The sequence below is a fragment of the Pinus tabuliformis genome, chromosome 8 (assembly GCF_031772625.1).
Source record: "Pinus tabuliformis cultivar Carrire ecotype Pingquan chromosome 8, CPIR1, whole genome shotgun sequence".
Lineage (NCBI taxonomy): Eukaryota > Viridiplantae > Streptophyta > Pinopsida > Pinales > Pinaceae > Pinus > Pinus tabuliformis.
The window spans coordinates 1,648,107,241-1,648,179,329 of NC_142294.1; the positions used below are offsets into that span (position 1 = coordinate 1,648,107,241).

The 72,089-nt window shown below is 38.3% G+C and overlaps 1 pseudogene; it reads right to left on the reverse strand.

Moving 5' to 3' along the window:
- Positions 1 to 20,424: 20,424 nt before the first annotated feature.
- LOC149242496 (phytochrome pseudogene) lies at positions 20,425 to 30,986 on the reverse strand (annotated as a pseudogene).
- Positions 30,987 to 72,089: the final 41,103 nt, after the last annotated feature.

Genomic DNA, 72,089 nt, shown 5'->3' on the forward strand with positions numbered 1-72,089 from the left:
GGGCTCTTCTTCCATGACTATATTCTGAAAAAGGGTTTTCACCCTTTTATCTTCGTTTGTATCCCTACTTCTTTGCAAAATTTGCAACTGCTCTTGTGTTCCTCTATATGGATTTGGAGTTGGAAGAGGAAAGGAACAAGGAGCTCCTGCTTCCTGAGAATACTATTCAGCCTCTAATCTGGAAACTTCAGAGGCTAATAACTCTATCATCCTGGCTAATTCATCGATCTTAAGGTCTGAGGATGATGAGGACTCACCTCCCTGTCTTCTCCTATCAGCATCACCCTCGAGTCTTTCTGCAGCCATGATGTTCGATTCTACTTCAAAGGCTGCACCTTGCATATCAGCCAAAGAAGTACATCTTCTTTCTCTTAACAACAGGCAGAACTGAGAATCGAAGGCACTAGCATAAGTGAGCATAGCATAAGTAGAGGTGGGTATCACTTCAGCTGGCATTCTGCTGTACATATGATTGAATCTGATGTTAAAATCAGACAGCGGCTCACCATCTTCCCTCTGCAAGTTTCCAAATTCAGTATAATAAAAGAGCAGATCTTTCTTATTCCCACAGTGCTTTAGGAACACCTCATCTAGGGCCTCAATGTCTGCAATAGACCTAGGGGGTAATTCTCTGAACCATTTTCTAGCCTCCCCATCTAGGCTTTGGACAAAAACCCTCATCCATACATCCTCTTCATAAATATCTAGATTATCAGCATAATTATAAAACAACTCGAGGTGCTCTTCTGCTGTTACTCCTTCTGTACTAGTAAACTTAGGCATACATTCCTGATAATCTCCTGCAGGCATGGCATTTAAAGGGACAGGCAAGACCAAGGGTCCATACCTAGCAGCAACTATTCTTTCTATCTTTGTAGGAGCTTGCTGGCTTGCCATGACTGAGGTAAGGTAAAAGGATACTGGTAAACTGAGTGATATGAAGCAATGCAATGAATGACAGAGACAGAGGAATATGATTTAACAGTATGGGATGATTTCTTTGGACTGAGATCCGAAAGGGAAATGAATGAACAAGGAGCTTTATGAATCTCTGAAGGTGATTTCTTCACTAGCAGAGATACATGGGACTTTTAAGGCTTACCTGATCCTGATGCTCCTTTCTGCAAAGTTTTCTTCTGCTTAACGATCTTCTCAGGGTCAGGCACTGGTTCAGCTGGTGATTTCTGAGGATTTCTTCGAGCATGCCTCACAAACTGAGCTAGGACTACAATGTGGAGTCACCAAAGGTTGGTCTTCCTCCAGTGGAGTTGCCAGATAGATGATTACAACCAGAAATGTGTCCAGACCTTGTCTATCATCAAAATCTGGAACTGTGTTGTCTCCCAGGGAAGCTGAGCTTCAATCTCCTCTCCCCGGCAACGGTGCCAATTAATGTTATCACCCCAAGAAACTCTCCTAGGTTGTATCTCGGAGATGCTCGGGAACATTACAAACTCAACAAAATGTTGGAAATGGATGAATGGAAGGTATGATGCATATTCAAGCCAGATAACCACTTCTACTATGCTTAACCTCAGACATGGGTGAACACCCCTAGACTACAAGGCTTTAGACCACCAATTACTCATAGTTTGAGGATTAGGTGAACATGGAGAATACTGACCACACCAGCAGATGCACAAGACCATGTGATGGCCAACTGCAACCAGTAAAGAGGTCTGCAAATCTATTTCCTAATGCACAGACAGGATGACAGCTCTCTGGCACTAAGTAAACAGAAACCTGCATAACACATTCAATGATACATACTATATTCTAACACAGAGGTGGGATGACAACCCCTCTAATGCTAAATATCAAGAGCACATGAAAGATGCATAACAGGCACAACCTAGAACATAGTAGAAAGTGGAAAGTGAGAAATTAACAACAAAAGAAGCTTGTATTAGCTGAAAATGAAGACCAGATGCTGCAGGTATCACAGTAGTTATAGTCTCCAGAAGTTGAACCTTACATCAAAACAACAACCATCAACCATCATCCCATATCTGTTCTGGGTATATATAGAGGTTGATTACAAAAATGCTCTGCTATTCTATGCGTGGATGGGTCATAATGGACCACCAACCACATTAACTATTTGATAGAGCTTTTAGTGTGGTATGTCTGCTTCAGTGAATGGATTTGATCTTCTTGGATGCTTTGTTGTCCTTCTCGGGCAAGCGGAGTGTTGTGGAGGACAAAATTCCATAACTGTTAAATGCGTCCACCTGCTCGGACTCTGTCCTTTTTACCTCGGCCATAATGTTTGTTGAATGCATTCGTTGGGGAGTAACTACGCCAGGTACACAATGCAGGCCACCTTCGTCCTTCGGGAGTCAGGAATGGCTGTGGACGAGGACCGTATGAGTGAACTAAGGGGAAAGATAGGTCGTTGGATCGCGCAGATCAACGACAGGAAATAGTCGGTGGAGGATATTGGGTGGAGGCAGAACAGACGATCGTGAGCTGTCAGATCGTGGACGGACAGATTCGACGGTGATCGGGCGGAAGATGTGCACGGGGGATAGCGAGCGAGGATAGGTAGGACGGGCGGTAAATGGTATTCCCTGCACCACTTACGGGGGAGGGCGGAATTCGTACAACGGGCGTGCGATGCAATGGAATTGCGACGCGTGGCGAATGCGACAGGTAGGAAACCGCTTTCCCCATAGGTTAACGAGCAGGTGGTTCGCGGGTATGGAATGAGCGAATGCCGTCAGATCACGTGACGGACGGTCGGATGGTGGGGAAACTGAACATGGTTTATCATGCAGGGGAAAAGGCGGAGACCGTTAGATCGAGGCGCGGCAATCAACGGCTATGGTTAAGGTGGAGGGTTATATGGGCGCGGGTTCATAGGTTAAGCGCCCGAGGACTAAAGAAAAGGGGCTATCAAGGACTTTGTTGGGTTTCAGAAGGTTTAAACGGGGAATGGAGAGGCTTTATGGAGGAAAAACAGAGATAGCAGAGGATGTGAGGATAAGTGAAAATGAAGGAGAAGAAGGTAAATGACCTCTGCAAGCTCCCTTTTCTACATAAACACATGGCCGAGCTGATATTTGGTCCTCCAAATGCTGAAGTTTGTAGCAGAGCTAACAGGTCCTCCCCCCATCCTAATTTGGTGACCATTTCCAATTCTCCATACCATCTGGACTCCAACAAGAGGAAATGAATCAACCAATTCATTCCAAACGATAGAATCCTCCGAATACTTCATAGGATACCTATACCAATCTTCAATGGGTTGGTTCTATATACACTTGGATTTCATCATTCTTCCCCTTATATATTCATTATGAGTGAGCCTCTATAGACTTTTGGTGGCCAGTTCCTTTACAAACTGAAAATTATTTGTTGATAACCCATCCACCCAAGGCTTTAGGACCAGCCACCTGACTCCACTTAATTAAAGGAATGCCCATATTATGTGAGCTTGACCATAAAAAATGGAGGCTAACCTTTTCTATTTTGGACAAGACACCTTTTGGGACAGGAACAATGGAGGTCTAGTAAACTAGGATGATCTCCATAACCAATTGAGCAAAACAAACCACCCACCATGAGAAATAAGTATTCTAACCTAAAGTGAGATACCTAAACATCACTATAAGAACCACTACTCCTTGTATTACCTAAAAGCTTAATCAAATACTTGTCTATTATTAGGAAAAGGAAAAAGGACAAAAGACAATTGTGTAAAAGCACAGAAGGTAACAACAAGATTAATAATATTACTAGTAATAATAAAAATAATTTCCCCCATTATTTTTAATTTATGTTATTTATTTTTAAATTTGGTTTTTATCACTATTTATTTTATTTATTTGGTTTATCAATTTAGGTCTTTCCTTTGACTAAAACAATTTATTATTAATAATAATTTTAAATTTATTCATTAGCTATTTATCTGTTGTTTCTTTATTTTAAATATATTTACTATAAATAAGATCCCTTTAGTTAAAACTAGTTGTTATATTCTAACCACTACTATACTTATCTCTACATCTATTTATTTGATGCCATGATTTGGTTCCTCATCTTGTCCTGAAGATGATCCACACTAGTTCGTTTGAAACGTGTCAACCATATTTTCTCCAATGTGATTATCACTGAAAGATTTTTTCAATCTAGTTATGGAGTACCGAAGCCTAAGTTTAGAAAAGATTTTGGATTCCTATTGGCCTTGTGGCTGCTAATAATTGAATGTATTTTATTTTATTTTTAAGTTGTTTTAATGTTTTAGTGGGGTAATTTATTTTCTATTTTTGTTAGATTTTTTAAAAGATTTTATTATTTAAATATTAATATTATTTATAATTGTTATTATTATTACTTATTAATATGGGGCATAACAATTATAAGTAAAATAAGAAAATTAGATAGTAAAATTATTAATGTATGAGAATTTTATTTTTTGATTTTACATCAGTAAAATTTTTTTAGGGTGAAATTTAAGATTATATATTAATAAATGATAATTTTATTGTTTGGTATTTTATATAAAAGAAATTAATTCTTTTTGTGAAATATAAAATATTTTAAATGACATATAAACTATAGAAAAAATATTTTTAGTATCAAAATACAAATTATTTTAAATGATTATAAATTTTATCCACGTTGTTTATTTTTAAGCTACAAAAATATTTGTATTATATGATAACAACATATTGCATTGTTAATTTGTGTCTACTAGTGTACCATTAGGGAAACCAGACTAGTAGCACAAATAAGTGGCTTTGGACCATAAAATCAATCCAAAATTAGTAACACAATAGTACAAGTTCAATAGTTTAATAAAGTATAGAGATGGACTCTAAAACTTTAACTTATGGCTAACATAGAAAGCACTATAATGGTCACGTGGAATATAAACAAAATTTTATTATATAAGCATTTGGCTAGAAGGAGAATCTACCTCTATAGTTTCAGGGGCCTTTGTGTTCTCCTAAGAAGTAGAGAGATTCATGTTAGCTAGTTTATTTTCCATTAGAGAGTCCTTGGAGTTCAAGTTCTTGAGTTGGAGTTGCACCTCTTCAAGGACTTCTGGTCGTGTTTCTAATAATTTTACTAAGACTTTTCACATAATTGTTTTCATTTTCTAGTAAAAATCAATAGTTTGATGGTATCTAGTTTTCCTAGTGTGGTTGTTCCCTATATGAGGGATTCAATAGCCCAAAATTTCCTCTACTTCTACACTGGACAAGATCTGACTTTCCACATGAGCTTCGTGCTCGGTATTGTGAAATTCCTTGCGAATTGAGGGGGAAATTCCCCCCCAAAAAAATGCAATAGATCTTTCAAAATCCCCTTAAGTTCTAGTCCTAAGTGGTTGTATAGAATTTTGATGCCCCTTGCGACTAGAGGAAGATGAGGCTCTTTTCATATTTGTCATGGGTGATGAAAAACAAAAGTGGGATTGCTTTGTGACATGGTCAAGGTATAGAGAGGCAAGGGGGATTGCAAGGAAGCTCTCAAGTAGAAACTGCAATATGGGGAGTAGGGAAATGGAGAGACAACAACCTACAAAGAGAAAGAAGCGGTTGCCATCAAATTGACACAAAGGAAAACTAGACGGAGAGGACAAGGTTCAAGGAGGATCGAGGAAAGACCAAAGAGTTCACAAGTTGGGAAGAAATAAGGTAGACTATGTAAATGTAAGATAACATGTGACCAAGACAGAAATGGGCCACCATTCACCAAACCTAGCAATGCTAAACCAAACACATAGAAGGAATCGAACTGTAGAAATCCCAATACCTCACTGAGTATAAATGGGGAAGATATATGAAAACAAAATCAAAAGAATGAATAAAGATGTCAAGTCGAAGTAAATCCACATACCATAGAGAAATTATGAATACAATCATTCAAGTTGTTTCTTGGAGCCACCACCATTTTTGAAGGGTCACCTAGAACCACCAAAGTGCAATTATGCATGGGTGTGAGAGAAAACAACATGATCTTTGCCATCAACCAAACCAATTGCGAAGAAAACCTCAAGCTCTTGTGCATGTACATGAAGGTCTTTCTTATGCCAAGTGTATTAAATTTGTTGGTTAATTGGTGGCATGCCACATTCTAGTTCGCATGGGATTTCATGAGTATTCACCCACCAAAAGGGATCGACAATGAAATTATTGATCCTCATAATAAAAGTAAGAAGTTGTGGATGTTATTATGTTAAAATTTTGTTATTATTTGTAGTAAGGAAATGCCTAAAAGGGGAAATGGAAATGTTAAAACTGCAAGAAAGGGAAGAGCGGCCATGCAAGCCATGCACTCTTTGACTTCTCCCATTGACTTCCTTTTACATTTTCCTCAATTTATTCTTTTTCAATAAAAATAATGATTAGTTATGGTGAACCACAATGTCTTTAAAAACATATTTTTTTTTTTTTTAAGTTAAAATATTTCTTTATTGAATATAAATTTGTTTAAAAAAATATTTTTAATATTAAAAATATATCTTTGTTTGAAAATTGTAATGTCCCATAATAATAATAATAATAAAATAAATAATATTATTTATAAGCAAACAAATAATAAACAATAAAGAAAAGATAATAATAGTAAATAGATAATAAATAATAAAGAAATATAATAATAACAAATAAATAAAATATTAAATAACAATACTAGAGTCCTAAATAAGTAGATATAAAAGTAAAACTATAAAATAGTAATAAAAGGTTAAAGTTAACAAAAAGTAAGATAAAATAAGAAAGAGTTAACTAAAAGAACTATAAAAATAGTAAAAATACATAAAGTTATCAAAAAGTAAAAATGAATAAAATAAAAAGTAATAAATTAAGAGAAAACTTAACTTAAGTAAATATTAAAATAAAAAAATAAAAGTTGCATGTTGACACATAGAATGTGTGCATGCGGTTCCCCTTCCAATGTTTGCTTTATTTAATAGACGGTGAGGAAGATGAGAGATCATTCCATGATTCCATCATCCATTCTCTTGGGAGAAAAGTGTTGTGAGACAAAGGATTCCCTAGCAGTAGTATGTTGATTGAGGGCTCGGGGGTGGCCAGTTGTAAAAAGATTATATGCAACTGAGCCTACAGTTAGGTGGAGAGTTGTATTCAAAACTTTGTTGCAGTTAGCAGGATTCAAATAGCGTTCAACTTTAAAATCACAAGTAAGGAATATCATCGCCACAGTGAAGCTGTTTCTGCTCATATTTCTGAAATTCGATGTTAAATCGTTGATAAATTGTGTGTTGATTATAAATCGCATAATTGATCTAATTAGTTGCATGTTTTAATTTCGGGGTTGTTACAAAAATTATTATATATATTTATATATATATATATATATATATATATATATATATATATATATATATATATATATATATATATATATATATACACCATGAACATAAAAAGATTCATGTGAATATAAGAATATACCCACTTTCTTCATGCAAAACTTAGACAAGCGCTACATAGTAGCTACTTCTGCTGCTTAGTTTAAATATAGCTAAATTACAATAAAAATACTGAATTCAAATTAGTGTTAAGTTTAGAATTCCATCAATTTGAATTTTACTGATTGGTAAAGTCCTCATATGTTCAATTAAAGAGTAAGGCCCTAATTTCAATGCTTATGCAAACATAGTTTTTAAAAACTATAATATGTTATGCTTGCATTTACATTTGAATTACATCAGTCGTCCCAATCAAGATTGTCTATCCAAGTCAAGAATTATATATTTTATTTCTTAACATTGGAACTAAAATTTTCAATAAAAAAATTTTTACACAATTATTAGCTTATAAAAATACACATATTTTATATTTAAAATTTTAATTTATATTTGAAAATAATAATAATAACATTGATTTATTATTTAATTTTATAAAAATGCATATGTTTTATTTTATATTTGAATCTAGATTTTAACCCCCAAAAATGCTATATATTATATATATTTTGAATTAAAATATTCAATTAAATTCTTTTAATATAATTATTAGTGTATAAAAAGTATTAATGTGATAAAAATAGAGTACATTACATTAATAAAAGGTAATGATTGCAAAATCACAATTTACAATGTATTTTGCAATAAGATGTTCAAATTCTTAGCCAATAATAACAGAAATAAATATTATTTTATTTTTTATTTTTATAAAAAATATATAAAAAATTATATGGTTAAACTTTATTAAATCAAAACATATTAAATATGTTTGACCGAACTAATTAGAGTCTGCCCAATTACCTAGTGCGTTATCTTGTCGGGCGACGGGATAATAAGACGCCGATAAGTAACAACAATATTCAAACTACAGATCCAGATTGCTTGTACATTGCATCACTTTTCTATAATCATATGTGAGTACAACCTGTGTCAAAGTCGTGTCTTATGTTATGATCAAGGTCCAGTCTCAAAGTTGGTTCATTCTTTTACAAGTCTGAAACAGAGTTATAAAGCATGTTGTGTATACATATGTTATTACATTTCATGCAAAACTGGTATATTTTTCATTCAAAATAACTTCAATTCATTTTATCGCCTCAAACATGTCAACCAAATTATCATAGTCTGGTAACTTTGTATGAACGTTAATCACCCTTTGTTGCTCTCTCCCTTGATTACTCCAATTTTATCGAGGACAAAATTGTGGTTTGCAAGTACGTTAATGAATTTTATTTCTAGGAACTGGGGTTTTAATCTGGGTGTAGTAAACTAAAAAGTTCAACATAACTAAAATTTTCTTTGACCAAGCCTTTTAGAGAACATTCTTTCCCTCTGTGTAATATCCCATACCTAGGGGTCACAGTGGAAATGGAAAAAGGGTTCCTTGAATTCCAACAACTATTGCACTTGTTTGGTATGTGTGCCCATAGACTAAACAAGCTCCCATTGCTTGTCATTGAACATATGGATATGTGATTGAATCTACATTCCGTGGCCATAAATAAAATAACTTATGACAAAAATAATGGAATGGTCCCGAACTGATATCCTCTCTTAGTAGCATACACATGACAACTTGCTAACCTAGTTGATTGTAGCAAGTTCACAACAGATGGACACTGAGATAATAGTTGTCTCAGCTACTACAATTTGGACAACAAAAACTATACAATGAAGTAGTTGTAGGTGTCTAAATAAAAAAAATATGCATTGTAACTAAGACATGCTATGACAATCATTACAATTTTTGTGTTCTATAATGGGAGAAAGTACTAGATAGATATGGAGTCTCGGCAAGTACTCGATAGATATGGAGCTTGTGCATTCAATCAATAAAGAAAAATATTTCACAAGGCCTAAAGAGTCAAATACATAACAAAAAGCAGGGGCATTCCAAAGCAAACTACAAAATTGTAAACAAACTCAGTTCAAGACTTCAAACGAGGTTAGTCCATTTAAGTACAGTTCACTATTAAAATTCACAACGTACACTCTATCAAAGGCAATGACAATCCACTAACCATTTCATCAAATCAATTCCAGATTATTATTGTGACGAACAACTTTGAATTTTTTCTTGGGGGCACTTCATCAATTGAAAGTTGCAACACACTAACTACTAAAGCCAATTCCGTTTTAGATTGATGAACTGGTGTATTTAATCAGGATGTGCAACCCACTAAACTCTTAATGCATTGTCTTTTCAAAGAAACACTTGGTATGCTAATGGGAATTCGACCACTGAGATCACTTCATTAAGATGAATTGCCAAATCTATTTCAGATAGCTTGCTAGTGCATTATTACTGAAGTCACCCCTACACTTCATCCATTGCTAGTCAATTACTGCTACATCGATATTTTTATAGATATTGTTGTTTGCTACAAAATATGTTAGCTGCAAGCCAAACCTTTTTTAAGACCTCATGCAATGCTCTATTTCCCTCTTTGGGTGTGCCTTCCTTACATAGTTCCTCCATGAGGGTGGTAAATATAATCCTATGTAGTTATGAGGCCTCTTGGACAGTTACTATCTTTGATCACTTTAGATATCTTATTAAGATTACCAATATTACAAAGTCCATCCATCAATGTGTTGTATGTAACATCATAAAGGCTCGAAGCATGCTATGGAATCTCATAAAAGATTTGTTAAGCTTTGTATTTCTTGTGATTCTTACAGATTCCATCTATTAATGTAGTAAAGCGAATTAGGTCAGTCATGCAACCATTCTCCAACATCTCTTTAAGGAGAGCCCTGAATTTTTCTAGATTACCCACCTTGTAAAACCCATCTATAAGTGTATTATATGTGATATCATTAGGTTGATCACCTATTTCAGCCATAATTTCTAACAATTTGAGAGCTTCTTGAAGCTTCACTTATTTGTGAAGACCAGCAATAAGAACATTGTATGTGATAACACAGATTGTTCCCCTTATCCAACATCTCATGAACTACTTTGGTGGCATCCTTCCACTGCTATTTAGTCCAATGATAAGTGCATTGTATGTGAAAACATCAGGGCATATGTTTCTGTCGGACATTTCATTGAAGAGCTTCATAGCCTCCTCCAACTTTCCTCCTATACAAAAACCATTGATAAGCGCATTATGTGTGACAACATCTTGGCAGATGTCCCTATCAGACATTTCATAGAAGAGGTTTGTAGCAACCTCCAACTTGGCTTGCTTACAAAAGCCGTCAATTAGCACATTTAATGTGACAACATTGGGGTATATTTTTTTCAGGCATTTCATAGAAGAGCTTTGCAACCTCCTCCAACTTTCCTTTCTTATAGAGACCATCAATAAGCACATCGTATGTGACAACATTTGGACTTATGTTTCATTTGGGCATTTCATAGAATAGCTTCGTAGCCTCCTCCAACTTTCCTCCCTCACAAAAACCATCAATAAGCACATTGTATGTGACAATATTTGGGTATATGTCTCTCTCAGACATTTCATAGAAGAGCTTTGTAGCTTCCTCCAACTTGCCTCCCTTACAGAAACCATCGATAAGCACTTTGTATGTGACAACATTTGGGCATATGTTTCTGTTGGAAATTTCATAGAAGCGCTTCGTAGCCTCCTCCAACTTGCCCGCCTTACAAAAACCATTGATAAGCACACCATATGTGACAACATCTAGGCATAAGTCTTTGTCAGACATTTCGTAGAACAACTTCGTAGCCTCCTGCAACTTCCTTCCCTTACAGAAACCATCAATAGGCACATTGTACGTAATGACATTTGGGCATATGTTTCTATTGGGAATTTCATAGAATAGCTTCGTAGCCTCCTCCAACTTGCCTTTATTACAAAAACTATCAATAAGCACATTGTATGTGACAACATCTTGACTTATGTTTCTATTGGGCATTTCATAAAATAGCTTCGTAGCCTCCCACAACTTGCCTCCCTTACAAAAACCATTAATAAGCTTACTGTATGTGACGACATGTGGGAATATGTCTCTGTCAAACATTTCATAGAAGAGATTCATAGCCTCCTCTAACTTATCTCCCTTACAAAAACCATTAATAAGCACAATGTATGTGATAACATCTGGGCATATGTCTCTATGACACATTTCATAAAGAAGCTTCCTAGCCTCCTCCAACTTGCCTTCCTTACAAAAACCATCAATTAAAGCAGTAAATGTAATAATTTTGGGGTTATGCCCTTCTTTTAACATCAGATACAATAGTTGATTGGCCTCTTGTAGCTTACCTTCTTTGCAGATTCCATCCACGAGGATGGTAAATGTAGTATTGTCGGGCTCATGACCCATTTGTAGCGTAAAAACTATCAATCCAAACACATTGTGGGTTTTCCCTCTCTTGCAGAGCCCATCTATTCGGGTGATATAGGTAAAAAGATTAGGAATTTGTCAATTGTTCACCATTTTATTGAATGGTTCAACAACATCCTCCATCCTGCATGTCTTACAAATCCCTTTGATGAGGGTATTGAATATTAACACATTTGGAATATAAACATGTGCTTCCATTCCTTTAAACACTTTGAAATCATAATCCATTCTAACTATTTTACAATGGCAGTTGATAACAATTCTCAGATAAATGAGATTCAAGACTGTCTGCTTCAACCATAAGTTTGTAAACAAGCAACACTGATTGATGTCGATTTCATCGTACTAGGGTACTTAACAAAGGATTGTAGGTGTTGATGGTGGGATTAGATTTAGCTGAAATCAGATGGTTGAAGGTCTCCACTGCCTCCATAAGTCTATTGGTCTGACAGAGTGTTTTAATGTGCGAGTCGCAATTGGCATTCAAGGTGTGGAACGTGTTATAAAAATAGAAAGAGAGAGAAAAATTACACACAGCACAAATCATTGTCATATTTTTATTGATCACAAAGGTTACATATATATAGGATACAAATTACTGACTTCGACAAATCTAGATCCTAAGAAAGTGGATCTAAGACTGGGAGACGAAACAACATCAACCCATACACATGGGAAACAACCACATCTAGAATAACACCTCGGAATACTCACTGAGAACTTGTAATACATATGGAACACATGACATGGAAGCATTACTTTCAATACCCTCCCTTAATGCTTACATGGAAAACATTGAAAACACATATTACAACAACAATATGATAACTGTCAGACTAGTCTATTAACACTCACATCCACTCTAGAATCTCGCAAACACTGCTCTTTCACCACCACATCTTCGAGTTGCCACTTGACATCCATTTAAAACATAATCGCCTCTGACCATCATTGATAAAATTTGCAAGATCAATAATATTGATATCTCGGCTCGTCGGGGCTTCTGCGATAAGAGCCATCAAGTAATGAACCATCCTATGGACCAATCACCATCTGTCAAATATTTCTCTTTTGGCTATCCCTCAGTTGCTAGGATGGAAGTCTGGATACTGAATTGTTCAAAAGTTGATCAAAAAACTTGACCTTACTAACACATAAGAATTGATGTTTAAGACACGGGGCTTGCAGTTTAAGAATGACCAACCTTTTTTTAACCAGAATGGAAACATTTCATGACTACAAACTGATTAATCATCAAACTATTAGTTTTCATTACATGGACACATTACATGACATGAAAGAATTACTTGGAACACATGACATGGAAGCATTACTACCTCAATAAATCTATTGGTCTGACAGAGTGTTTTAATGTGCGAGTCGCCACTGACATCTTATTCCTCCATCTGGAAAGTATTTCCCTCCTAGTAGTTGCCATCATCGCCACTGGCATGTGACCCGCAACCATTTAAAACGAGCATTCATCCATTAAATAATCCTCCATTCTATTGTATGTCTTCCTTTCCCAACCATCCATCAAGATATTTAGGGCTTTAACAATCCTTGATTAAGATTAACGGTCACAACCATTTAGAAAGAGTTTACATTCACCACAGGAAAGTTATTATGGCATTTAAGGATTTCAAATAATAACTAGACTCTGATATTAATGTTATGGAATGGAATAGTGTGTAAAAAAGAAAGGGAAGACAATCTTATAATAATTATTCAATATTTTTAGTATGAGTTACTTTTACAATATGATCACTCCCCATATGAATTAGTCTCGACACTCATATGTAGGGTTGGAATTTGGATTCCTCTTTACCTATCAGACAATTTTTTTTTGACGTTTTGGATCTTTATTCTTCGAGTCAAGAAACGTCATGTTTAAAATTTTTCCCTTCAAGAATAACTTTTTGATAATAAATAAATTCTTCACCAATCAAATTTTGAATAAAAAATTACCTTTCAATAATACAATTATATTAAAAAAATTCAGATATTTATCATAAATAAAATAAAAAACAAAAATGCCCATAGCGTACAAATCGCTTATTGAACCCTAAACCTTATTATTCCTTTATAATTATTATTAATAATAATAAATGATATCTTCTAAAATATATTTTTTAAAAAAGAATTTTGAATAACCAAATTCACAATCAAATTAAGATTAAATTAATTGTTAAACATTAAAAATACATGATTGTAAGTCGTTCAAAAAATTATACACAATTCTTAGTAGTAAAGACCATTCAATAGGGCCTACTTTGGAAATCTTGATATTTTTTAAACTTAAAACAAATCAGAAAGATGATTGATTGACTTTAAGTTAAAATTGTTTTGAGGCTGAGTAGAACATGATGATAGTGGATAATTTTACAGTAAAATGTGTCATAAAACAAAGTAAAATCAATCTTTATATTATATAATGATTTTTTGTAGAATGATAGTGACCCATGGAAAATAACTTAGAGGTTGGTGAACAAAAAATACATACACTACCCAAAAAAAAAATGGAGTACATAAGTTTTCTCTGGAAAATTCACCAGCCTCTGAGTTATTTTCCACTCGCCATTTTGTAAAGGTTGCAAAGCAAGCCAACATTATGGAATTATGTCGAACTCTTCTGAAACATCAGAGTGGTAGTTTCTTCATTTAAATTTTGTTTTGGAATTTTATTGCATAGTAAGACTTTCAAAATAGAAAATGTAAAATTGACTAAAACCCAGTAGCCTTAGTGCTCTACATAGTTTTAACAGAATTTTGTTTTGGATTTTTTTTGCATAGTAAAATTTTCAAAATAAAAAATGTAAAATTGATTAAAGCCCACTCGCGTTAATGTTCTACATAATTTTAAAAGACAAAAAAAAATATATGCAAAGCAAACTAAGCACATTTTTGAATGGTTTGATGGCCTCCATCCAACCACGATGGTATTAATGCCATGCAAAGATGGAAGAGTCTGCCTCCAAGATTGCGTAGCCAAATAGGTAAGCCCACATAGAGTGCAATGATTTTAGAGTAGCACAAATTGATCGAGGAGGCCTTGATTTTACAAGGCACGAAAAGTTTGGTACACATTTGATTCTTCAATTTCACGTCCCATCCATGATTCGGTGTTGTCCGTGTGGAGTCACTGTAAGTTGTCCCCTATGCATTTTTTTAAGAATATTATAGAGTTGGGCACATTCAAGCATGATTTGGAAATAAATCAATCAATTTTACTTACAATACACCATTGATACATTAGTTGAATATCATAAATTCTCCAATGTAATGTGTCAAATCAATTTCCATCATACATTTTAGTTGAGGTTTAGTTTCCACTAGGTCTTCGGTTTGAATCTGTTATGAAACCAGCTCAAAAAAAGATAGAAATGATAGATCAACACCTTAGAAATAAGCCTCTTCGAGGGGGCAACCTCCTTTACATTACACAAATGAACAATTCTTGGATGATACAAATGAGAAGACCTCCTCTCTATATATAGGAGTCTAAGGGGTCATAATATAATCAGAGCCGAAATAACAATAATAATGTAAGGGAACAATAATAACAATAGTTGGCTTCTATGGGGCACAATAATAACAATATGGGGACCACATGGGTACAACAATATAATAAGGGGGTTGTACTAATAACAATAAGGGGTTACACTGGTAGTATAGGGGCCTAACAGAATCCCATGGGGAGGGTGAGGACGGGTTGATGATGGATGCCACTATTAAGTAACCCCAACCTAGGTTCAACCTAATTACCAAAAAAACAAAAAAATATGTTTTTTCTTTTCTTTCTTTGAGCTACCTCCTCATATGCATACATAATAATGACAATACAATGATGTGTTGGTTCTTATGACATGCTTAATTAATACTTATCTTATTAACATGTATTTTGGTGAAGACAATATTTGTAGTTCTCTTCCAAAAACATAATAACATTTGATCTACAACAAACCATTATATAATGTAAAGATTGTCTTTACTTTGTTTTATGACATATTTTAATTTAAAAACATGCCCTATCATTCTTTTCTACTCAATATAAAACAATATTTTATATAATTAAATTCACTAACCTATTCTTTAATACAAAATGGTTTTGGAAAATAACTCATACTTACTAGTTGTTGCTCTTTCTCTAGTAGAGTTAGGCGTCTAGCAAGATCCTTCACTCTTCTCTAATGGGTAGCGAGGTGTTTTAGAAAGGAAATGAGGTTTTCCTGCTGGAGGGGAAGTTACGGGCTGGTTGAGCTAATGATTTTTTTTTCAAACACCCCAATGCACAAATACAAAAACCAAATTCTCCATTACTCCCATTAATACAGTCAAAATGTTTTTTCTATTTTATTATAAACCTTTCTCTTCTTGTAATCTTGAATGGTACCTTTGCGTTGGGGGGTGGGGAGGTTTGATCTCAGTACCATAATCAAGCACATGCCAAGCAACCAAACATGAGCTAATTTTCCATGATAATCCCCACCACCTCACTTATGGTCACACAAACCTCCCACAAGAAATTTACATAGATACAACTGCTTACGTGATTCATTCCCTTTGATCAGCTAGCCAAGCAAGTTGGAGAGAAATGGGCAATCTTGGACGAGAAAACCTAAGAATATTTTCAAACAAGCAAGGATGCCACCTACTTCGATCTCAAACCACTATGAAGATCTTGAGTTGATGCCTTACCATCACTCTTGAGTTATTTCCCATCTAACATATCGTACAATATATGAAACCCCATACTCTGTAAATAAATATTCAATGGATTTAGTAGACAAGAGAGGCTCAAGGAAATATAGCATTGATGTCCGCCTACTCACAGTCTTACTCCATTCTTGGTGAATAAATGGATGGATGTGACACCATGATAGGCCCTAGTCCAAATGAAACAACTCGATATGCAGTATTAAGAACGTTTTCGGAAAATAATAACCCATCAAAAATACTTTTGTAAATTTTAGAACACATCAGGGAAGATGGTTATGAAAAATTTGTAAACATCAAATACGCCAAAAATGCCCTGTGACAAGAATTTTTCCCATCAAATTCCAACCCTGCTTATATGACATAGAAATATTGGGAGATTTTTATTTTTATTTACTATTTATTTATTTATTTTATAGATTTTTTAGAATAAATTTATAAATAAAATTATTGATGGTTTTTGTTTGTAACTTCTATATAAATATTATCATTACTTCATTTATTGATTTGCAAGAAATGTTGAATGGTTAATTACTCAAATTATCGTAAAGAAATTAGTAAAATTTGAGGTTTATGGTTATGGAAGTGAAACTCATGACTATGGAGGCTGATAATGAGGTAGGAGAAAACGTTGATGGTGTAAAGTGCCCATGTTAGATCAATTCACTGCCACTCCGCTCCAAAGTGTTGCTCTTCCATTTTAAGCACTATGAAAAAAACAACTAGAGGGAACTCTAATTAGAATGATGCCAACACAATATGAAAGGGAGAGGAAAAGTGATGAAGATATGGAGTTGAAGAGACAAGAACACTTGGCTTCTAATTTCTCTCAACAAGGCTAATGCTACCTATAAACCCAAGCACACCAATAGAGAGGTGCTAAATAAAATTATTTTGATGAAATTGTAAATGAGAAGAGAACTAGACTTTATTGTAATTTTGGTCTTGCTAAGGAGTAAAGAATGAGTGCATAATGGAATGCCAAACTTAATCTTATTATGCAAATTTTATTAGTGTTTAAATTACCTGAAAATATTGACTAATAATTATCAAGAAATATTGGGACATACCTACATTTGTGAACTGTAAATTTATTTATTGATATAAATTTCATTATTGTTATTATTCAATTCCCAACTTGTCTTCTCAAATTTAATTTTTGGATAGGAAATGGTCTCCTTCCATTATTCCAAATTAAATATCCATATCTTATCCCCAAAATTTCCTCTCAAATTTACTTGGGAGAAGATATGGTCTTCCCCAATTAATTTCCAAATTAAATATCCATAAATTATCCCCAAAATGTCCTCTCAAATTTATTTGGGAGAAGATATGGTCTTCCCCAATTAATTTCCAAGTTAAATATCTATATCTTATCCCCAAAATAACCTCTCAAATTTACTTGGGAGAAGATATGGTAAGAAAAGTAAAATGAAAGGATGGGGGGTAGTTATGACATTAATGATAGGTGGTTGAGGTGGACGGGAGGAAGAGGCATAAAAGGGGAAGGATGATGAGAGGAGGAGGGGGGATACTTTGTCTTTGTTTTGGCTTTGGTTGTGGTTTTGGAGGATTTTGTTTTGGGAGGAAGGTGGAGAAAAGAGAAGGGAGAGAAGGAGAGCGTTTGTTTAACTTGGACACACTGCATCTGATTGGACTTGGGCTTGGAGGGCTAGGGAACCTGTGGAGGTTCCTTGGGATAGGAAATGCTTCCTAGTTGGCTGGGAGGAAGGTGGAGAAAAGAGAAGGGAGAGAAGGAGAGTGTTTGTTTAACTTGGACACACTACATCTAGTTGGACTTGGACTTGGAGGGCCAGAGAACCTGTGGAGGTTCCCTGGTCTAGGAAATACTTCATAGTTGGCTAGGAGGAAAATCCAGTTGGGTAGTCAAGAGGAGCATCCCAACAGAGTCAAGGGCTCAGGAGCATCTCAACTAAGCTATTGGAACATGTATTCCTCTGTTTATTGATTACTTATGTAAATGATTGAAATGAAATTCTTAATTATTTAAATTGTGGTAAATAAATTTTGATGGTATATTATCATCAAATTAATGTTTTGATATAAATAAATTATTTCCCATCTTATTGTGTTTAAATTTAGATAAAATTAATTTTTTAGTTAGAGGATCCTAGGAGGGAGCCTCACACGTGGTATCAGAGCCCAGATTCAAAATCTGGACCCAAGACCCACTAGACCCAAATCTCCGCTAAAAGATTTTATAACCCTCATAATTACTTGTAAGCATTTTTATTATAAAAATTATGTGGAACTGATTTCATTTAAGACTAATTTAATGATTTTTTCTCCATTTTACCGACTCTTTAATTTAGAACTTCTTTTATCACTGCATTGTGTATCCTTAACTACATCACTCTTGATCTTAACAGCTAGCTGCCACAAAATGTTGACATATCCTTTGCATGGGCCTTTGCTTCTTGCTTCTCTATGCTAAGCGCTACACTTTCCCAATCTTCCACTTGATCCATTTGACTTTGCTTGAATCTTCCTTATCAAGAGTGTAGTCCTTCATTTTCTCACATGGCACATTCAAAGAATTAGAAACTGAGTGTCCCTGTTGCTCATAAAGTCTCGGTGGATATAACGAATATTTCCGTAGGCAGACACCATTTTATACTCCCTCGAGCATTCCTTGAGGTGCATGCATGCCTTCACAATATCAATTCAGTCATTTAACATTGGATCCGATATCGGAGAAATATCTGCAATATTCTCCAGTTTTAAACCAAGATCCCATGATTCATGCTGTAATACAATGTAGCTCAAACACCCACAAAAAAAATCCGTATGTGGGATACAAAGCCCTGTTATTTGCTAAACCCATCTGAAGTGTAGAATTTAACACCCACAAGAATTCGTATGTGGGATACAAATCCCTGTTATTTTCTATACGCTTTCCATATGTATGAAGATTTGTAGGTGGGTTCTCATAAACAATCATTTATATTGTTTGTAGTTTAGTACAGACAACGAGATTGAAATCCTGAGTTATTATTATATTAAAAGCAGAGCAGAAACTTTATAAGACTTTGTTTGATAAAGAATAAGATTCTCATGCTACAACAAGGGAATATTTTGGTTTGTTTATCTGTTGCATGCATGATATTTCATACATATCTATATGCATTATCACCTACAAAATACAAAAATATTCCTTTCTAGCTCATGAAAAGCAATAGTTATCAATTCTGCAAAATCCAGGAGAAATCCATAAATTATGAATGTCGTTTACTAAATTTAAGGTGATCATCTGTAGTAGATGAGATATCCTTTTTTCTTTCATTGACTCTAACATCCATCCTTCTATAAAAGGGCCAAGCACCTACGTATGCACATATTCCATTGTCATTGGGTATAAAATATCGTGTTGTTGCCCAAAATCGGTCTCATTCATCTCGAGGAAGAGGTACTAAGGTTAACTGCATTTGTAAGGAGATTATAGGGTTGTGATCTCTATCATTTCACTTCAATGGAAGGAAAATACCTACATCTTCAAAGCTCAACAACGCCACCTGTTTCTTATGGACCATCAAGCTTGATGCATAATTCGCTCTTCCAACAACAGCATCCACAGATGCCTCTGCAACATCATCAACAACAGATTTTAGAGCATGTATTTGATCTTTCTTGTAATGTGTTCTTTTCAATGCGTTCATTGGTACTATTTAAGTAATTCCTAGCTTAGAGAACACGATACAAAGAACGTATTCTCAGAAGTTTGGCAGCCCATATGTAGATTTATTCCCTCAAAATATGACATTTGTCTAGATTTAGGCCCTTCTGTAGTGTCATTATGCCTTGTTCTTGGTATTGTGTTTTGTAAAGTCTTTGACTTAATTGCATTACTATAGTTCTACATAGATTTTGACCCAGAAATGTTGTCTTTCTGCATAGATGGTGTATCCATTAGAGTAAAGTTTTACAGACATTCAGGCCCCTTCTCCTCCTTGCAAAGCCAAGTAGAGCATTTTTTTCACGGTTTCAACCGAGTCATGTTGAAAAATATCAATTAAAGGCCTCCCTATAACTTCATTGGCCAACAATCCTATGAGTTCAGCTGCTTTAGTATTCCATCCATTTATGAGTCCATTAGAATCGATTGCCAAATTGGCACAGTTGCAGTTTCAATTAACCTTACCATCTCATTTATCACTGCACTTAGTTCATCTATTCCTTGAAGCCTCAAGTCATTTAGTTGTGAATGTATCATGGTTTTCTTGTCACTATCATCAATATCTTGAAAGGAATCCCTCAGAATCAGCTGCAATGAATTGATGACACCCATCTTGACATCCTCCCAAGGAAGACTTCACCTTTTAAACTTCCAGGAATGATTTGAATGATGACTGAGGGTGAATTCTCCTGCCATCCTCTTTATCATTGGGATCATGTTAAGAACCTCCCCATTTTATTTCTTTCATTGTGTGAGACCTGAACCAAAATAAGAAGTCTTTGGAGGTAATTCTGATTGCGGCTATTCCACAAACTGCATCACCTAATGACACAACTCCTAGATAGCTTGCTTCTGCAAGACTGTCAGTACTCAAACCAGTGGAATCTCTGTGATGCTCAAGGAGCCAATATGAAATATCTAATATCTGAGCCTTAGTAGGAGTGGTCCCCAAAAGCCAAAGGCATTTCCCATATAATAAAGCATCCCCATCACATTTGCAAGGTCCATAATGTTGGGAGTCTGAGACATGATCCCAACAGGTGCATCACGAAGAAGCATATCACAAAGCACAGTTTGGACATGTAAGATATGTTTCTCCCTCAATTGAGCGGCTAATTCAACCTCTTTGTTTAGTTGAATGCTAAAAACTTGCATAAGAAATTTACAAACATACCTCAAAGGGAAAGAGATAACCTGTGGACTTGTGTGATGGCAAACTACAAGGCCCAAAAGCTTCCTTCCTTTCTGCGGTTTTTGATGCCCACTGCCTTCACTGTCATCTCCATTCTCATGTATCGTCACTGACATCACCAGAGATGCAATAGAACCCATGTTGGCCAGGAATTTCACATGGCAGCCATGAGGTGCCTGCACTACGGATCCACACAAGCTCAAAGGCTGACACAATTGTTTGTCTCGTATTACCTTCACAAGAGGGGCACAACAATCGCAAATAATTCTCACTCTGTTCTTCATGAATAAAAACCTGGAAGCCTGGGAAATATCAATGGAAGGATAATGCAGACCCAAACAAGGCTCTAGATCAGGTCTTCTCACCTCTACAACTACTTCACCGTGTTCATCTTCGTGAAATCAATATGCCATCACACGGTGATACCTAGTAAGCTCCCACACCTCCTGCACCACATTGTCACGCAACAACCAAATATCTCCACCAGGGAGAGACTGTAAGTGAGAAATGGCCTTAGCAACCAACTTGTATGACTGCAGTGCACCAGCGGCAGATACAGGCACATCAGGAGGTGTCATTGGCTCAAAGTCTATGACCAACCCTGCATCTATTCTGTTAAGAATGGCATAGAAGGGCTTACCAGAGCTATTGCAACGGACAAATAGTGGGTTCAGAAGATGCACGTCCGCGAAGGTGGCCGCTTTCTGCAAGTCAGCGGTACTTGCAAGCCTGAAAAGTGTCTAGATATCCATACCAATTATCATAAGCCCCCCAACACTACCACTACCACCCCCCTCTTCCCGCTGCCCCCCCCCCATATGCTCGGCGCTGCATGGGCACCACTCACAACATCCAACATCTCAGGGGAAATTTCATTGTACGCCACCACTGCAAAGCTCTCCTCGTCCACCGTAAGCCTACACCCAAATGACTGAATCAACTTCCCCTTCAGTAGCCCTTGAAGGTATGAATTGATTGTCTCAAATGGAATGCTACTTCTCTCTCCAGATATATCGACCGATTTTGTGTATTCAAACGAATGCATAGACTCCTCAATTTCTGCCTGGAGCTTCACATCCACTGGTGTCTGGGTAATTACCCTTTCACTGTGTTATGAAATATATATGTTAAATACATTTTGAAATTAATATTTATGTGTTTGGTCTAATACAAGTATATAAATGATATTAATTTCCATTCTCCATTCTATTAATATCACAAAAATGGCATTTTTTCATCCCACAATATTTAGACTTTGTCTATGAAGCTCGTAAGAATTCACATTTATTTTAGCAATGTTATTTTTCTTCTTTAAATCTAATTATTGCAATATATATATATATATATATATATATATATATATATATATGCATTCATGGATAATTTCTTAGAGACCTTGCTTCAAGGACACTGCCTCTTCAAGAGGTGAGACCAATTGTGTATATGTCCTATATGAGATCCCAAGATTCATAAAATAGACATAAATGATTTCAAACATAATATAAAGCTTGGGAAGGAACAACTAATGGCCATAGAAGGACGACATGACTAAAAAGGGTATTATTCATGTTAGTAATTAACTTGATTATTTGAATATATTAAACCAAGTTATCAATTAGCTTAATATTAAATTATAACTATGGGACTAAAGAAAACAATTTTGTGTTAAAGTGTGACCTACAAAGTACATTGCACCAGTGCCTAGCAAGTATCAAGAGAAAAATTGTAAGTTATGTAGAACTCACACATGAGAGTATTTGGTAGATCCTTGGGAATCTTCTCAGTACTAATAATGCTTGTTTACGAGCATAATAAAAGAAAAAAAACTTATGACTATTGTTATACACATGTATGTGAGTCAGCTAAGAGTGGACAAGTCCTAAGTTGGATTAATGAGTCTTGTGTATCATACAGATATTTGAACAATTCAAAATGGTGAGAATGCAAAGAAATCAAGGTCAAGGAAGGTCATCACAAGGACCTCCTACAAATAACCCATTACCTTCACCGGAGTTGGCTCTCATCTTGTGTTCCCTATAAGCAATTAATGGGACTTTAAAAGGGCGCCAAATAATTGAAGTGGAAGAAGAGCACCCTCCATCAGGGTTAGAAATCTCGAGGTATCAAGAGACTCTGATAGAGGACCTCCAATCGAGGACATTACTAGGGAGCTCCAAAATATTAAGCTCCCATAGTTTTTTGGAGGTCGTGCCAGCGAACATGCAGAAGCCTGGTTAGAGGAAATGAGAAGGTTCTTCACACTAAGAGATTGTACTTCCAATTCAAAAGATAAAATAGCGATATTCCAACTCAGAGATAGTGCTCTCAATTGGTGGGGTAACTTAGAGCGTCAACTACACCTCACTTTGGACACAGTTACTTAGGAGTTATTTGAGGAGAGATTCAAGAAAAAGTACCTACCAACATATTATGAAGAACAACAGGTAGGAGCCTTCCATGCCTTGGTACAGGGAAATCATACGGTAGAAGAATATGAGATTAGATTCATGGAATTGGTCAAGTATGTCTCCTACATGGATACTGACCAGTGCCAAGCAGATCGTTTCATTTATGGATTGAACCCTAATATTAGGGAAATGGTGCGGATGTGGAAACCATCCTCCGTTACAGAAGCTGTGGAACATGCTTGTTATGTTGAAGAACACTTAGACTTAAAGGGTGGAAACAAAACCATTTTTCCACAAAAACTAAGGTTTATGGGGAAGGCCCCTCATACCTTCCCCAGGGGAGGAAGGTTGAGGCCACCGCCATATGGAAACAGGGTTGTACCCAGAGCACCGACAGTGGGGATTTCAATGGTTACTAGTGCAGCTTCACCCGCAACTTCAAGGGCGCGTGCAAATCAAGGTCATACGCGAGGAGAAACAAGTAGGGGCAGGGGTCCCAAGGGAAGGAACTCTTTCCAGAGAACTCCACAACATTCTATTAAAATTCTACCACGCATCACTTGTTGGGGATGTGGGGGACCTCACTAACAGCGTAACTGTCCCGAGTTACAAACTAGTAACAACTGTAGAGAAGGAAAAGCACCAATGGGGGGAGAAAGTGGCCACCATCGAATCTATGCAATCGTTGATAACCAACAAGTTGAACACCAATATGCCATGGTAGAAACCTAACGTATGATAAACAAAGTAAAAGTTAATTTTTTTTTTGTTTCATGTGCTACAGATAGTTTCATTTCACCAGCTGCATTAGAAAAATGTGGGTTGGCAACCTATGAGCATGATGACTTTAAGCAAGTTGATATGACTTCTAGGATAAAACAAGCAGTAGGACCTAGTGTTGACCAATGTCAGGTAAACCTCGGGTGTGTATAACTAAGTTGAAGGCATACATCACAGCATTGGGGACGTATGATGTAATTATTGGAATGGATTGGCTAGAAGCTCATTGAGCTTTGGTAGATTGTTTCAAGAAGAAGGTGATTTGTTTAGATGATGAAGGTAGGCCAATTGAGATTTGTGGAATGACGAGAGGAGTGTCACTACGATTCATATCCATGATGAAGGTAAAGTGTTGTCTCTGACAAGGTTGCAAGCTATATGTGGTCGAGGCTGTAAGTGACCAGAAAGGACCCTCCCTAAATCAACACCCAATTTTGTCAGAATTCAAGGATGTTTTTCCTAAGGAATTGCCTAGATTACCTCCTATAAGGGAGATTGATTTCAAAATCGACCTAAAACTTGGTGCAGAACCAATATCTAAGACACCCTATAGGTTGAAAACGCCAGAACTTTGTGAGTTTTAGATGTAGTTAAAAGAGCTCTTAGACTTGGGATTTATCAGACCTAGTATCTCACCTTGGGGTGCACCAATGATTTTTGTCAAGAAGAAGGATGGTTCCTTAAGGCTATGCATAGATTATAGGGACTTGAATAGAGCCACAATAAAGAGGTACCCGATACCTAGAATAGATGACCTCTTTGATGAAATGAAGGGAGAAACAATTTTCTCAAAGATCGATCTACGATCTGGATACCACCAATTGAGGATTAAGGAAGGTGACATCTCAAAAACTGCATTTAAAACTCAGTTTTGGCACTACGAGTTCGTAGTTGTTCCATTTGGTTTGACCAATGCACCAATAGTATTCATGAGCCTCATGAATGGGGTGTTTAGGAATTATTTGGACCAATTTGTGCAAGTCTTTCTGGACGACATTCTTGTGTATTCCAAGAATGAAAAGGAGCATGAAAAGAACCTAAGGGTTGTATTGACTTGCTTAAGGGAAAATCAATTGTATGGAAAATTTCAAATGTTCCTTCTTTCAGAGGAAATTTCATTACCTTGGGCACATCATTTCAAGGGAAGGGATTTCAGTTGACCCGAAAAAGGTAAAGGCCGTAATGGATTGGCTAGTACCAAAAAATGCTCATTAGGTGTATAGTTTTATGGGGCTAGCAGGGTATTATCGCAGGTTTGTGGAAGGGTTTCGAGGATTGCAAAACCCATCACCACATTACAACAAAAGGGGGCCAAGTATGAATGGGCATATGAATGTGACACTGCATTCATAGAACTAAATAAGTTACTAACTAGTGCACCAATCCTTCGAGTACTGGACATGGAAAAAGACTTCACTGTCTGCACCGATGCTTCAAAGCAAGGATTGGGAGCAGTATTGATGCAAGAAGGTAGAGTAATAGCTTATGCATCTAGAAAATTGAAGAAACATGAAGAGTTGTATGCTACCCATGACTTAGAGTTAGCAACAGTGATGTTAGCTTTGAAACTGTGGAGACACTACCTCGTTGGGAGAAGATTTGAGTTAAGAACAGATCATCAAAGCCTGAAGAACCTCTTCACTCAAAGGGATTTGAATGCTAGACAAAGGCGGTGGAGCGAATTCATGAGTGAGCATGATTTTGAGATCTCATACATTAAGGGAAAGGAGAATGTGGTGGCCGATGCACTAAGTAGGAGGCCACGAACCTTCTCCCTAGTATCCTTAAAGGTAAATTTGAGGGAATGTGTGTTGGAGAAACTCTTTGAAGATAGTTGGTATCTAAAGGATATCTCAGCACTCAAGAGTGGAAAGCAGATAGAACCACAGTTTGAGGGATATGTCCTTGAACTAGATGGACAATTGAGATTTCAAGGGAGAATGTACATACCTAAGGAAAGGGGTATAAGAAGTACCATCCTAGAAGAGTCACATAGAGCACTCTTTTTTGCACATCCTGGAGTGTAGAAGATGTACGCGGACACGAAGAAACTCTTCTTTTGGGTAGGCATGAAGCATGGCATTGTCTAGTTTGTCACCAAATGTCTTGAGTGTTAACGAGTGAAGGCTGATCATCGCCATCCAGCATGACTCCTACAACCACATGACATCCCTATGTCTAAATGGGAGGTAATTTCAATGGATTTTTTAGTGGGTTTTCCATTCACGTCATAAAGGCACAATGCTATACTGGTCATAATTGATAAATTGACCAAAAGTGCCCATTTCGTTCCAGTAAGAGACACTTACAATGTTACTGATGTGGCACAAGTTTTTATAAGTGAAGTTATTCGACTAAATGGGTTACCCACAAAGATCATTTATGATAGAGACTCTTGATTTACATCTAGTTTTGGAAAAGTTTGCAATAAGCACTAGGGACTCAGTTGAACCTGAGCACTGCATATCATCTAGAAACAGATGGGTAGACTGAAAGAGTAATTCAAGTTATGTAAGGCATGCTTAGAATGTATGTCATGGATAATAAGACTCAGTGGGAAAGGTACTTACCATTGGTAGAGTTTTCTTATAATAACAGTTACCACAGTTCAATCAGGATGCCTCCTTATCAAGCTTTATATGGAAGGCCATGTAGGACACCATTGAGTTGGGAAAATTTGGAGGACCAAGTAATATTTGGGCCAAAATTTGTTCAAGAAATGGAGGAACATGTAAGACAGATTCGACAAAGGTTAAAGGAAGCACAAGATAGACAGAAGAGTTATGCTGATTCACATAGGATTAATCACAGTTATGAAGTAGGGGACCGAGTTTTTAGTCGTATCCAACCCAACAAAAGCACCATTCGGTTTGGGAAAGGGACAGAGTTGTCATGTTGATTCGTAGGACCTTTTAGGATCAGGAGAAGATTGGACCAGTTTCCTATCGTCTTGTACTGCCACCCCATTTTCATAAAACTCATGATGTTTTTCATGTATCTATTTTACGACATTATGCTTCTGATGAATCTCACAAACTAGATTGGAGGGAATCGCAGGTCTCAGACATGGGAACCATAGTGGTCGAACCATTATACATATTGGACCATAGGGTTCGACAGCTCAGACGTCGCATGGTGGACCAAGTTAAGGTCCAGTGGAACAAGTATAGCCCAGTATTTGCTAGTTGGGAGGATTCAGAGACTATATGTCGTGACTACCCATCACTTTTTGAGCATCTGTGATGCCCATTTTGACTTAGATAGCTACCTATGCTAAGGCTCTATTTTGCAGTTCCATGTTATTTATTTATGAATGCTATGTAATATTGATGCATTTAGTTGGAAATATGAAACTACTTATATAAATCATTAGATGTATTAGGTATTGATGATGAAAATGCTTGATATATGACCCAATGTATGGCTTACTTGGTGATGATTTATCTAGTATATGACTTATTAGAGTTATTGTTGTTTCATGTATGGCTTAAGTGGATATGATTTATCTAATGTAAGATTTATTTCCAGTATGAACTACAAAATTGACACATGGATACTAGACTTAATAACATGATGTTTAACATATATATATATATATATATATATTATATATATATATATATATATATATATATATATATATATATATATATATCTATATATATATATATATAATATATATATATATATATATATATATATATATATATTGTTGTTATATATATGCATGAATGAGAACTAACCTACAGATTGGAAAGAAATATATGATAACCAAGATCTACTCCTCCATTGGGGAAGGTCGAGACATCTAATGAGGAAAGGTATGATGTACATTGTTCTATTACATTTGTATCCACTTGATATGCACTCTTATGACAAGGGTAAAATGTAAATGGCAGGTGACAAGACTACCTGACAGGATTATTCGATGACAAGTATCCAACCAGCACTGTAGTTTTGTCCATACTAGGGTGTTGACCCTAGTTGTGAGGAGGGGTGGAGGTATTTCCCACCATGTAACCTCCAAACCTAGAATCATGGGAGGGCAGTGATGAACAGGCTCCCCTAGATGTGTGATGATGATTTCCAGTTGGCTGTTGGGGAAGTTAGGTCAATATAGTCAACGCTTCCGCCATATTGGTTTTATCAGTGGTTAGATTGGTATAGCAGATGCCATAGTATATAACAGAAGAGGATGGATAGGGTGGGAATGGAAGTAGGTTAGGAAGGATATGAGGACATAGATTAGTTGGAGACTCTTGATGAGAAGTGGTGTCATTGTCTGACTTATCAAATTTTACTACTATAACTATCTCTCTATTTTGTTATGCCTTCTTGTCAAACTGCTTTCGAACTACTTGTATCTTTTTCACTCTAACTTCAGGATGAAGTTTTCTGAAGGAGGGGTGTATGTAATGCCCTACTTAATTTTATCAGGAAAATTTTATTAATGTTTAAATTACCTGAAAATATCGACTAATAATTATCAAGAAATATTGGGACATACCTACATTTCTGAACTGTATTTATTTACTGATATAAATTTTATTATTGTTATTATTCAATTCCCAACTTGTCTTCTCAAATTTAATTTTTGTATAGGAAATGGTCTCCTTCCATTATTCCAAATTAAATATCCATATCTTATCCCCAAAATGTCCTCTCAAATTTACTTGGGAGAATATATGGTCTTCCCCAATTAATTTCCAAATTAAATATCCATCTCTTATCCCCAAAATGTCCTCTCAAATTTACTTGGGAGAAGATATGGTAAGGCAAGTCAAATGAAAGGATGAGGGGGTAGTTATGACGTTAATGATAGGTGGTTGAGGTGGATGGGAGGAAGAGGCATAAAAGGGCAAGGATGATGAGAGGAGGAGGGGGGGTCATTGGTCTTGGTTTTGGAGGATTTTGTTTTGGGAGGAAGGTGGAGAAAAGAGAAGGGAGAGAAGAAGAGTGTTTGTTTAACTTGGACACACCACATCTGGTTGGACTTGGGCTCGGAGGGCTAGGGAATCTGTGGAGGTTCCCTAGGCTAGGAAATACTTCCTAGTTGGCTGGGAGGCCAATCCAGTCAGGTAGTCAAGAGGAGCATCCCAACAGAGTTAGGAGCTTAGGAGCATCTGAAGTAGGCTACTGGAATAGGGATTCCTGTGTTTATTGATTACTTATGTAAATGATTGGAATGAAATTCTTGCTTATTTAAATTACGGTAAATAAATTTTAATGGTATATTATCATCAAATAAATGTTTATATATAAATAAGTTATTTCCCATCTTATTGTGTTTAAATTTAGATAAATTTAGTTTTTTAGTTAGAGGATCCTAGGAGAGAGCCTCACACATAAGCATTCAACACTAGAGTTTTTTTGCTACAAAAATTTTATATTTATTATGGTTAATTTTTGTGGAATTGTGGGGTTTTGACTATTTCCTTCAGTGCTAATGATAATGAATTCCAACACCTATGAATTTTAATACTTAATCGATCCTTTATATTAATATGTGTGAATGGATTGAATTGTTGGTTTGTATCCACAATGATATCCCTTTGCTTGTGTTGTTAGTTTGTCTGCATAATGCAATTGTAAGTTCGTATAAGTCATTTTTGAATGGTTCGTTAGGTGATCACTTTACGCCGAGGTAGTCTACAACCCAACATAGGGGAGATGTTATAGTGTTCGTAAATGAGTGTAAGTATTTAAATTTTCCTTCAATATGGGGAAATGTTATAGCAATTGTAAATGAGTGTAAACATTTCAATATCGACTCGATATGGGAGAGATATTATAGTGTCAATAAAATGAAGCATTAGATCAACAAATAATAATAATAGTAAAGCATAACATCCACTAAGCTAAAAAAACATCATAAATTTTTAAAAATAACGAATCGCTTCAATTTAATTTATTACATTGTAATTTAATTTTTACATCGAGAGGCACTCTCCATCCTAGTATGGTAGAGATGTTGTAAGGTAATGTAATGTCCAGTGTGTTGAAAAGTTTAATTAGGTTCGGTCTTCATAATGACATGTGTAATTATGATTTTATGTAATTGATGAAAAGAAGAAAATAAAATTATTTTTGTAATGTTTTTCTCATGGGTTTCATGAGCAAGGAATTTTATTTTATAGTTTTTTTTTTCTCCGTAAATCTAGGCTAATTTATATTACAAAAAACAAAATTTACATCAAAGTTACACCAGGGCTGTGGCCCTGCATCTTCAGCGGGATTGTCTTCATGAAAAACCTTCAGAGTAGCATCATTACAAAAATGATTCGACACAGTAAACTTAGAAGCCGCCACAATGGATATGTGAGCTGACACGGTGGATTGACAAACCGACAAACTGACACGGTGGACTGACATAGTGGATACAAAGTCCGATATGGGCGACACGTAGACAGAAAGACAAAGAGCACAGTATATCGACATGGAGCAAAAAGAGTTGCTTTCCTGGCAGCATTGAGCGTGATGACAGCGGAGTTAATCCTCATCGGTCGTTTGGGGCTCCTCCTTCGCCGGACCTTTAAGCTTCTGCAAGACCTCCCCATCCTTCACCTGCCCTTTGGGCTTTTGTGAGACCCTCATTTCCGCGCTCAACGCTCTCTGAACCGGAACACTAGGGCCTGCTTCGTCCATTTGAGTGGCTGGGGGAGCGTAATTTGGGGGAGGCCCTCGCATATCGACCGCAGGGACCTGCATATCGACCACCGGCGCGCCCAGATTATCCAGAGGACCTCTGTGGTTATTGCAGTGTTCCACCATGACTGAAACTATCAAAGTATTGTTTTCCAGCGTACAAGGAATTCGGTAACAAACAGCCGGGTGCTCCAGATGCCCACATTCCGGAATTTCTCCCCATCCACGCATAGCTCCGCGTCCTACAGGTCTGTTTGAGCTTCTGATGTGCTCATATGCTATTTCCACCGAGGAGGAGGGTGAATTGACAGGGCGCTGGGTGGCAGAGCTGCCCCGTGAACCACCCCTGCGACTACGCATCCTTGGCCTCTCCCGCGGCATCGTCAATTCAACCTTCGAACCAGAATCCCACAGAGAATTTGTGCTCAGAATCTCCTCCGCTATCCTCTGCTTGGAATGTTTGCAGGTATGAATCCAGGCGACCGGGGGAGCGTAAATAACGAGCGCCATATGCCTCGAACCGAGCTGCGCAATGAATGCACATCGAACCAGCCATAAACCCAGCATTGAAGCCGAGTATGCGGAGCCTCCCATCGCTTTTATTGCCTCTGCGGTCGGGTGCGTCGTGGCATGTCCGGGCTTACGACCGCCCACGTGACTTGCCTCCGCCGACACCTGTCTATCCCGCCTGTTCTCCACCCGCATCCGGGAGAATTTTATTTTATAGTTAAAGATCTGGTTATGAGCTATTAGGTTTGGACATCAAGTCATAAAGTCTATTGAGTAAATGTCAAGTGTTGAAGACCCATTTGGGTAATATACACATTGTAAAAGATAATTTATTTGTGTTATATACCCTCCAAGACCTTGTCATAAACACTGCTTGAAGTTGGCCTAAGGATGATTCTTGAAAAGGCATGTCGTTCTAGGCACCGATTCAAGTTTGCTTATTCTTGATGGACAAAACCACTATAAATAGGCAGATCAACCTTCATTCTAGTGATATAATTTTGGTCAACGATAAAAACCAGAAAATAAGTGTGAAGTTTGCAAGGAAAGAAGTCTATAGTCAACCGAAAGAAGGAGAACCATCATCGAGATTATTCCATATCTGTTTTTGGGATGTCACCTCCACACGTGCAAGAATCTAGTGATTTTTGCTGACACTCATCAAGCCAAAGTGTAGAAGGAAGTATTTCCATCCAAGCCAAGTGGTAAAAAGGTGCAAACATTGATCAACATCCATCACACGTGTTGTAGCTAGGATTTTCAAGAGGTCAAGGGTTGTAGGTCTAATCCAAGAAGTCAAGATCTAAAGGATAGCTGAGATGGAGGGAGAAGCAAGCAGTTTAACCAATGTTGACTCCACAAACAAGAGGTTAAACTAAAGAGGTCTTGTGACTTGATATTGGAGAGGTTAAATAGGTTAAGGGTCTTGATCTTGGTATTCATCAATTTAAGTCTCTATAAGAAGAAGAATTCGTTTGGGTTTTACTCTCAAGTTGGAGAGGTTTAGGCCCTGGTTGATCACTTACATTATGTGTTCGTTGTCTCTTTATTGTTTATACATTGATAGTTGTTTAATGAAGAAGAACACTATAATAATCTAAGTAAAGGGAAGATCCTAATCTAAAAAGCATTCACAAGAAGTTATCATTAGAAGAGAAATAACCTAATTGCTATGCCTTAAATTTCTCAACATGGTATCAAAGCTAAGGTGAAAAGTCTAGGAAAGGGCATCTCATCAAGGGAGACTCAAGTACTCAAGGATCAAATCATGAAGGATATTAAAGTGAAGTCAATATCTACAAATAAGTATCAAAATCTTAGATCGAAGAAGATGTATACACCAAAAGAAGTCTTGGGATCCTCAAAAGACCACAAAGGCCCTACTCAAGTTGAAGGGATTTACAAACCAAAGTTTCTTGAAGACTATTCATCCTAGAGAAGCAAAATCAAGGACATTGTCATCATATTCAAAATTTCTAAGGCAATTTCCTCTCATTAAAGAAAGGACCCTACCATTGAAGAAGATCATCCTACAAGCATCAAGACATCATCAAGAACTCGTTATTATCAACAAGAACAACAAAATCAAAGGATCTATAGTGATATCCTTATTTGTGGAGTCAAGGATCACTATTGAAGAGATCTATGTTCATCAAGAAGATGTTCTCTGTCATTTATATTTTCATCAAATTCAAGGAGGCAGCAAGTGGAAGAAGCATATTCTCAAGTAAGTATATTTATGTCTGAATCTATAAAAATGTTTTTTTGCAAGGAAAGAAACAAATTGATTGGGTATTCAAACAATATTTCATGGAAGAAGAGGACATATCTAAATCACACTAAAAATGAGGTTATGGATCATGTCAAAGGACTATCACCGAACCAGCGAAATAAGATACTCAATCACTTGGAAAGTTTATGAAAGGGGAAGTGAGGGCTCAAAGGATTCTCATAGAATCCATCAAGGATCCCTTCATTCCATATGTATCTAAACTTGACACCTCAAAATAAATATATAACAAAGTGGTAGAGTTGTTTTCTGTAAGCACTGTAGGAGAAGTTATCTCTCAAAGGAAAGAAAACTACAAGCTAAGGATATCGAAAGAAGATACTTCAAGATCTAGGAGAAATAATGTCTGACAAGGAGATGATCACAGTCATACTCAATGCAATACCAGAGGAGTGGGGTAAGTTTACTTCAAGTATTCATGGGAAAAAAACAACTCCATTCCAGGATCTATAATCACTATGTAAGATTGAAGAAACTAGACTAAAGGAAAAAATTGGTGTAGGATCTAGTGAGAAAAATCAAGCATATGTTGCTATGGCAAAGAAAAGGGGAAAGTCTGGGAAATTTGGTCATCAGAAACAGAAGAAGAACCTGGCTAAGTTGTAATGCTATGGATGTCAAGAATATGGGCATTACAAAAGAGATTGTCTGAAGCTAAAAAAAGGACAATAAAAAAAGAGGTAGAGAAGAATCCCATATCACCGAAGAAGTGGAGGAATTTGAAAAGAAGAAGTCTGAAAGAGGAAGTAAGAGATATCTACTATGATTGAGATAGTCTTCCTCACCTAGTTCTTTCCAAGTTCTTGTTTTCAAGTTTTCTATTGTAAGATATGGATATCATGAATCACTAAAGAAAATGATAGGATGCATCATGGCATAAAAGAAGCATTAAAAGCGAGAGCATGTGATCATAGAGGAAAATAGCTTAAATATAATACTATGGAAATTTCCTATGGAAGGATATAGCTCTTTGTAACCTCATTAGAAGCATAAGTGGTACTTACGGGAAAAAGAAAAAAATTATCTATTACAATGCTCACCATACATCGGTCAAAAGGAAGCATTTGCTGGATGAGGATAATTAATATTATTTATTGGAATCTTCGTTGGAAGGTTCACCAATTAAAAGGAATCAAGTGTTTCACAAGAATTCCAAATTGTGGAATTCATGGGATGATGGTATGATGACAAAAGAGGTGAAGCACATCAAGGGATTGAAGTTCTTTCAATCACAGAATTTGTTGAAGAAGTCTATATGACCTAAAGGAAAATGAGTTATGCATGCTTGTATTCGATATTATATAGTCATGTCATATGGTTGCAGGTAACATGCTCTATCTCGAGAGGATGGTCAAGGGAAAGGATATCCACCTTTGAAAAGATGCAGGAAGGCATGGGTCACACATTGTCTAAATGAAATCAACATAATATATATGCATATGAAATATGAGGTTGTTGACAAAATTGGAGGAACTATGACTGGAATTTCCTGGAAGGAAATTTGTGAAGAAAGAAAGGAAGAGATCGTGGAATATGAAACTATGAAAAAGGAAATCAACATCTAAGGATTGAAAGATTTGACTAGGATATCCCCATGAAATATATGAAGATTATGATGAAGTTTGAAAAAGAAAGAGACCCCTGAAAATATATATCTTTTGGAGATTGTTAATGTGTATGCAGGATGTTGATGCAAGCTAGAAGATGCCATGATGAAATACCATCACAAAGGTAATTTTGATCTAATATCCATTTCTTATTTTTGAATGATATGTGGATGGGCTTATGCAGGGATGCCAAGGGAGGAGCCATGAATATATTCCACTACTGAGGTCCATGTAGTAGGATGAAAGATACTTAAGGAATCATGGGATGAAGAAGGCAGCATGGCATGAACGAAGGCAAGATAGGAATTGATGGATCGTTTTTCCGATGAAAGGAGTAGTGACATGATTGACTCATGGATAAAGTTGATGGATGGTTTATGACCTACAAATAAGTCCCAAAACATGAAGACTTATGAATAAAGAAAAGAGGCTCATGAAATCACGAGGAGGATTTCTTCAAGTAGCTAGTTGTCCCAAAATCTCCACCTAAAGAGTTGTTGTAGGTCCCTAATTAAGAGGGAGTCTGGAAACAAGTTTCCAACTTGGTAGAAAATTGGAATCAAATTCCTAAGCCAAGAGAGAGCTTAGGTACATTCCTTCTGTAGGAATGAGTACATTAATTCATTGGAATAGATATGTCCTCCCTAGGTTGATAGGGAGATATAGACACACCATTCTTGTCTTCACTTGGGAAGACAAAAATGAGGATGAGACAAACATTTGGCGTCTGATGCTCATTGAGGATGAGTTAGGGAATACAATATAAGAATAGCCGTAGAGGACTGATATTCTTTGAGGACTATGAATATAAGATAAGAATATTCCTAGTGGAACATACTATAAGAGAACCTGGGCAGGGTATGTTCTGACAGAGACAATGATGAGGGTGTCTATACATCATTGGTCTAGACAACATTGTGCTATGATCTTGTGCAGAGATAGAGTTGTTAGTCAAGGCCTTGCTATATAAAAATTCATGTTGATATGATGCTATACAAATGGGTTATTAATCTAACTCTTCTTAAGACGATTCTTCAGATTGAGAATGTCCAAGTACCTTGTATGGATTATGAATACCTCCCTAGTTAAGAGGGAGTGTTGAAAAGTGTAACTAGGTTCAGTCTTCATAATGACATGTGTAATTATTATTTTATGTAATTGAATGAAAGAAGAAAATAAATTTATTTATGTAATTCTTGTGTCATGGGTTTCATGAGCAAGGAATTTTATTTATATTTAAATCTCCTATTGTGAGCTATTAGGTTTGGTCATCAAGTCATAAAGTATATTGAGTTAATGTCAAGAGTTGAAGACCCATTTGGGTAATATAAAATTTGTAAAAGATAATTTATTTGTGTTATATACCCTCCAAGACCTTGTCACAAATACTCCTTGAAGTTGGCCTAAGGATGATTCTAGAAAAGGCATGTCAGCCTAAGGATTCTTCTAGAAAAGGTATGTCGGCCTAAGGATTCTTATAGAAAAGGCATGTCGGTCTAGGCACCAATTCAAGTTAGCTTATTATTTATGGGAAAACCACTACAAATTGGCAACTATGCCTTCATTCTAGCGACAAAATTTCGTTCATGGATAAAAGGAAGAAAATACGTGTGAAGTTTGCAAGGGAAAAATCCTATAGTCAAGCGAAGGAAGGAGAACCATCACCAAGATTATTTTAGATCTATTTTTGGGTTGTCACCTCCACACATGCGAGAGTCTAGTGTTGTCTACTAAAACAGAAGGTTCGAGATTAGTAAGGTCACTCTAGAAGTTGAATCAAAGGATAATACATTACATTCATCAAGCTGAAGTGTAAAAGGAAGTCTTTCCATCCAAGTGAAGTGGTAACAAGGTGAAAAATTTGATCAACATCCATCACACGTGCTGCAACTAGGGTTTCTAAAGAGGATGAGGATCGCAGGTCTAATCCAAGAATTTGAGATCTAAAGGATAGTTGAGGAGGGAGAAGCAAGCATTTTGACCATTGTTGGCTCCAAAAAGAAGAGATTAAACTAAATAGGTCTTGTGACTTGGCCTTGGAGAGGTTAAATAGCTCAAGGGTATTGGTCATGGTATTCATCAATTAAAGTCTCTATAAGAAGAAGAATTTGTTTGGTTTTTACTCTCAAGTTAGAGAGGTTTTGGCCCTAGATGATCGCCTACATTATGTGTCTCTTGTCTCTTTATTTTTTATGTATTGGTAGTTGTTTGATGAAGAAGAAAATTATAATAATCTAAGTAAAGAGAAGATCCTAATCTAAAAATCATTCACAAGCAGTTATCATTAGAAGAGAAATCACATAATTTCTATGCCCTAGATTTCTCAACACGATGAACTTTTTGACTCAGTCAAAATAAAATAAAAATTACCAATGGTATTGAAAAATGGTATGCATGTGGAACATAGCCTATTTAAAGGTGGGGGGTTTAAACCAACCTATATCCATCTTAACACCAAATATACCAAGTGTTGAGAGGGATCAAATCTCTTTTCACTCTAAAATAGTTTTGCATCTCAAGATATTTGCTCCCTCTCGACACTTGCTACATCTGGAGTTAAGATGGATATAGAGTGGTTATAATAAAATTATAAACAATTTTTTCCTAAATAAATATCATAATTTACATATTATTTTAAAATTAATTTTAAATGATAATGATTCATATTTCACATCATATAATTAATAAATATATACAGACTTAATATATTTAAATAAATAGAGTGTGGTATTCCATTAGAATTTGAGATGGAGCGGATTTGCTGCTTTGTTGGGCATTGCCACAGCCTTACGATGATTGCACCACTGTGGGCATGCGACACTGTCAAGGTTCATCGCAGTGTTATAAAAAACTAATGATTACTTAGCTTTTGGACTACACCTACACTCTTCTTTAACTTAGGTACAAATTATTCTTTATTATATGTTAGGTGTTATGTGTGGAAAACATAAACTTGAACATAAATCATGTAGAAATGTGATATCAACATTAACTAACAAGTTGTCTCAGTAGAATATCAAGTAAATGAACATCTTTTTATTATATTTGTTTTTTTACATCAAATGGGAGGCTAGCCCAATAGGGTCGCAACACTCCATTTATTATTTCATAGTACAACGGTTCTTTCCATCCTGAACGAGGGTGCTCCTCGGCTTTCCCAACATAGAAATCTCAAAAAAAATCATAGACTGCCTTTCCTGCCCTGGGCAGGAGCATGTCCATGTGCACTCCTATATTTTGTTTCTTTCCCACTCACTACCTCATAACACTTTGCGATATCAAAAACCTTTTCCCTACGAAATTTTCTTGTGATATTCCTTGCGATGATGCTTTGACTCCATGCATTAGCATATATTTATATCCATCTTGCCTCTTTGTTGGGGTACCCTGGCCATGGGTCAGCACCCTCACAACATATCGAGTGGATGTTTCAAATTAGATTTGTGGTCGCACGCCCACCACTTTTTCGTGTATGCCAAAAATGCCCCACATGGTTCTTGGGTGCCCCACCTTAATTTGGGCGCAGGCGTCGTCGAGTCATGTTGACACGATGATGGATGAGCTGACCATATTTCTTCTCCAACTCATCCTCCACTCGATTTGCATGCTCACCCACCCAAGTAACGTGCCTATACTCCATGCTCGTCGCCTTAGTGTGACTTGAGCCGACATGACCTAAAATCGTCAAAGGGTCTCAAGGGCACCAAGTTGGGTGCTCGACTCACCTTAGGGCGGAAATGCCAACTCAAGGTCTTAATATCCTCCCCCACCTCAAGTCATTTTTGTCCTCGACAATCTTACTATTCGAGTTAACTTTGCCTCAAACTCACCAATCCCCTTCTTCCATCTCCATGTCAAATCCTCTATTTCCCAGCCACTTTCCTCCGGGGCATTCTTCCATAGCACAAAGTACTCTCTCTTCATGTTGATCCTAACTCCAGTAGTCTCGAGGTCCAAAATCATCTCCAAAACTAAATCTGATTGGTTTATGATCAAGGTTGGACCTCTCGGTTGTGTTGCTCTCTCAGGATCATCTGCATCAAGTCTGTCTTTATTTAATTTATTTACATGGAACACATATGGTTCGATAGCTCAAGTTCATAAGAGACCTCTCCAATCCTTCGCCTCATTTTGAACAGACCTTCGAACTTCATTGTTAAACACTTCGTTGTCCCCTTCGGTGGTGGAAACTGATCTTTTTTCATCCTTAGAGAAACCATATCTCCAACTTAAAAGTGTGCATCCCACCTATCCTTATTTGTGCATCTCTTCATTATGTTTGTTGCATACATCAATTACACTCTTTCGAACTCCAAGAACTCTTCCTACTCTATCAAGAATCTCTTCATGTGTGGACTCTTCACATATCCTTGTGGTAACATTGTGTGCGGTGTGACAGACATACGTCCATTAACCAACTCAAATAGACTATAGAATCTTCTTGTTGTTCATAAGGAACGAATCATTCTTCATAGCACATACATTGCTTATTTACTCTATTTCTCCATTTCTTTGGGTTTATCCTATACCATACCTGTGGGGATAAATTGTATCGGTCAAAACATCTCAACCATTGTTTCCAGTCATTCTCTTTCAGATCTTTTTGTTTTTCGTGATCCAATATTCTTTGTATATCTAAAAATTATTTGATATTCTTCTTGATCAAGGGATATGATGTTTGGGCTCGATATTTAAAAAATTACTTTGAATAGGATCTATCCATTGCCCTTATCTGCCATATCTTGTGAAACGTATATGCTTGGGAAATTGAGATGTTACAAACAGGACGAATTTCAAAATCTTGTATTTTTTGTTGATTGAATATTAGTTGGTAATTTTACCTCTATTTATTCTTGAAATATCATTATTGATAATGAATATCCATCCATAAAATGTTGCTATATTCCTCGGGGTTTAAATCCAATCGGATCGAATCCAAAATTTGATATTTGACTCAATGAAATGAATAACACTTGGTAAGAGATCTTGGTCCATTCTTTGGATAAAAAGTTTCATTAATTTCATTTAATATAACCCTTTTTCGGATTAATTGGACAATTTTATTTCGAAATCGACCAGGTATTCGCCCAATCTGAACCAATTGTTTTTTAATGTTGATTCTAATATGTTAAAACTTCCCTTCTATCCCTCGTCGTTCAACTCTTCTGAAAATTGTAGGTTAATTGCGCTCTATCCAACAACTCACACCATTTTTTATAATCATCCCTCACATAGTGCCTCAAGTAGTCCTCCAACAAAGATTTAATGTGTTTGTTCTTCTCATCTGTTTGTGGATGGTAACTCGAACTATGCAACAAATCCATCCCAATAAACTTGAACAACATGGTCCAAAAATTACCTGTGAACCTCGTATCACTGTCAGACACAATACTCAACGGAATTCCCCAATACTTCACAACATTTTTGAAGAACAAATTAGTTGTCTTCTCTGCTCCACATGATATCTTCATTAGAATGAAGACGACATACTTGGAAAAATGATCAGCAACGACCATGATCTCATTATACCCCTGTACATGTGGCAACTGAGTAATGAAGTCCATAAAAACACTCATCCAAGGTCTCTTCAAAATTGGAAAAGGCTGCAACAACCCTCCCTATCTTCTAGTGTCTGACTTGTCCTATTGACAAATGATGCAAGTCTGCACATACTCCTCTACATCCTCTCTCATATTTTCCCAAAAGTATCGTCTCTCCAATAGTTCCAAAGTGCGACATTGTCCTAGGTGGCCAGACCAATGATAATCGTGGCACTCCTTTAAGAGGTACCTCCTAAGTCCTAATGAATTCAAAGTATAGAGACAGTCACCATAGAACAAGATTTCATCTTGTACAAAGAACTTTCTCATATTTCATTCCTTTAACTGCTGCATGATACTTTTTGTTTGAGTATCTGCATCTAGACTTACAAGAAGTCTACTTTGAAACTCCTCACTCACGTGAACTTGAATCTCACTTGGTTCAACACGGTCTTCTTCCTCCCCAATCGCAACCTATTTTGCCTTCCTACTGAGGGAATTTTCTACAACATCGAGTCTACTTGACCTATACTCAATTGTCATGTCAAATTCTGCCGAGAAGTCTTGCCAATGAGCCTGCTTTGTTGATAACTTTGGTTGATATGCAAAGTAACTAACTGCGATATTGTCAGTCTTGACAACCTAGGGCTTCCAAATAAAATAGTCTCGCCATACCTGTAAATAGTGGATGATCGCAGTCATCTCATTCTCATGAACATGATATCGTCACTCTATTTCTTGCATTTTTCAACTCTCATATGCCACTAGATTTCCATCTTGCATGAGCACTCCCCCAATTGCAAAATGAAAATCATTCATGTGCACTTCAAACAGTCGCTCAAAGTCGAGAGACTTAAGTATCAATGTTGTAACCATCTTTTTCTTTAATTCTTCAAAGGTTTCACGAGATCTTTCGGTCTAATTCCATCACTTATCTTTCTTCAACAAGTTTGTCAATGGTGAAATTATCTTGGAAAAACCCTCTACAAACCTTTTCTGGTAGTTCGCCATCCCCAAGAAAACTCTCACATCATGGACATTATTAAATTCCTCCCAATCCTCTATCGCACAAAATTTGTCTAGATCCATATGTATGTATCCTTGGCCTATCAAGTGTTTAAGGAACGAAATCTCAGATTGGGAAAATAGACACTTTGACTTCTTCAATAATAATTGATTCTTTCTCAGTGCCTCGAATACCAACACCAAGTTCCTCTTAGTCGTTGTAAACTACTGTGTCTTCTAGGTACACCACCACAAACGAATCCAAGTATGAGCACAAGAAATTGTTCATCAAAGTACATATTGTCGTAGGATAATTACATGGTTCAAATGGCATGACAAGGAACCCAAAGCGTCCATGCCTCATCACTATCATTTTATTCTTCTCATCACCCTCTTCTATCCATACTTGATAATATCCATGCCTCAAGTCAAGCTTCAAAAACATGTGTGCTTTCACAAACTTATCAAAATAATCTACTGTAAGTGGAAGGCGATATTTGTTCTTGACTGTCTGCTTGTTCAAAACATGATAGTCACAATACATCTACAACTTAGTCATGTCCTTCTTTTGAAACAATAATGGAGCACCATACAGGGACTGTGAAGAACTTAAAAACCCTGCATTAGCCAACTCTTTCAATTGGTGCTTCAAGTCTTCCAACTCCGGCCTAGACAAATGATAAGGATATTTTTTTGGTTGTTGCTTCCCCAACTCTAGCTCAATGTGATGGTCAAGTTCACGTCTTGGAGGAAGTACTTTTGACAATTACTTAGGCATTAGATCTACATATCTTACCAACAAATTTGAAATCTCGGTTGGAATAGGCGTCCCCATCCCATCATCTTCCCCAATCTCTATAATGGCAGTTGCATATGTCTCAACATCCGATCTATGCATTTCCCTACTCATACTTAGTGAAAAAACATGTTGTACCTTTACCTCGCTCCTTGGGTAGGAAAATTCCAAGTCTGTGAGCCACCAATCAAAAGTATCTCATCGTAAAATTGTATCACAAAATCTTTATTACCCTTCAAAACGTCTTGCCCCAATATCGCGTCAAAGTTGTTCATCTCCATCACCATGAAGTCTAAACAACCTTTCCAATATGCAATTTAAACTGACACATCACTTTCCAATCTCGACATTCTAGCCCTCAAGTTCACTGCCTTGACCTCCACTTGCTTGGGGTTGATTTTTAGCCCAAATTATTTCACCCAATCTCTCTTCATAAAATTATGCGTGGCACTTGTGTCCACAAAATCTTGGACAACCCTCTCATGGATCTCCAAGTCAATGAAACCTAAACTATGCAACTAGTCATCCTTTCCCTCAAGGACACTAGTATGCATACCTACCTTTTTTTCATTACACTTCATGACATATGCACCTTCACTAGCTCTAATACCATCAGTCACGACCCTACAACGATCGCACCATTGTGGGTGTGCAACATCGACAAGGTTCATCACAGTGTTATAAACAACTAACTATTACTTAATTTTTGTAATACACCTCCACTTAGTTACAACTTCTTCTTTATTATATGTTGTGTTATGTGTGGAAAACATAAACTTGAACATAAATCACACAACAATACGATATCAACATTAACCAACAAGTCGTGCCAACATATTATTAAGTAAATGAACATATTTTTACTATACATGTTTTTTTATAGTAAAAATTCAATTAAGAATTTCAAAATATAATAGTTATTTATAGCTTGAACAAGGGCGCCATTGAGTTCTATCAACGTAATGACCAACGATGACTGTATTTCATCCCCAATTATCCCTCCGCCTGAGATGCACACTTTCCCATTGATGTAACACTCCCACACTCCACGCCTGTCGCCTTGGTGCGATTTTGTCACATGACCTCAACTCATCAAGGGGTCTCAATGGTTCCCGATTGGGCACTCGACTTGCCTTGGGGCAGTGATTCCAACTCAGTATCCTAACATCCATTGATCTTGGCACTCCAAACAAAAGAAGAAAAAAAAGAGAACTGGACAAGAACAAAGATATTCATTATTGTTAATGAATTGGTATTTTGAGAAGCTTGATCTCGATTTGATAATGAATTTTAGAGACATACCATTTTGATTCTACAAAGGATCCATGTTAGCAATATAGACTAGCCATATGCTTATAATTTATGATTAATATAATATCAAAGCCCAAGTTTGAAAATACTTGGTGAACATCTTGTATGGTAAACACCCATAATAGGTACTAAGAAAGTGAAAAAGCATTGTTATGAGGTCTAGAGAGGAGTAAAAGACTCAAAATTGTGGGACTTCTCCTGAAGAACATGATGAAGAATATTTGTAATTCAAGTTTACATGGTTGGGGAAGAGAGTTGTCGCATTGATTGAAATGATAACAATAGTAATTGTCATGAAGGATAAGGAAGGAAACTCAACAAAGAGGAGGCATGAAGAAGAAAAGGCTTACCTAGAATATTCGAAAGGCAAGAGGCATGGCGACTCAAATAATTACAACAATGTGCCTTCATCTTCCAGTATTTCATCTAAGGTTGAAGAAAAAAATGAAATACCAACTTATGATAGTCAGGTTAATGATGAAAACTAGCTCTGAGGATTAACTGAGTTGGTCGAGTCCCTGTTGTTAAAGCACCTCTGTTATTGAGAGGTCATGGGTTCAATTCTCTCAACACTCTCAGGGTAAGGCTTCATGGTTGAGCCAGTAGGAAGTTGTCCTTTCTAGTAGATATGATTGGTACAATTATTCCAATGACATAGCGATCGTCGATCTTTGAGGATCTTGAACCACAAAAAAACATTTAATGATGAAAACTTCAATTTCTAGTTAAAATAGTTGGAAGTTTATTTTAAAATTATCCAATAAAATAAACACAAAAACATCATTTGTTTGTTTGAAAATGTCTAGATTTACTTTATTAGCTATGTAGATGCATTGAGGCTAGGTGAAAAGCCCATGGTTATAAAACCGGAGGATTTCAAGAAATTATTGAAATCAATCCTATCACATAGGCTATGAAGAGGAACAACTCCTAAACATGAAATCCTTCAACAAGATCAAGAATATAGTGTATAAGAATACTTGAATGTTGGGTTGTGTTATATTCTTTCCACGACTAGCCCACATAGTTAACCGCGGGTTAGAAGGGGGGCAGAGCTCCCCGTTTGTTGCGTCGATTGATTAGCGAGGGGGGGGAGGGGCGGTCGGGGTCACATGGGGTTTGAGGGGTGCAGGTAACCCCACTCTATGGGGTCTGGGGCAGCACCTCGAAAAATTTTGGTTTTGGACCCTATGTTAGGTTGGGCGAACCCACCTATGGTTTTGTGCATGATTTTCGCACATGGTTTTGGATGCAATGGTTTTCGGTCCATGGTTTTGGACGTGATGGTTTTCGGTCTAAGGTATTAGATGCTTCGGCATGTATAAATATGTATTGTAACATTGAAAGGAACATAATGAAAAATCAAGCTAGTAGTCCCGATTTTGGGATCTAGGGGAAAATATCTGTGTATATGTGTTTTATGTGTTATGCTCTCGCATTGTTTCTTTTCTGTGTTTTAGAAGTCGTATGCAGGTAATTTCTGTACGGGTTAAAACCTACATTTTGTATTAGAGTTATTTTGGCTTCAAGGGGATGCCTTTGTTGCTAAGGGGTTTTTCTCGGGCCTGTGGTACACCCTGTTCATTGCGAGACCTGCAAGATCGATTCTGGTGGTGAAAGAAGATGGCGAGCAAAGGAAAGATAGAGATCGAGAAATTTAATGGTTAGAGTTTTGAGTTGTGGAAACTCAAGATGGAGAATATGTTGGTGGATAAAGATCAATGGATCGCAGTAGATCCAAGTACTAAAGCAACGGGAGTGTCTGATGAAGAATGGAAGAAGTTGGATCGAAATGCAAAGAGCACAATACGATTGTGTGTCTCAGATTCAGTATTGCTAAATGTATTAGGGGAAGCTATGGTGAAGGCTTTGTGGGAAAAGTTAGGGACTTTGTACCAATCTAAGTCTCTGGTGAATAAACTGTTCCTGTGGAAAAAGTTGTATAACCTGAGGATGAAAGATGGAGACTCGGTGACAGAGCATCTGAATGCATTTAATATTGTGTTAAGTCAGTTATTATCTGTTGATATTAAAATTTCAGATGAAGATAAGTGCATTAGTTTGTTGTGTTCTCTACCAAATTCGTGGGATAGTCTGGTTGTTGCAATAGGTAGCAATGCGACTGCCTTGCAGTTTGATGAAATAGTCTCATCCTTGCTAACGAAGGAGATGAGACAAAAAAATATGGAGAGCTAGAATGGTGATGCCTTGTCTGTATGAGGACGGTCCTAGAACATAAACAAAAATAAGTCATCGAGTGGGAGATCTAAATCTAGAGGGAGATCTAAATCTCTGGGAAAACCTGTAGAGGTGGTGTGCTGGAAATGCGAAAAGGAAGGGCACTACAAAAGGGACTATAAATCTAAAGGTCTTGATAAAGGAAGGGAATTTGATGATGCTCCTTCTACAGAGGCGAAAACCACCTCAGATGAAGGTGGGGATGTGTACTTGGCTTCTTCAAGTACACATGTAGATCATGAGGCATGGTTGATTGACTCAGGTGCATCCTTTCACTTCACTCCCCATAGAGAGTGGTTTTGCGAGTATGAGAAATACGATGGTGGTGATGTCTTCTTAGGGGATGATAGGAAGGCTAGAATCGTTGGTCGCAGAAAAGTAAAGTTGAATTTGCAAGGTGGAAGGGTTAGAACACTTCCGGGTGTTCTTCATATTCCTGCATTGGCCAGAAGTCTAATTTCTGTAAGCAAGCTAGATGATGCAGGTGTAAAAACAATGTTCGAGAAGGATACCAACAAAATGGTTCGGGGAGCACTGGTATTGATGTGGGGAGTTCGGATTGGAACTCTGTACAAGCTGCAAGGTAGCACTGTTATTGATGGGTGCAACAGTTTTGTGGTTCCTGAAAGTGGAGTAGAAAATCTAGTGGTCTCTAGAGAGAAGACCGTGATGTGGCATCAAAGGCTTAGACATATTGGAGAGAAGGGCCTTTGAATACTTCATGGTAAAGGTATGATAGAAGGTATGAGTAATAGCACTCTGGATTTGGATTTCTATGAAAATTGTGTATATGGGAAGCAGAATTAGGTGAGTTTCCCCTCTGGTGGTAAGAGGACGAAACAGATATTAGAGCTTGTGCACAGTGATGTGTTTGGACCTGTGAAGGTTCCATCACTGGGTACGTCTATGTACTATGTATCATTTATAGATTACTTCTCAAGGAATACATGGATATATTTCCTTAAGCAGAAATCTGAAGGCTTTGACAGGTTTAAATAATTTAAGGCTCTGATGGAAAACCAGATATAGAAGAAGATAAAGGTGCTGAGGTCTGATAACGGTGGAGAGTTTTGTAGCAAGGAATTTGAAGAATTATGTAAGAAGTGTGGTATAGCATGACAGAAGACTACTCCATATACACCTTAGAAAAATGGAGTTGCAGAAAGAAAGAACAAGACATTGATGGAAAGGGCAAGAAGCATGCTCAGTGGTGTCAGGTTAGGACAAGAGTTCTGGGCAGAGGTGGTGGATACTGCATGTTACCTAGTCAATAGGTCACCTTCATCAACGTTGGAGGATAAGACTCCACAAGAGGTATGGACTGGTAAGAAACCCTCTCTTTCACATCTGAGGGTATTTGGATGTGATGCATATGTACATGTTCCAAAGGAGAAACAAACCAAGTTGGATAGTAAATCTGAAAAGTGCATCTTTATTAGGTATAAGGATGGTTTAAAGGGGTATAAGCTTTGGAACCCAGTCACACAGAAGGTTGTGTACAGTCGAGATGTGGTGTTCAGAGAGGTGAAAGATGTTATTAAACATGAGGTCCAACCAAAGGAACCTGAGAAGATAGAGTGTGAGCTTAAGGAGGAAGAATCAGACTCTACATCAAAAGAGGAATCAAAAGATGAAGGGCCATAAACTCCAGGTGTGAGAAGATCAGTTCGAGAAAGAAGGCAGCCAGAAAGGTATAGCCCATCTGCTTTCTGTTCAAATTTTTCTTTATCTATTACTGATGATGATCCCAGAACTGTGAAGGAAACAGTAGATTCGGAGGATGGAAAACTCTGGAAAGATGCCATGGTTGATGAAATGGCATCTTTGCACAGAAATGACGCTTGGGATCTAGTGGAGTTTCCGGCTCGAAGGAAACCCATTGGCAGCAAATAGGTGTTCAAGAAGAAGACAAATGCAGAAGGAAAGGTGGAGAAATACAAAGCTCGGTTGGTAGCAAAAGGTTATTCCCAAGTGTCGGGAATTGATTTTGGTGATATTTTTTCTCCTATTGCTAAGGTAACTTCTATTAGATTACTTTTATATGTTGCTATTGCTTTTGATTTTGAGGTAGAACAGATGGATGTGAAGACAACATTTCTTCACAGGGATCTGGAAGAGGAGATCTACATGAAGCAACCTAAAGGCTTTGCAGTGAAGGGTAAGAAAGAACTGGTATGCAAGTTAAAGAAGTCTCTATATGGGTTAAAACAGTCACCATGGATGTGGTATCAGAAATTTGATACATTTATACGGGGACTTGGCTTCACTAGAAGCAAAGAAAATCACTGTGTATTTTAAATTAATTGGTGACCTTGTTATTTATCTGGTCTTGTATGTGGATGATATGTTGTTGGTTGGAAACGACAAAGAAATTATCCAGGATTTGAAGACCCAATTGTCCTCCAAATTCGACATGAAAGATCTTGGTGCTGCAAACTATATTTTGGGCATGGAAATTAAAAGAGATTGGGAAAAGAGGAAGCTCTGGTTAAACCAGAGGAAGTATGAGGAGACAATACTGCAGAGGTTTAATATGCAGGATAGTAAACCAGTGAAGGTTCCTATTCTTGTAGGTGTGAGGTTATCTGCTAAACAGTGTCCCAAGACACAAGAAGAGGAAGAGGACATGTCCTATGTTCCATATGCAAATGCAGTCGGTAGCCTGATGTATGCAATGGTCTATACTAGACCAGACATTTCACATGCAGTGGGAGTATTGAGCAGGTTTATGTCAAAACCAGGGAAGGAGCACTGGACAACAGTGAAGCGGGTTTTCAGGTATTTCAGTGGCACTAGTGATTATGGTTTGTGCTACCAAGGAAGACCAGGATTGGACAAAGTGTTGGATATTCGTGGCTTTGTTGATGCAAACTGGGCTGCAGATCTGGGTCACAGAAGATCTACAAGTGTGTGTGTGTGTTTAACCTATTTGGAGGTGCAGTCAGTTGGATGAGTAAGAAACAATCTATAGTGGCACTATCAACTACAGAGGCAGAATACATGGCAGCCACTCATGCAAGCAAGAAGCAGTTTGGTTGCAAAGATTGTGTTCAAGTATGGGGTTAGTACAGGGAGCTTTAAGGATAGACTGTGACAACCAAAGTGCAATTTTATTGGCAAAGAAACTTGCATATCATTCAAAGACAAAGCATATTGATGTTCAGTATCACTTTGTGAGGGATATGATAGAAGACAAAAAGGTGTTGCTGGTAAAGGTGGACACTTTGAAGAATACTGCAGATGCATTGACAAAATATGTGAGCTCTGAGAAGTTCTCTTGGTGTAGAGAAACAATGGGCATTGCAGGGCTGGATAAATGACTAAGCTCTCTTGTGCCCCCCTATGGAAAGAAAACAACAAGTGGGAGAATGTTGGGTTGTGTTATATTCTTTCCATGACTGGCCCACGTAGTTAATCGGGGGTTAGAAGGGGGGCGGAGCTCCCCCTTGGTCGCGTCGATTGCGTAGTGGGGGGGCGGGGGTCACAGGGGGTTTAAGGGGTGCAGGTAACGTCACTCTATGGGGTTCGGGGCAGTGCCCCAAAAATTTTGGTTTTGGACCCTATGTTAGGTTGGGCAGACCCACCTATGGTTTTGTGCATGATTTTCGCACATTGTTTTGAACACGATGGTTTTCGGTCCATGGTTTTGGACGTGATGGTTTTCAATACATGGTATTAGATGCTTTGGCATGTATAAATATGTATTGTAACATTGAAAGGAACATAATGAAAAATCAAGCTAGTAGTCTCAGTTTTGGGATCCAGGGGAAAATCTCTATGTATATGTGTTTTATGTGTTATGCTCTCGCATTGTTTATTTTATGTGTTTTAGAATTCGTATGCAGGTAATTTCTGTATGGGGTTCAAAACCTACATTGACCAAATTCTAGAAGTGGGCCATGAGGTTGGGCACCTCCTTAGAAGAGCCTAGGGTAGTGGTGAAGTAACTTGGAGGACAACTAATCCATATCTAAAGGATATGAAAATATTTTAGTGTGAAAAGCATAGATGAAACTAGTAAAAAATCTCTCTACATTCAATTTGATTTCAAAAAGAGGCGGTAACAGAAGGGTTGAGAGGAGACTAGAAAAACCAAAAGCAAAAGATTGTAGCAATAACACAAAAGGGAAAAAAACAAATTGAGGCATAAATGTACTATTTTAATCAAAGTTCAAATGAAGGACTAAAAGGAAAATGCTTTTTTTGTGACTAGAGGTATCAACAACTATGTCAACCTCATATTCATGTGACACAATATTCCAACCACTACCATTATTACCTCTAAGTCAAACTACATGCCCCCCACCACATGGCTCATGGACTAAATAAGGGGGATTTGAACCTTGGATAACATATTTAACATAATACTTCATAATGCTACCATTACCAATTGAGCTTACCCCAAGGGCAAGGTAAATGATTTGTTCGAAAAGAGTTACCAATGTAATTTGATTATTAAATCCTTTATAGATGATTTTGGCTTACAAACTTGTGATTTAGTACAACCATGCTTGTTGGGTTGGAAGCTAGATAATTCGACCGTAAGAATCACCAAGAAATGCAAAAATAGATTTGTCATTCATGTTGATTGTGCCATTGAAGTGCAATTTAAAGTTTTGTCACTAGATGCATGTGAAATTATGCTTAGTGGCCTTTACTTATGGGACAGTGACGTAACTTTCAACAATAAAGAGGACAAATAGTTCTTGGTTAAAGGTGGTAAAGCCTACCTCTTATAAAAACATAATGGGAGAGGAAGAATAACTCCATTAACAAATAAAACAAGGGCAAACAAACATATTGATAGAGACAAACAAGAATCAAATGTCCTTAATATATAGTGGAGTAGCATACTTGGGGAGGCAAGTGGAGGCCTTATGCTTCCATATTCTTTGTCGATAAGATTTTGGAGACCAAAAGCCTCTCGATGGGAAGGTGTGATTTAAAACAAATTTGCAACAAAAATCAAATGGTTAATGTCTTAGATCTAGACAAAGCACTTGGCTATATAAGTGGAGCAACATAGTTATCAACATGACCTAAATGGTTCTCATTTTTTAGAGGTAGTATTTAGTAGTTGTTTTTATTGCTATTTCAAAAAATGGTGCTAATACTAACACTTTTTTTTTCAAAGGTAGTATTTTGACATTTTAATTTTTTAGCTATAAATTATCTACTTATTTTTTTAATGTTGTTTTTGGCCTTATTTTTCATATTTTATTAAAAGTGTTTGTTTTATTTTTGCATTCGCATTTTTTCCTTTTTTATTATTATTTTTTTAATGTTATGAAAAAAACAACATAAGAAAATAATATTTTAAACAATAATAAGAATTTTATATATCATTTTTAAAATATCATTACTTTTTTAGTTTATTTAAAATATCATACATCCCAAATATGCAAAATATTGATTTTAAATAGTTGTGATTGATAATTGTAATTAAATAATACTATTTCTTATTTTATTTAATTCAATTCATAATTGATAATTGTAATCAAATAGTATTGTTTTTAGATATGATCTTACATTTTGCTTTCATTTAGAGTTATCTTCTTTGATACTAATTTTTCTCCCTTCAACACTGGAAAATATTTTTTTGATTTTTGTAATAAAAATATTTGTAACTTATATCTTATAAAAACATTAATATAAAAAAAAAATTAATAATTCTTACAAATATAAATTACAAAATGGAATTTTATATTTAATAACAAATTTAGGGGAAAAGTGGTTAAAACCCTTTTTTAATTAAACTTAAAAAACAAAATTTAAAGAAATAAAAAATAAATAACATTAAGCATATTAAAAAAAAAATCATCTTTAAATTTATTTATTTAGAATTTCATCACATTTTCAATTTAATTCCCCGTAAATGTGCTTGAAAAAATGAATCCAAAGACATGAAGGACTCTTGAATAATATTTAGTAAAAAGACAAGACACAAATTTTCCACTAAAATACTCTTAGAATCTCATTTAATGACAAGCTAAGAATCACCCAAGACCTAAATCTTCTTGATTCCTTATCTTTCGCTACCTTAAACAAAGTTCAAAGAGCCATGCATTTTACCTTGTTATTAGATTCCCTACTTTTGGCTTGAGGGGCTTAAACCCAAGTTCAGAGTTAGATGCGCTAACCAACAAAACCGTATACCACCAGTCCTTTCGACAACACTCTGATCGGGCAGACCGCAGTGTCACCCGAGGCGATATTGAGGGATGTTGGAACCAGGTTTCCACATCCAAAAGGATGAGTTTGGATCTTGTCGTAATCTTAGATCTATTTATGAGCTACGCGATCTTACTTAGTATTATATCGAATATGATTTATTCATACAAAAATACTACTCACAGGTCTAAACTCTATCTACTATGCGCAAATCAATGGATCTTAACTGTAACTATATTCAACTATGAATTTTGATCTTATCTTTATTGCGCTACACAAAATTAAGCAATAATCACATAAAGTAAAGTACAAATGGTAAGCACACAAATTCTCCTTCAAAATATTCTTTATTAACTTTAGATCTTCATAGTTACAATCTTCTTAACCCTGCGTACACAACTGCAGGGGCCTATGCACACAGCTGCAAACTTACCAAGGTCTTCGTGCACACAACTGCAGGATCCTTCCCCTTCAATCTAACACAAAAAGATATAACAATACAGACCCAAACGATCCAAACATGATGAATGCATTTGACTTACTAAGATAACCCTTTATATATCCTTTTCCCTTACAATACCATGGTCTGCAAACCATGGGTGGAACCTAAAACATTCAAATTAATCCCATCCCTTTACAAAATAAGGGGTTTTGACCCGCCCTAAATCCCCTATTACTCCTAAAACACTGCATGAAGTGCTTTCCGCTCCTCAAAATGCGGGTTCTTTACAAAACTTTCACAAAAATTTGACCTAAGGGGACCCTACCCAACAAGCCCTCAACACAAATATGTGACTCGTCCCGAGTCACTGAGATGGAACATCCTGAATATTTTATTTGAGATTGTTGTATGCATTATTCAATGGTTGAAATGTCTCTGTGCACTGCATGGAGGCCTATCGTACTTCCTTTACCATCTTTTCTATCATCAACCCTGTTGTTTCCAAACCAATGGTTCTTTGCATCTGCCTTATGTTCTTCAACTTTCTCTCCACTATCTCTGAGAGCTGAATGGCTTCCTTGACCCATGGTTGCATCCATTCTAAAATGATCTGCTCTTTTTTTCCACAGCTCATCAATCTAGCCCTACAAAAATTTTCCCTCCTGGAGACAAGAAAACCGTTGCACAAGTGCTAAGGTCTACACTGTCACTTTGATTTCATCAAAATTTTGTTGTGTGTCACAGATCTCTACCTGAATCTTTTGGACATGTGGGTCCTCTTGCAGAGAGGTCCATATCTCCATAATGTCTTCAAATATCTAACTATAGTCCTTGATTGTAGTCTCTATATCTTCCATAACATACTTGATGTCCGTTGCATGTTGTTCGCGAACCTCTGGGGGAGTTGTCGATTGCAGCCTCATCTGCAATCCACAATCTGCATTTCTAACTCAAATTTCACTTTGTCAACTTGTGCCTTGGAGTCTTTTACTACTTCCGCAAGATTCTAAAGCTTCTCTTCTGGTGCTACCTTTTTCTAGATCTGGAGCTACGGTAGCTTACTGCATGCTTTGGTGATGGCCACTTCTAGTTGCTTCATGTGCGCAACTGCCTCATCACGCTCCATGATGGCTTGATTCTTGGTCTCGAACATCTGTCAGTTGTCATCTTTAACTTCTTTAATCACCAATAGAGCATGTTGTTCTCGTATCTTCAGTTCGTGAGTGACTCCCTGATGTAACTCGTGCAATGTCTGAATGGGGAGCGACACAAGGTTGAGACTCAGATTTTTCCGGTGTTGTGTGCACTCCTGGTCTTTAGTTGTCTCAAAATGTATATATGGCCATGTTAGTTTCACAACCCGGAGCTTAGATGTGATTTTTTTATTTTTACTAAATGGTTCCATGTTCATTTGACCCACGCTCCTCTGAGTCACGCTCGCTTGAACTGCATTCACCTAAACTTCCATCTTCTTGAGGCCCCGTTGGACCCCTGTCAAAAATACTTTGTACTGGTCTTCAATGTTTCCCCACAAGTCCTCTGTCACAGCTTGAACTATGTCTCATATCTCGTCAATGTCCCCCTTAGTGATGACCATCCATTCTGCTCTAGTGGATCTATCTGGATTTTGCTTCTTTTGTGCGCCTTCAACACTTGATTTCCACCTTTTAACAATGAAAGGGGAATCCACCTCCTCAGTATCAACAAAAGGGTCTTCACCACCCTGATCACCGCCTCTGATGGCCTCTTCTTCCTGCTCGGTTGTGCGCTCTATCCCTAGCACAGTATCCTTCTCTAGCTCGATTGTGGCTTTCTCAGTCACCTTCTTTTGGCCCTTCTTGTTGCCCCTCTTGGTTGGTTGCTTCTTAGTCTGCACACCTTAAACATTTGTTGATGTTTGGCTGGTGCCCACTTTTTCTTTCTTCATTCCTTTTGTTGCTAGAGTTATCCAATCACTTGGCCAGTTGATTATCAGTTGCGTGATGTCATCATCAATGACAAAAAATGGTAGCTCATACCATAATTCCTCCAAGTCCTTCTTGGTGCGGATGTGTACATAGTGTAAGTTCGCCTTAAAGTCTACAATCACTTTATATTGTTCTGTTGATGGTGTAGGACCCACCAACATGTCAGGGGATCTCCCCGGTAAGAAGTCCCAACTAGACCTCAGACCGTTTGGTGTAGGAGTCCCAACAGTGGGTCGTACAGTATCGCCTTGTGTTGGGTTGTGTTATATTCTTTCCACGACTAGCCCACATACTTAACCGAGGGTTAGAGGGGGGGAGGTCATAGGGGGTTTGAGGGGTACCCGTAACCCCACTTTATGGGGTCTGGGGTAGCGCCCTGGAAAATTTTGGTTTTGGACCCTATGTTAGGTTGGGTGGACCCACCTATGGTTTTGTGCATGATTTTCGCACATGTTTTTTGGACGCGATGGTTTTCGGTCCATGGTTTTGGATGCGATGGTTTTTCGGTCCATGGTATTGGATGCTTCGACATGTATAAATATGTATTATAACATTGAAAGGAAAATAATGAAAAATCAAGCTGGTAGTCTCGGTTTTGGGATCTAGGGGAAAATCTCTGTGTATATGTGTTTTATGTGTTATGCTCTCGCATTGTTTATTTTCTGTGTTTTAGAATTCTTATGCAGGTAATTTATGTATGGGGTTAAAATCTACATTTGGTATCAGAGATGTTTTGGCTTTAAGGGGACGCCTTTGTTGCTGAGGGGTTTCACTCGGGCCTGTGGTAGACCCTGTTTAGTGGGAGATCTGTGAGATCGATTCTGGTGGTGAAAGAAGATGTCGAACAATGGAAAGATAGAGATCAAGAAATTTAATGTTCAGAGTTTTGAGTTGTGGAAACTCAAGATGGAGGATCTGTTGGTGGATAAAGATCAGTGGATCGCGGTAGATCTAGGTACTAAACCAACGGGAGTGTCCGATGAAGAATGGAAGAAGTTGGATCGGAAGGCAAAGAGCACAATACGATTGTGTGTCTCAAATTCAGTATTGTTGAACGTATCAGGGGAAGCTACAGCGAAGTCTTTGTGGGACAAGTTAGGGACTTTGTACCAATCTAAGTCTCTGGTGAATAAATTGTTCCTGTGGAAAAAGCTGTATAACTTGAGGATGAAAGATGGAGAGTCGGTGACAGAGCATCTGAATGCATTTAATATTGTGGTAAGTTAGTTAGCATCTGTTGATATTAAAATTTCAGATGAAGATAAGTGCATCAGTTTTTTGTGTTCTCTACCAGATTCGTGGGATAGTCTGGTTATTGCAATAGGTAGCAATGCAACTACCTTGTAGTTTGATGAAATAGTCTCATCCTTGCTAACGGAGGAGATGAGACGGAAAGATATGGAGAGCCAGAATGGTGATGCCTTATTTGTACGAGGACGGTCCCAGAATAGAAACAAAAATAAGTCATCGAGTGGGAGATATAAATCTAGAGGGAGATCTAAATCTCCAGGAAAACCTGTAAAGGTGGTGTGCTGGAAATGTGGAAAGGAAGGGCACTAAAAAAGGGACTATAAATCTAAAGCTCCTGATAAAGGAAAGGGATCTGATGATGCTCCTTCTACAGAGGCAAAAACCACCTCAGATGAAGGTAGGGATGTGTACTTGGCTTCTTCAAGTACACATGTAGATCATGAGGTATGGTTGATTGAATCAGGTGCATCCTTTCACTTCACTCCCCATAGAGAGTGGTTCTGCGAGTATGATAAATACAATGGTGGTGATGTCTTTTTAGGGGATGATAGGAAGGCTAGAATCATTGGTCACGGAAAAGTAAAGTTGAAGTTGCAAGGTGGAAGGGTTAGAACACTTCCAGGTGTTCTGCTTATTCTTGCATTAGCTAGAAATCTTATTTTTGTAAGAAAGCTGGATGATGCAGGTGTAAAAACAGTGTTCAAGAAGGATACCTGCAAAATGGTTCGGGGAGCACGGATATTGATGTTGGGAGTTCAAATTGGAACTCTGTACAAGTTGCAAGGTAGCACTATTATTGATGGGTGCAATAGTTCTGTGGTTCCTGAAAGTGGAGCAGAAAATCTTGTGGTCTCTGGAGAGAATAACATGCTATGGCATCAAAGGCTTGGACATACTGGAGAGAAGGGCCTTCAAATACTTCATGGTAAAGGTATGGTAGAAGGTATGAGTAATAGCTCTCTGGATTTTGATTTCTGTGAAAATTGTGTATATGGGAAGCAAAATCGGTGAGTTTCCCCTCTGGTGGTAAGAGGGCGAAACAAATATTAGAGCTTGTGCACAGTGATGTGTTTGGACCTGTAAAGGTTCCATCACTGGGTAAGTCTGTGTAATTTGTATCATTTATAGATGACTTCTCAAGGAATACATGGATATATTTCCTTAAGAAGAAATCTGAAGTCTTTGACAGGTTTAAAGAATTTAAGGCTCTCGTGGAAAATCAGACAGAGAAGAAGATAAAGGTGTTGAGGATAGATAATGGTGGAGAGTTTTGCAGCAAGGAATTTGAAGAATTCTGTAAGAAGTGTGGTATAGCATGGTAGAAGACTACTCCATATACACCTCAGCAAAATGGAGTTGCAGAAAGAATGAATAAGACGTTGATGGAAAGGGCAAGAAGCATGCTCAGTGGTGCCGGGTTAGGACAGGAATTCTGGGCAGAGGTGGTGGATACTGCATGTTACCTAGTCAACAGGTCACCTTCATCAGCGTTGGAGGATAAGACTCCACAAGAGGTATGGACTGGTAAGAAACCCTCTCTTTCACATCTGAGGGTATTTGGATGTGATGCATATGTACATGTTCCAAAGGAGAAACGAACCAAGTTGGATAGTAAATCTGAAAAGTGCATATTTATTAGGTATAAGGATGGTTTAAAGGGGTATAAGCTTTGGAACCCAGTCACACAGAAGGTTGTGTACAGACGAGATGTGGTGTTCAGAGAGGTAAAAGATGTTATTAAACATGAAGTCCAACAAAGAACTTGAGAAGATAGAGTTTGAGCTAAAGGAGGAAGAATCAGACTCTATAGCAGAGGAGGAATCAAAAGATGAAGAGCTACAAACTCTAGGTGTGAGAAGATCAGTTCGAGAAAGAAGGTAGCTAGAAAGGTATAGTCCATATGCTTTCTATTCAAATTTTGATTTATCTATTACTGATGATGATCCGAGAACTGTGAAGGAAGCAGTAGATTCAGAGGATGGAAAACTCTGGAAAGAGGCCATGGTTGATGAAATGGCATCTTTGCACAAAAATGACGCTTGGGATCTGGTGGAGTTGTCGGCTCGAAGGAAACCCATTGGTAGCAAATGGATGTTCAAGAAGAAGACAAATGCAGAAGGAAAGGTGGAGAAATACAAAGCTTGGTTGGTAGAAAAAGGTTATTCCCAGGTGTCGGGAATTGATTTTGGTGATATTTTTTCTCCTGTTGCCAAGGTAACTTCTATTAGGTTAGTTTTATCTGTTTCTGCTGCTTGTGATTTTGAGGTAGAACAGATGGATGTGAAGACAACATTTCTTCATGCGGATCTGGAAGAGTAGATCTACATGAAGCAACCTGAAGGTTTTGTGGTAAAGGGTAAGAAAGAACTAGTATGCAAGTTAAAGAAGTCTCTATATGGGTTAAAACAGTCACCAAGGATGTGGTATCAGAAATTTGATACATTTATACGGGGACCTGGCTTCACCAGAAGCAAAGCAGATCACTGTGTGTATTTTAAATTAATTGGTGATCGTGTTATTTATCTGGTCTTGTATGTGGGTGATATGTTGCTGGTTGGAAATGACAAAGAAATTATCCAAGATTTGAAGACCCATTTGTCCTCCAAATTTGACATGAAAGATCTTGGTGCTGCAAACTATATTTTGGGCATGGAAATTAAAAGAGATCAGACAAAGAGGAAGCTCTAGTTAAACCAGAGGAAGTATGTCGAGACAATATTGCAGAGGTTTAATATGCAGGATAGTAAACCGGTGAAGGTTCCTATTCCTGTAGGTGTGAGGTTATCTATTGAACAGTGTCCCAAGACAAAAGAATATGAAGAGGACATGTCCCGTGTTCCATATGCAAGTGCAGTCGGTAGCTTGATGTATGCAATGGTCTGTACTAGACCAGACATTACATATGCAGTGGGAGTATTGAGCAGGTTTATGTCAAAACCAAGGAAGGAGCACTGGACAGCAGTTAAGCGGGTTTTCAGGTATTTGCATGGCACTAGTGATTATGGTTTGTGCTACCAAGGAAGACCAGGATTGGATAGAGTGTTGGATATTCGTGGCTTTGTTGATGCAGACTAGGCTGGAGATCTGGATCAGAGAAGATCTACAAGTGGGTATGTTTTTGACCTAGTTGGAGGTGCAGTCAGTTGGATGAGTAAGAAACAATTTGTAGTGGCACTATCAACTACAGAGGCAGAATACATGGCAGCCACTCATGCAAGCAAGGAAGCAGTTTGGTTGCAGAGATTGTGTTCAAGTATGGGGTTAGTACAGGAAGCTATAAGGATAGACTGTGACAACCAAAGTGCAATTTTCTTGGCAAAGAACCCTACATATCATTCAAATACAAAGCACATTGATGTTCAGTATCACTTTGTGAGGGATATGATAGAAGACAAAAAGGTGTTGCTGGTAAAGGTGGACACTTTGAAGAATACTGCAGATGCATTGACAAAATCTGTGAGCTCTGAGAAGTTCTCTTGGTGTAGAGAAACAATGGGCATTGTAGGGCTGGATAAATGACTAAGCTCTCTTGTGGCCCCATATAGAAAGAAAACAACAAGTGGGAGAATGCTGGGTTGTGTTATGTTCTTTCCACGACTAGCCCATGTACTTAACTGGGGGTTAGAGGGGGGGAGGTCACAGGGGGTTTGAGGGGTACCCGTAACCCCACTTTATGGGGTCTGGGGTAGGGCCCCAAAAATTTTTGCTTTTGGACCCTATGTTAGGTTGGGCGGACCCACCTATGGTTTTGTGCATGATTTTCGCACATGTACACGATGGTTTTCAGTCCTTGTTTTTGGATGCGATTGTTTTTCGGTCCATGGTATTGGATGCTTTGGCATGTATAAATATGTATTATAACATTGAAAGGAAAATAATGAAAAATCAAGCTGGTAGTCCCAGTTTTGGGATCCAAGGGAAAATATCTGTGTATATGTGTTTTATGTGTTATGCTCTCACATTGTTTATTTTCTATGTTTTAGAATTCGTATGCAGGTAATTTCTGTACGGGGTTAAAACCTACACCTTGACCGCAGTTTTGCACAGAGGAAATTAAGATGTCCCTGTTGGTAGAAAGGGTGTTACATATGCAGCAAGTCAAGGACAATGCATGAGCGGTTCTAACACACTGAGGGTGAGGTGAGTGTGCCCCTTGGAAACATGTGAAAGCATAGAGTTAAGAAGGGAACACACGAGCAAAGATGCATCACAACATGGAAGGCAAGTAAGCTAGAAATCCAAAGTGATGGTTAAACCAACAACACATTTAAGTAAGATTCATACATACATATACAAAAAATAGCTACACATGCATGTGTAAGCAAACAAATACATATATCATTTAGAGTAAACAAGATAGCTGAAATACAATATGACATATGCATGAAACATGCTGGCTCTGTTATATTAAGAAGTGTAAGTTCTAGTCATACAATACAACCATGACCAACCACTAGTTCCGACATCGGAACATTACAACGTTACAGTCACTGCCGCCTGCTCCTCCAAAGAGATATACTAGCTCTGCACAGTGGAGAAACCAAGGCTCGTTACAATACTCTCCAAGATTTCTCTAAGATACTCCTATTGGAAGCTTGGCTGACCAAAAGCCTCTACAATGAGTTATGAGGTTCTATTTATAACAAAGAGTGGGGTGTCCGTTAACATTCCCCTTTGTGACTGTTCATCTACCCTCATGACTCTTCATCTACTCTATGACTATTACATCCAACTATCGAAACTTAAACTTCCACTTGAAAAGACATTACATACAATAGGCACATGTACCCATGTGAGACAAAATATGCTTGAGAAAGCCATGAGAGACATCACTATGACTCAGACAACTGTGGGAAGACCAACTCTTCAACATCCTCATGGTGGTCGACAGTAGCGAACTGATGCCATGTTTGGTACTCCACGATAGTGTCCATGTACTCTGTGGTGACATCTTTCTGGAAACGAACTCTTGCCTACATTGCATCCGAGTACACTTCTCTGGCTCCTCTATCCAACTCGTTTGATAACATGTGCATCATTGTCTTGAGTGAAACCGGACCAGCAACATACTGATGCATGGTGTTTGCACTAATCACCAAGTCTGGGCTGGTGGCTATGCGCATCAACTCATCAAAGTACGAGTCAAGCTCCAGTCGGACTTGTGCCTTTGTCTTTGCCTTGGTGAGTGTCCCAATAGATGGGATAACATGTGTGTGCACAACAACATCCATACTCCTGAATACCCATGCATGGGAAGCCTACAAACTAGTGATGAGCTGTGGGAGATCTTCATAGTTCTAGATCTGACTCCGGATGCGTGCCTTCAGCTCGACCGCTCTAGGCTTCATCATCTTGGGAAAGTGTAACGAGGCTCCCTTGTATCTCATTGTCCATGTTTGCATGTAGTCAACAACAGTATGCATGTTTGACAAGATACGTTCTCTCCTAGCACATCACTACTGCCATCCGTTGAGATGGACAATTGCCTTACGCACAATACGAAACTTGGAATACAACACCCGCATGAATGTCTCAAGGGAAAATACCTCATCCAATATTTCCTTCTTCAACTCTGCTTGGGAAGATGTTGTAACCATTTCTCCTCGTTGCTTGGCCATCTGTAACTCCTTAGCCATTCGCTCGTTCTCAGCTATCAAGAAGCGAACACTCGAGATAGTGGCTTCAACATATGCTATGGTAGCATTGGCCAATGCTATTGGATGCTTGCGTACGTCTGACATGATCACTCATTCCTCAATTTGCGCATGATATGTGTTGTCATCCGGATTATACACTCTACGAGATTTCACAACTCTATTCTGTGACTCGCCGAATGATATGTTGTGCATCTCTCCTTCTAGATTGTCTCCAAGGATCTCAGTGTCTCCTTGGTTGCTTGGGACTTGCTCTACTTCTGGATCCGGTGAAGTTGGTGGGTCAACCTCTTGATGATAAGGCATGAGGTCAATATCTTGTTCTAACTCTTGCTGCTCCATATTTGTATCCATATGTTCAAGTGCTTGTTCTATCTCTTGAGTGAAGTCCTGCTCCTGCGACTGCTCACCCTGTCTGCTTGGTGCTAGTTGTTCTAATGAGTCTACTACCTGTACGGGTGCAATTTCATTTGTTTGTACATGTTGCACCCCCTATTGTACTTTTTCTTTATGTGCTTCCTTCTCTTGTCTGCGCAACTCCTGTTCCTTCTGGAGTTGCTCCTTCAACTCATGCAACTCCTTCTTTGTTTCATCCTTTCTCTGTTTTTCTCTCTACCTTTGCACGTTCCTCCTATCATGCTATTGCCTCTTCACATCTATTGACAAAGCTGATTTTTGCACAAGTGGGTCTGCTATGAACTTGCAACTTTGTTTTGCCTCCGCATTGTCGACAATATTCCTCTTGCCTTTGTCGGGCGCTGGTATGTTGACCTCTGTTGTCGTTGCTGCTGGTGCTCTCCTGGATGTTGCTTCGCTAACCATTCCATAACAATGTCAACCGGTTCACTGGGCCTGGAGAAGCTGTGACAATATCTCCATGGGTCCTCCTCCGCCCAATGACACGCCTCGTGGATCCACTAAAATTGTACTCTCGTGCAGCGGTCTATTACAAAACAATGCAAGTCATATGTATTGAAGCTTGAGGCGTCGAATGGATATTTCTTGATCTCCTATGCTTCAACATCCACATGATTAAAATTTTGTATCTCGTATAACCTGATCTGCAATGGAAGAGTGGGCCAAGGTGCTTTCTTCTTCCGGTGCATCCTAGTTAACAGTCCTGCCGAGATGTGGTATGATACTTCTTTCATGACGAGCTTGTCCAAGGCAAACTTCGACAAAACATGCGGAGGCTTCTCCAAGTTGTACATCCGTATGAAGGTGTCAGAGGGTTAGGCATACCAATTCATTATGTCAATCAGTGCCTCCATTGCTACCTTTGACATGCAAGGTGGATATTGTTCAAATATCATTTTGTACATCGGGGTGATAAAATGATCTGATAGTTGTGTGATAACTCCTCTGAAGCTGCATTCGAACAGCATTTTACAGTAAGTGTTCACATAGGTCTATGTCGATGTCCATGCCCACTTCAAGCCTGGGAACTCCTGACAGGCACATATTGCATCCAAGATGTAGGCTGACATGTACATTTCTGCTTGCTGACCTTTGGGCGACAGTCGAGATCTTGTTAATTGTTCCTTTAGTCTGTGAGCCAACATGTCAGAACAGTTGCATGCTTTGCCTTCATTGGACAGTTGGTCCAACGCGATCACCCAACTCTGCAGGAAGGCTTTCGTGCTCTCTTGGCCATACAAGTGACATGCAAAGATGACCAAGTATTGATACGCTTTCCACAATATCTTCGTCTTGTAAACTTGGTTGGGTGTCATCCTGAATTTGGTCAGCTCCTTCACCCAGTTCTTCAAGATATCCCTAGAGTTGGCATTGCTGCTGGGTATGCTGAAGGGTGTCTCCATGGTGATCACTGGCTTTGACATATGGTACATATGTTCATAATAATGTGCCCTGAAGGTAGCAATCTCCGTCCCACTAACACTGCTCAATGTCATCGTCTCAAGATCAGTGTGTGAGACGATCCAATATATCATGTCTGCACATGGGAACACGAGATACCTGCATGCAATCTGGTACAAGCCAGACTTGTGTATGTTCACATAGACTTGGCGGTATTCAAGGTCTTCCCCAAATGGGCCTGCAAATGCATCGTTGACCTATTTCCATTTCATCTTGATGTCCTTGTCTACAATCATCTTGGTTTCTTCGTAGATCGACAAACTTGTAGACACTTTCTTAACTGCTGCTCTAGTTGCACTTCTGTCGATGTCCTTTGATCCTGCTCTCTTGGATGCCATTGATCCTAAACTGTTGAGATGCGAACTAACATTTACTAGATCTAGAGACATAACGACATGCATGGCAAGGCATGGCAAGAAATATGTCAGCTAAAACCAAAACAAACTTGAGGAATGACATGCAACATACCTGGGGATGGACTAGTAAGGATTGCGAAATTTTTCCCGGGAGGCCAGGAGACTGGCTGCTAGAACTACGTAAAAGGAAGTCCAGAATATCTCGAGGTTGGCTGGCTACTGGAATTGTGCAATGCTCAATCTAGATTGGCTTCTAGGATTGCACAATGCGAAATTTCAGTTGGCAAAGGGTTGAATGCCCATGGACTGCATTACACAATTTTCTGGGCCATCATTCACTACCTCTTAGAATTGCACAATGAAATACTGGAGGACAGTCACTGGCCATAAATGCGCATTTTTTGGGAGGAAGGAAGAACCTTCCCTCTCAGGATTGCACAATGTTGTCTTGGTGAGGGAGAGTCCAGGCCAAGGCTGCCCAAACCCGCTGATGGGTAACTGAAAGCAAATGTGGATCTGAATGCATGGTGATACTGAGTGTAAGCAGGAGTGAATGATCGCACATGCAAATAGTGAATGCAAGATTCAGAAAATGAAAAAACATGCATGTGTTGTAAGTGAGTCGCTGAATCAACGACCATTCGTGCAAAACAGTGTCATTCATGCGACATCAGTGAGATGCTAACGAAAACTAAAACGATGCTATTAAAAGCTAATATGCATGTAAAAGACAACAAGAATTCACATAAATCAATCAGACAACACTCACACAAGCCAAAACACAAAAAGCGACAGAAATTCTGTAAAGACAAGTTACGCAGATTTACCTGGAAATAACTAATCTGGATGTGTCGAAGACTCCTGGATGTGTTGTGGGATGTTATAGCTCCAAGATCGATGTGAAGAAGTGAGCTCTGAAGCGTCTAATAAATAAGTTTGAAGCTCATGACGCGCATGACACAAATCTAGGAAAAAGTGACACTTGGAGGAAGGTTTCTAAAACAATCTTTGCATGTAACCTCCAACTGCTAAAAATAGCTCCCTAAAATCTAGGGATGTTTTTTGCATGTTTCTTTTTTCTATTTTGGGAAAAAGAAACCCATGCATGCAAGTCAAGTTTTCTCAGTCCGGGTGGAACCAGTCAACTTGATGGCACATGCAACAACCTGCTTTCCTGAGGGAGAAATTTGCGCATTTCTGGGAGGGAGTTGGGCTAGCTACCCAAACAGATTGTGCAATTTCTGGGAGGGAGTTGGGCTAGCTTCCCAAACGGATTGCACAATTTCTGGGAGGAGCAGCTGACTGCTGCCCAGAATTACACAATTTCTGGGTTGAGCAGTCCTATTGGGTCAGATTGCGCAGTTTTCTTAGGGAAGGTTGACTGACAGGATTGCGCAATTTCTGAGCCTAGTAGGCTGTCAGTCATATTTGCACATTTTTTGGAGGGAAGACTAGTTCCCCTCTAGAATTGTGCAATTTATTGAGGGAGATGCTCAACCAGCAACTGGACCAGGTCCAAGGGAAGCAGCCTGTGAGGGGAATGCAACAAGATATCATGCACAGGATATCATGCTGCTTGAAAACCACTGAAGCTCATGTACTTGACAGTGTAAAACATGTTGTTGAGGATGGTTGGTAGGGAGGCTCCAAAAGGAAGCTAAAGAAAAAATTGGAGGGTGGTTGTATCTACTACAACATGTTCAAACAAAAATGGTGATAGCCACAACTTTTGGCTGATCACGGTGCACAACTCCATCTAACCAAGACCCAGAACATTTTTTTCTCTATAACACGAGTCGGCTCCTTGGGATCCCACAGTGAGGCAAACCTCACATCCTTGCAGATATATGGGTCCACATTGGGGGATTGTCACTCCTCCATTGTTCTCCATGTTGTCAATGCTATCAAGAGAAATAACCACGCGTAGTGGAATCACTTTCCCTCTTCTTGTGCCCCCCGACAGTCATCCAAAAATTCCTAGCACAAATATCCTGCTTAGTTAAACTAGAAGCCCTTGTTGCACTATGCAACCAATGATACGATTGGCACAGATACCTCTTCCGATTGATACTTTCTCATTATTTTCCTAGCCAAAATGTGTGTGGAAAAGCGCACACCAAGATCATTAATGGAGCTGATGAGAAATCCCCTAAACTTCTTGATCAGATTATACTCCTTCTTCATCATCTCAGCCAACCTTTTCTCCTGAGATTTTCCAGCGAATGCATTGGCAGGGTTTTCTCCTTCGTAGGGAAGCGCAACAATGAAACCATTTTTTGGCTTGAGGGGCTTAAACCCAGATTCAGAGTTAGTTGCGCTAACCAACAAAACCCTATACCACTGGCCCTTTCGGCAACGCTCTACTTTCACAAACCGCAGTCTCACCCAAGGCAATATTGGGGGATGTTGGAACTAGGTTTTTGCATCCAGAAGGATAAGGAGTGTGGATCTTGTCTTAGTCTTAGACCTATTTCTGCGCTACATGATCTTCCTTAGTATTATACCAAATCTGATTTATTCATACAAAAAAACTACTTGTAGGTCTAAACTCTATCTACTGTGCATAAATCAATGGATCTTCACTATAATTAACTGTAACTGTATTCAACTATGAATTCTGATCTTATCTTTATTGCCCAGCATAAAAGTAAACAATAATTGCATAAAGTAAATTACAAATAGTAAGCACACAGATCTGCCTTCAAAATATTCATTATTAACTTTAGATCTTCATAGTTACAATCTTCTTACCCTGTGTGCACAGCTGCAGGGGCCTGCACACATGGCTACACACTTACCAAGGTCTTCGCACACACAGCTGCAAGAGCCTTCTGCTTTGCTCTAACAAAAAAAGTATATATAATAATACATACTCAAAGGATCCAGATATGATGAATGCCTTTGGCTTACTAAGACAACCCTTTATATATCATTTTCCCTTACAATACCATGGTCCGCAAACCATGGGCAGAACTTAAAACATTCAAATTAATCCCATCCATTTACAAAATAAGGGGCTTTGACCCGCCTTAAATCCCCTATGACTCCTAAAACACTACAGAAGTGCTTTCCACTCCTCAAAATGCGAGTTCTTTACAAAACTTTGACCTGGGGGCCCTACCCAACACCTACCCATGACATATCTAACATAAAAATAATGAGAGTAAGAAAGGAACAAGACCACACCGACCCCATAGATAGGAGGATGACCTTCTCTTACACCATAGAAAAAACCCTAGGGAATATCCTCCTCTAAAGAAAGTACGATCGACGTCCTTGGCTTCTAAATTTTGAGTGTCATCGTATGTTCCTTAGCCACTCTATTGATTGAAGTTTCTATAAATTCAATAAGAATATCAACATTTCTAAAATTACCTACTTCCTATCGCATCAAATGAAAAATACAAAAATTCTTGGGAACTGATCTAGATGGATATTGGTGGCCACCTGCCTATTCTACTTGGACTCTCACCATTGTTCTTTCATTTTTTTTTATTTTTTATTTTTTAATGTTTTTTTTTTCCAACGAGGTATCATGTGCATCAAATGGAGATAATATGACCAAGTTACGACCCCAGGAAGTTGGCTACCCAACTAACCCTAACGGGGCCCATAAACCCTTAGTGTTACATCTCCTCGGGTTAGGGTTTTGGTTGTTTAGGGTTTTCTCTTATTGTTCAATAATAAAAAGGCCCTTGAGCCTCATTGTAACTTCGTTCAGAGGCATGTAGCCACCACATCTCTTCTTAGAGATAAGCTACCATCGCTCTATTTAGTCTCATTTCCATTCTGTTTGTAAGCATATTTCATTATTTGATATTAATGAAATGAAGTGTTATTTCTGTTGCATCTCTGTATTTATTGTTATATCTGTAATTTGTTGCATTCCTATTTAAATTTTTATCAGTGGTATCAGAGGGGTCTGCTCTTTCTTTATTTTCTTTGCATGTCCCCAACGAAGTCGAGATATAAGGAGTTAGGGCTCGAACTGGTCGAATCTTTACAAGACGAGCCTCATAAATCTCGACGGCATCCCATGGGGGAAGAAAGGAAAGATGAGGGAGCAGGAGATCCTATCAAAATATTGCTTGAGGAGGCCCTCGAAAAACAAAGGAACGCAATGATGGATAACTTTGTGCGCATCCTTCAATGGTTGCCCACCGATGGTGCATCCACATCCAACATCCACTCTTGAGGCTCCACACCTTTTAAGGTACAAGTAAACTTTGACATTCCCATATTTGAGGGCCAAATAGATGCAGACGCCATAGATAAATGGTTGAATCTGCTAGAAGGATATTTTTTTGTTCATGGTTTTTCCAACAGGGAAAAGATTACTTTTTCTCATCTCATAGCCATCCCCCATGACAAGGACTGATGGAAAACCTATCGTGAGTAGAAGGATGAAAGTACGACCTTATTGTTTTCAGTGGTTCCCACTTGGAATTCATTCTGGGAGGCCATCAAGGAGTAGTACTACCTTGTCGGGAGCTACGAGAACAAATACTTAAAGTGGACCACACTGTGGTAGGGAAGGGACCAAGATGTGCCAAAGTTTACCAATGTTTTTCATACCCTTCGCATGAAGTTGGGCATCAAGGATTCTGAAAACATTTGGTACTCAAGTATCGCGGTTGCCTACACAGATACATCCAGGGCGAGATGGAGTTCTTGGACATCTCGTCGCTTTGCACGACGAACCGATAGGCTGTCAAGATCGAGCAAAATTAAATAGAAGAAGTGAGACTTTGGATTCGTGAATCCAAAGCAAGGAAAAGGTACCCCAAACCATAAAAAAAAGCACAAATCTAAGGCGGGATAGACCAAGACAACCCACCAAAGCCACAAGCAAAGGATAACACTGCGAAGCTAAAGAAGGACTCGGGAAAGGGGTGTGAGCTCCATAAGAGCTCCACCCACAACACAAGTGAGTGTCGGGCCAAGAAGTCATTGGTGGTCGAGCTGAAGGCTTCAGAGTCGAATGCATGTTCTGACTCCGAGTTTCCAACAAGGGGAATGACAAAGGGAAGCAGATTATTGATGCAGAGCCCAACACCACCATCGCTACCACAAATATCCAGAAGGAGGAACCCAAAGATCCAGAGGAGGAGGAGCGTCTCTTCCACACCCAGATGTGGGTAAAGGGTTCCCTGCTATAGTTCATTATCGGCAGCGGGAGCCAAAAGAACCTCATTGAAACAAAGCTAGTGAAGTAGCTAGGCTTACCGACCACAACACACCCACAACTATACACCATCAGGTGGCTTCACCAAGGACAGGATCTGCGTGTGATCCAACAATGCCTCTTTCCATTCAACATCAAGCCCTTCACAAATGATGTATTATGTGACATTTCTCCCCTTGATGTTTGTGATGTATTATTAGGTCAACCATACTTGTGGAAGTGACATGTTGTGTATGAGTCAAGGCCTCACGTTGTTATTGTTACATTGGAAAATAAGTTGTATAGGATACCGAAGGTAGCACTGCCTACCACCATCTCTCTTGTTACTCCAAAACAATGTAATAAGCTCATTTCCAAAACTAGGAAATTTTTTTCCTGATGATACGCCCTCAAGGAAAAAAGAAGACAGTGGCCACAACCTCTAGTCAAGACCCTTCAGCACGACAACAACAAATGGACAAGGTCGTGGAGGAGTATGAGGACATATTCACCTCTCCCACAGGGGTGCCTTTGCACTATCAGGTCAAGCACTCCATCGATCTGACCCCAAGTGCATTGTTACCCAATGGACCAATCTATCGGCGCTTCGTACTGGAGAGAGATGAAAACAAGGAAAATTCAAGAGTTTTTGTAGAAAGGTCACATTCGACCGAGTTCATTGCCCTGTGGGAGCCTGATCTTGTTGGTACAGAAGAAGGATGGGACTTGGAGACTCTGTGTTGACTATCAGGCATTGAACAAGATCATTGTTTGGAATAGGTACCCGATCCCACAGATTGATGATCTTTTGGACCAACTCAAGGGGGAAAAATACTTCAACAAGATCGACTTGAAGTCCGGGTATCACCAGGTACCAATCAAACCCTCTAATGTGTGGAAGACTACCATCAAAGCCAAGTAGGGCCTTTTCGAATGGTTGGTTATGCCTTTCGGGTTGATGAATTCTCCTGCAACCTTCATGAGGTTGATGGATGACATCTTGTAGCCATTCACCAAATCATTTGTAGTGGTATACTTGGATGACATCCTGATCTTCAGCCAGAGTTTGGAAGAGCACCTCCACCACATCTGGCAGGTTCTCTAAACACTATGGCAACACAAGTTGTGCGCTAATTTGGAGAAATGCACTTTTGGCATGGCCCAAGTTCAATATCTGGGATACATTATTGATGAACGGGGGGTGCATGTGGATCCAGCCAATATCTAATTCATTTGGAATTGGTCAACCCCAACCACTCTAATAGAGCTCTGCAACTTTCTAGGCCTTGACAATTTCTACCGCAGGTTCGTGTTGGGGTTCTCTCATATCACTTCACCCTTGAGTCAAGTCACCAAAGGAGGAGAAAAAGAAAAAAAAAATTGGTCTGAATCTCAACATAAGGCATTTACAAAGTTGAAACATCGTCTCTGCTCTGCATCGATGCTCACATTACAAGACTTGCAATAACCATTTGAGATCGAGATAGATGCCTCTGACTATGTTATTGGGGTAGTCCTTACTCAACAGGGGCATTTAGTGGCATATCATAGTGAGACACTTTTAGACACAGTCCGAAAGCATCCCACTTATGAAAAAGATATGTATTCCATTGTGCAGGCTTGCCGATAATGGAAGCATTACATTTTGGGGAAGGAAATGGTCATCCACACAGACCACCAACCCCTGCAGTTCATACATATGCAAGGGAAGTTGCAGAGTGATATCCATAAAAAGTGGTCCACATACCTGCAATAGTTCCATTTGAATATCAAGTACAAGAAGGGCAGCACAAATAATGTTGCAGACTGCCTCAACTGACCACAGATCATGGTGTTAACCACCATGCTCAACTCTTATGGGCATGAGACTTCTAATTGAATCCTTCTCTACAAAGGAACCTAGAATTCGGCCACACATACCATACACTCTTGGAGAGTCAGCAAGTTCTCAATTTTCACCTCCAGGATGCTCTGTTATGCCACTTGGGACACCTTTGTGTTCCTTCAAGCGAGCATGCGAAGATGATTTGGGAAGCGCACTACAGACGGGACACTAGGAATTTCTCGGTAAAGAAAACAATGGCAGTACTGCAGAAGTATTTCTATTGGCCGAATTTTCAACAGGATGTCGGGAAGTACATTAGATCGTGCACTGCCTGCACCATTGCCAAACTGACCATCATGAAGTAAGGCCTCTATACTCCGCTACCTACCCCTAGTCGACCTTGGGAATCCATATCCATGGATTACATGTCAGACCTTCCTTCTACCAATAATGGAAACAACTGTGTATTGTGGTCGTCGAGAGATTATCGAAGATGGCCATTATGGCAGCCTACAAGAAGAGTATCACAACAGAAGCCACTGCTAAACTCTTCTTTGAACAAGTGTGGGTATACTTTGGGATCCCACAGTCTATAATCTCAGATCGGGATAATAGGTTCCTCAGAACATTTTGCTCCAGTCCCTAGTCGATGTTGGACACCAAGCTTACTAAGTCCACAACTTTCCATCCCCAAAACGATGGCTAGACAAAGGTCGTCAACAGGATGATCATACACATTCTGTGCATGTACAACTCAAAGCATCCATGCACATGGGATGAGAGCCTCCCCTATGTCCAACATAGCTACAACCGAGCTCTCCACAACTTGACTAGGCAGAACCCTTTTTAGGTGGGCTTGCGATTCCAGCAACTATGTCCCATTGATGTGGCCATACCATTTATAGCGACTCAGGAAGATTCAACTCATGTCTAGTCTGAAGCCGACAAGGAAAATAACTTCATTGAGCACATTCAACACATCCGCTAATAGGTCCATGACATATTGGAAAAATCCAATGCTAAGTACAAGCAACAACATGATTAGCATCAGGTGCCACACAAGTTCCAAGTGGGCAACAAAGTTTGGCTACATTTGCAGAATGAGCACCTCGTTAGGCCCCACCACAAGATTTTTCTGCTTCGATATGGTCCATACACCATCGCCAATGTTTTGGGAGATTATTCTTTTGAGCTCAACATTCTCCTATTCCTTGGAATGCACCCAGTGTTCAACGTGGATCACCTTCGGCCATACTTTCCACCATTACTCGACACATCCGACATTGCAGAACAACTCACACCAATAGATTTAAATCCAGACTGCATGGAACAAGATGCGACTGATCAGATCATGGACACGCAGATCAAGAACACTCGCCAACAGAAGATCCA